The 71,068-nt window shown below is 46.1% G+C and overlaps 4 protein-coding genes across 4 annotated transcripts; all 4 read left to right on the top strand.

Annotated features, from left to right (window-relative positions):
* The first annotated feature begins 4,674 nt into the window (after window positions 1–4,674).
* On the top strand, window positions 4,675–10,014 carry LOC111258229. Its single transcript, XM_022829175.1, has 7 exons — window positions 4,675–4,998; window positions 5,062–5,220; window positions 5,341–5,466; window positions 5,560–5,858; window positions 8,276–9,161; window positions 9,494–9,552; window positions 9,638–10,014. Exons 1-7 carry the CDS (start codon window positions 4,675–4,677, stop codon window positions 9,801–9,803), a joined length of 2,019 nt encoding a protein of 672 aa, XP_022684910.1. The 3' UTR covers window positions 9,804–10,014.
* Window positions 10,015–24,145: 14,131 nt separating this feature from the next.
* On the top strand, window positions 24,146–30,339 carry LOC101780903 (ABC transporter C family member 3). Its single transcript, XM_012848463.1, has 10 exons — window positions 24,146–25,894; window positions 27,161–27,247; window positions 27,332–27,961; window positions 28,074–28,238; window positions 28,543–28,837; window positions 28,919–29,133; window positions 29,336–29,641; window positions 29,768–29,831; window positions 29,914–30,153; window positions 30,236–30,339. The coding sequence occupies exons 1-10, from the start codon at window positions 24,146–24,148 to the stop codon at window positions 30,337–30,339; spliced, it is 3,855 nt and encodes a 1,284-aa protein (XP_012703917.1).
* Window positions 30,340–36,627: 6,288 nt separating this feature from the next.
* On the top strand, window positions 36,628–39,071 carry LOC101773749 (cation/calcium exchanger 5). Its single transcript, XM_004978601.3, has 2 exons — window positions 36,628–37,542; window positions 38,266–39,071. Exons 1-2 carry the CDS (start codon window positions 36,823–36,825, stop codon window positions 39,028–39,030), a joined length of 1,485 nt encoding a protein of 494 aa, XP_004978658.1. The 5' UTR covers window positions 36,628–36,822; the 3' UTR covers window positions 39,031–39,071.
* A 13,206-nt stretch (window positions 39,072–52,277) lies between these two features.
* Window positions 52,278–56,468, top strand: LOC101773046 (stem-specific protein TSJT1). The gene is made up of 5 exons (XM_004978600.3): window positions 52,278–52,609; window positions 54,999–55,239; window positions 55,355–55,475; window positions 55,684–55,793; window positions 56,160–56,468. The coding sequence occupies exons 1-5, from the start codon at window positions 52,407–52,409 to the stop codon at window positions 56,190–56,192; spliced, it is 708 nt and encodes a 235-aa protein (XP_004978657.1). The 5' UTR covers window positions 52,278–52,406; the 3' UTR covers window positions 56,193–56,468.
* The last annotated feature ends 14,600 nt before the right edge of the window (window positions 56,469–71,068 follow it).

Here is a 71,068-nt window from a genome sequence, read left to right as displayed (position 1 = left end):
CATACTACGCCATTTACTGTGATTTACTTTACTAATCACGGTTGCGATCAGTGCGCGGCAGTTGAGCCGCGTAAATAGGGGCGCCGAGCAGTTGAGAGGTTATGAATTCGGCCGTGCCGGCCTTGCAAGGCCAAGGTAGGAGAGTGATCAAGTCAAGGAATCAAGTATGCTACTAGTCTTCAATCATGGGGTAATCCCAATCGGCTGGTAATCCTCGCCCTCCGTGTCTGCGGACTTGCGGTTGTGGCATTGATAGTAGCAGCAGTTGCGTTGCTGGATTTGTTTGCGGTTCGTGGCTTGGGATGGCATCAAGGTTGGAATGATGGCGCGATTAATCTGCGGGTGGAGGCAAAGAATGATGGTTTGGACGATGGAGAGGGTACGGAACGAAAGGAAGGTTGCTGGTTCCTACTTCGTACGCAAGGCAAGCAACCAGTTTTTTTTTCCCTCTCGGTGACTGACAAGATGGCCCTAACCAGGATCGTAAACCTGAGCTTGGTTGGTAATTAGGCGTTCTCTCTGTCTCTGATGGACCAAGATGGTCCTGCTGCGTATCCACTGTACAGTGGACAAGACCTCGCTTTCTGGTGGGGTGGTGTCCATGTATGTACCTGCTGGTGTCCTGGTGGTGGGGTGGTGTCGGCGTTGTTTTGTTTAGTCAGTTTGGCAGCTGAAGCTCTACTAAATAGTTTGTAATACTAAATAGTTTGTAAAAAATAGTTCCATCTCGAGAGTATTGAAGGAGTCGGAGCTGTTTTATGCGGAGAAGTCGGAAGAAGTCGGAAGAAAATGTCTCAACTAAATCTCGAGATAGGAAGAGGAGGAGGTGGGAGCAGTTTTTCGGTCGTCGCTTCATTTCAGATATTTTTTTGAAATCACGTAGTTTAGATAATGTAGATAGTGTAGTTGATAGATGTAGTAGTGCATAGATCTAGTAGTTAGTTTAGTAGATCTAAGACTTAGAAAAATCTAGCAGATCTTAGAAATATGAAAATGTAGTTTAGTTAGTACAGTAGATTTAGCTTAGATATTTAGTTCACATTAAATTTAGTATTTTGTTTTATGTAGATTAAATATGTAGTAATATTATTTGCATTGCTAGGGTTATATTTTGTTTAGGTATTGACAATGTAGTTTTTATAGGGCTACTTGGAATTATTAGATTTAGTTAGAACTTTTGTACTTATTGCGTATATTATCCCGGATACATGCCTATGATAAGTTTAGTTCGTAAGATTGGTTACTGTTAAATAGTTGTTAGTGTGCTTGATAAAATCAAATGATTCCACCGTTCCACCGTTTATTAAAAAGAAGGTGTCATTGTAGTTAACTGATTTAAGTTATTGAGAGTAATTTGGACTGCTCGTTTAGCAGGCATGTCGGATAGTTTATATTTCCAAGTGTTCTTTGGTCTGGAGGAGGTTAGATATGGCCCAGAATGGGTAGATTTGAGTGGATTTCCATGTTTTTGTAAATACTTACCAAGAGCAAGAAAGAGGACTTGGGGGGCATATGCAGATGGTTTTGTAACGATTTCGGTGTTGATAGAGATCAAGTGGATGTGTTTGTGAGGGTTGTAGTGAAGAGACGGCCCGACATAAACTTTTGGGAGCTGCTTCCTCTTGAAGGAATCCCGAGCTACCGGGCTTATGTAAAGGGTTGTGTGAGGCAGGATTTACCAATCATGTGGTATGTTCAATTATTCACAAAGGCTGGATCTAGCAGTCAGGTGGAAGAAGAAGTGGGAGGTGCTAAAGTTGAAGCGGAGGAAAATGTGGAGAGTACTGAGGGGGCAAACGAAGAATTTGATAATGATGGCGAAGAAGGGGGGATGCAGAGGATGATGTTGCAGCCCGTGAGCCAAATGAGGAGGCTGATGACGGGGGAAGAAATTGATGAGTTAGTTGAGTAGGTGGAGAGGGAAGGAGAGGAGACCAATGGTGCCGTGGATGATGACTCATCCGATGAGGAAAATACTTACCCTATTCCGCGAAACTGGTCAAATTATGACCATTCCGCCCTACAGGTCAATGTAGGGGAAAATGTCCCTTGGGAGTACAGGGAGAATGAGGTATGTGTTGGTGCTTTGTACCCAAGTGGGAATGAGGTGAAGGCAGTCGTGAAGAGATTGTCCACTTTATCTTTGTAGCGTCAGTTCAAGATGGAGAAGAGTAACCCGACGGTGTATGATGTCCGTTGTGTGAAAAATGATTACCTGTTCAGGGTGCACGCATACAAGGGGAAATGGAAGGATTACTGGGAGGTAACTAGAGTGGTTGAGCACCAATGCTTCCTAGCTAAATTGGAAGGAACACAACGCAACCTCACTACTGATTTTGTTGCTCAATAAATATATCCTCAGATAGTGTGTAATCCTAGCTTCGAGCCCAAGTCCATTATTTGTGCCATAGAGGAGAAGTACAAGTACAAGATTAGCTATAGCAAAGCTTACCGAGCGAAGCAGAAGGCGCTGAAGATAAAGTGGGGGTACGTTCGAAGCATCTTATGACAACCTCCTGTCCTGTTGCACACCATATGCCAAAGGAACCCAGGAAGCTTTTACGACGTGAAAACCTATCCATGTGCTCATATTCTAGGCAAACAGGTCCTGCAGCGGTCATTCCTGGCGTTGAGTCCTTGCATTAAGGCTTTCCACCAATATCAGTCATTTGCATTGATGGCACATTTCTAATTGGAAGGTATAAAGAGACAATATTGACAGCTATTGGGTCCGACGGCAACAATCAGGTGTTACCACTTGTGATCGCATTTGTGAAGGAGTCTGGATATAGTTGGTATTGGTTCCTGTAAAGGGTGAAGCAAATGATTGTGTAGGACGTGGAGAGGATTTGTCTCATTCATGATCGGCACAAAGGTATTCTACAAGCAATTGAAGACCTACAGAATGGAAGTTAGGAGAGTTTCAGGGTGGCGATATGGCCGGACTTGAAAAGTAGGTGGTGCATGAGGCATATGGGTGCAAATTTTCATAGGCAATTCAACAACAAGACCCTTATGACATTGTTCAAGCGGCTATGCAGTTAAAATCAAGAAAGGAAATTCAACCTACTGTGGAAGAAACTTGATGACCTTACAAAGATACAATGCGAAGAACTAGCGAAGAGGGCAATCAGCGAGGCCGACCACCCTGTGTCTCTAGAGGACGTCGGGCTCGATGGTCCAAATGTTAGGCAAAGATGGGGAAGATCCATCAAGAGCTTCTCACAATGGATTAAAAATGAGCTGAAGGAAAAGTGGACATTACCCTTTGATGAGGGAGATGCTCGGTGGGCTATAATGACTACAAACCTAGCTGAGGTTTACAACTGGGTCCTACGCGGTATTCGGGGACTGCCCCTTGTTGGTATCATGGAATTCTTACTATACCACATCATGAAGTACTCCAAAGAAAGGTACCAGTTGGCTAATAACTCAATGCACGGCAATCACAAAATATATGGGTACAAGATGACAGAGTAAATGGAGGAGACGATAAAAAAAAGCTCATTTGCATCGTGTGAATGAAGTGGGAGCCGTGGAACATCGGTTCGAGGTAGTTTGCAGGGACAAAGCTCGAATGGGAGGGAGGCGCGAAAAGCACACAAAGGAGTTCATCATCAACAATGAAGGGTGTGTTTGCTCTTGCCACGAGCCAAGGTTGCTGCACAGGCCTTGCATCCATGTCATTGCTGCATACATCGAGGCGGGGGGACTTTAGCCTTGTTGGTTCGTGTCGCACTATTTCTTGAACATATGGCATACTTGGAGGAACGAGATTTATGGATATCGTTTACTAGGAGACTTCATCAACAATCCTGTTAATGTCACGCGCTACATTCCTGACCCTGATCCAGTAATGTTCCAAGGGGTCGAGCGATGCAAGAACAAACGTATCCAGAATGACATGAATCAATCTGAAGCTGGTCCTGGTGTCCGCCTCTGCTCCAAGTGCCATGAAGCCGGTCACACCTACAAGAACTGCCCTGCAATGACATATGGAAGTGCGAGCACCCAAGCTGGTCCATCAATCGTTGACAGAAATGCTGTAGTGCATGGTCAGGGTCGTCATGCACGTAGCAATAATGACGGGCTTCTCTGATTCATGTGCTATGGTAGTGAAGTTGTTGTGTTTAAGTTTGTGAAGTCGTTGTGTTTTAAGTTTGTCAAGTAGTTGTGATACATGTTTTGTACTTGTAATTCAGGCGAACCTTCCGAAATGTAATGTAATATGTAACCTAAGTTGTGGTATTACAACCATGTAAGGTAATATCGTGGACGCTTTTATTTGCAATATCTCATTTGCAGTTTGTTTTATTTCATTTTAGTCTTGAAGTCATTATTTTTTCGAGCGCGTACTTATATTTTTTGTGTTGTAGGTATGGCGCTACCAGTTCCAGAGGGGTACCAGACCCCTGAGTTGCTCAATCATACCTTGAACGACCTTCACAGGTCGTTCATGTCAGTCGTACAGGGTTCGAGTCTAGGCATGTTTCGGGCACGTAACTCGCTTTCGACGATGCCGATCAACACATGTTGGATTCCGAGGTATGTCGTACTTAGTAAAATTTATATGTTAAGTTCTAACATTAAGTTGTTTGAACTAATTAATTTTATGCATGGTACAGATTACGCGTTGCGGGCCTTCTCCCTATAGCCAGGTTAGTTGAGGGGAACATGGTCGAAGGCGCTGCGCGGCGCGGGGAAAAGTCTACACGGTTCGACATGTCACTGCTAGCAGCTTTGCTAGACCGGTGGCTGTCAGAGACGCACACCTTCCACCTCCCAGTGGGTGAGATGGCCCCCACACTTGAGGATGTCTCCCTGCTACTTGGCCTTTCTTGTGCTATGGGTGTCGTTGCCGCGATGGACGTCCCACCTAGCTGGCGTGACGAGCTGTTGGGCCGGTTTGCGGACATTCAGCACAAAGATGGTGCCCCGTTGTATCACACCTTTAGCTCCACACACGAGCCCATGAAGGCGTGGCTCTTGCAGTTCAATGTGAATACTTACTTACCTTCATGTCCAAATTAGTGTTTGAACTAATTGTATTTTGTTATGCAGGCTGACTACACGAGGGACGACGCCACAGTATCGCGACACTTGGAGGTGTACCTACTGTGGTTCTTCGGGTGGATCATGTTGTGCACGTCGCAGGGGAACTCAGTGCCTAAGAACCTACTTCCTTACGCGAGGGCCATTGCGAAGGCCCCGCTCGACGACGTTCCATAGTACAGCTGGGGTTCAGCTGTATTGGCGGCCACCTACAGCGGTGTTTGCACGGGCTACTGCAAGGTAGCCTCAGCTGAGCCAATATTCCTTAGTTGCCCGTTGCTGCTTCAGTTGTGGTTATACGAGCAGTTCCCGATCGAGCGGCCACGGATTGACATGTCCCCCTATCAGGAGCTGCCTTTGGACCACGATGACGTCGACAGGCCCATGATGGGGTCGTTGTGGTGCTTGAGGAAGGTACGGTGCTTCAACTACAATTATTTGATTCATATTATGTACATTACCTATAGTTGTTAACAATCTCCTTTATTGAGATTTTATTTATTGTAGGGATCGTGGGTTGGAGTGCAGACGAAGAAGTCATACCCGGATTTCGCGAGTCAGTTCGACACTCTTGTCGACATCGACGTGAGGTGGAGACCCTACACCATCGAGGAGGTGCAGGCTTGTGCCCCACACGGCCTCTCTTTGTTGTGCCATCGGGACATGGAGTGCTGGAGGACGACGAGGCCACTTGTCTACGACATCCACGTCGAGAACTACGCTGTTCACCGTGTCATGAGGAAGTTCAGCCTGTACCAGCAGTCCCCACTTCTTGTTACGTCTGTTGTCCCGGCGGCTATTCACAGGTACACCCCACCCTTTGATTCGCCTTCCAATATGGATTTTTTTGTTTATCTAACTCGCTGCATGATGGTTATGTTAGGGCTAGCTGTCAGGGTAGTAGTGGTGGTGGGCCTGGGGTCCAGTGGGCTCTGAGGATGGTTTAGTGGGTCGACACGTGGACGACCGCTTTAGACGAGGTGGTGCAAGAGGACCATGCGCACGATGATAATGCTTTCGCAACGTACCTTCAGTGGTTCTTGCCAAGAACCAGGACGCGGTGGTTCTTGTCGAGAATCAGGACGCGGGTCACGTACGTTCCGAGTCAGCCATCGACGCAGACCGCGCTTGTCACGCAGATGTACCCGCGCTCGAGGGACGTCAACTTCGACGTCGCGGTAAGCTTCTGCATCATTTTTTACTAAAATTGCATCATGTGGTGTCGCTAACTTAAACCATATTCTCTTGCCAAAAGTACGACGTTATTACATAGGTCGCTACTAAGCTGAGGTACGGCGTCGAGCACTGTGACCTCATGAGTATGAGGGACCACGAGACGCTATACAAGAGGGCCTTGGGCGTCTGCAGTAGGTTCCTCAGGGCCGTCAGTTGCCGTGGCGTTCGCGGGGACATCGTGCTTCCACCACGGGCTGCATACCCTCGTTCGTCCTCTCCAGCTCCTACGCACCAGACCAGTATGTCCTCTCAACCACCCATTCGTCCGCCGTACCCGGATCCATATACTGCACCACAGGCACATGCACTAGCGGCTGGGACGTCCAGGGGCACACCGGCACCACCACTGTTTTGGCATGCCGCTGTCGGCCCGTCCACTCTTCCGCAGTACATGACCCCGACAGGTACGTGAACGTTATTTTGTCGTACATCATTGATGAAATGCTGTCTGATTTACCTTACTAACTAATAATTTATTAACACAGCCCCGCAGATGTACGGTGGTTACAGTGGAGCAGGGGCCTCTTTAGCTGCACCAGGCATAGAGCTACGCCACTACAGTGCGTGATGAATACATGCTTTCTATTCTATTTTAAATACGCAACGAAACTAACAAACTATTTCCTTTGTTGCATAACAGGGTTCACAGACCGCGAAGGGGCTTCGGAGGACTCCATCAAGGAGGAGGGACAGAGGTCTAGCGTCCATGCATGGGTGGATGATTTTTTCGGACCCGAGCCTGACGTGATCGGTGCCTCGCGGTTGCGTGACACCCTAGAGGCTCCTACACATGGGGCGACCTACGAGCTCACGACACCACCTGCGGCCGCAGCGGGACGTCCGCCTCGCGACGTTGCCCCACGGGACCCCTTGACGTACAACCAGCAGCAGACTAGAGCAGCGCAGTAGGCAGCGAGGCGTGGTCGTGGTCGGGGTGACCAACCTCGTTTTAAGCGAGCACGCATTTAGTGCGTAGGATTTTTTTATCTTTTGTACGTTGGTGTAGGCTATTATGTATACGATTGTATAACGTATGATGTGTGGTCATTCGCATACTACTATATCTAGGCTGGGAGTTTAATGATTTTCAATGATTTCGTGAATTCACTCTGCCTCTCTAAAACATATCATAAAAAATTAAAGGAACAATACTAAAAAAAAGTAAGTTCCGTATTGCAATGGAACTAGATAATTGAAATATTCGATAAAAATGAAGGAAAAATATTTGATAAAAGTCAACAAGAATGAAGGATAAATAATCAATAAAAATGAAGGGAAAATATATGATAAAAGTCAAAAAAGATGAAGAGAAAACAATTAAAAACATGCTTATAGCCGTTTCAAACGGCTACAGCGTCGGCAACGGGGGGCTTACCGCTGGCTGAAACAGTAGAAGAGTCCTTACCGCCGGCGGTAAGGTCCTTTCCACCGTTTCAGCTAGTGAGGCATGCCCGCACGTGGCGGGCGGAACCCCACCGCCGTTTCATACGGCGAAAAGGGCCTTACCGTCGTTTGGTGCGGCGGCATAAGTCTATTTTTGCAATTTTTTGTTCGACTAATTATTTCTGCAAAATCATAAAAAAATAAAAAAATTCTTTTAAGAGGAGCCCTGCCAATCTTGCCCTTAATTGAGTTGGCTGCAGGCTGCAGCGTGGCATGTGCTGCGAACACAGGCAGGCCTTCGGTCGTCTCACACCAGTGCACACAGCCTAAAGAGGCCCAGCTGAAAATAAGCAATCTGCTCGCATAAAACCTGGCCTCGGGCTGCCCCTTTGGTTACACGCCTGGACTCTTCGTGATCAGTTTGGTCATGCATTCACATTAGTCATGTATTCACGTTAGGCTATATATATGTAACCTCTTGTGACGTATAATCATCAATGAAAGTGCGCATGATTATCTCCGCTCGTACAGACGCAACAGCCGCTACCCACGCAAGGAAGCAGAACACTGACACAACCGCTACCTTAACCGTTAACGGTCACAGGCCACCGCATGCTCCCATGGATCCCGATTCTGCCGCCGCCTCGTCGGCCCCTACGTGGCGCCGCGCGGTGAGGCGTCGCGCGCTGGAGGGGGCACAGGAGCCGGAGCTTGGCCGGAGGGCGGAGGAGCTGGAGGAGGCGGTGGGGCGGCTGAGGGCGGAGAAGGAGGCCGCGGAGCGCGCCGCGGCGGCGCTGCGGGCGGAGCTGGACGCGGAGCGCGGGGCCGCGGAGACCGCGGTGAGCGAGGCGATGCTGATGATCGCGCGGCTGCAGAGTGAGAAGGCGGTGGCGCTGATCGAGGCCCGCGAGTTCCGCCGCCTCGCCGAGGGCCGCGCCGGCCGCGACCGCGAGCTGCAGGACGATCTCGCGGCGGTCTCCGCGCTCGCCGCGTCGTACGCCGCCCTCCTCCGCGCCCACGGCGTCGACCCCGAGGATGAAGAGGACGGCGGTAATTACGATGATGAGGAGGAGCATTCCGTCGAACACCTCGAGGCGGAGGCGGAGGCGGACGGAGAGAGCCGAGACAGCGACGTGGAGACCAAGTGCGCGGTGGTCGAGATCGAGAAGGCGTCGCCCTCGCCCCCACCGCCTACGGCCGAGAAGGAGTTCGAGTACACGATGGACGTGAGATGCACCGCCACGACGAACGCCGTTGTGACGGCGGCGGGGGAGGAGCGTGCCGTCGATATCGCGGGGGGTCTCGGTCTCTACGCGAGGGTGGAGGCGCTGGAGGCCGACAGAGCGGCGGTGCGGCGGGAGGTGGCTGCGCTGCGATCAGAGCGCGCGCATGTGGTGCTGGCGCGGCGGCTGTGGCTGAAGGCGGCCTCGGCGAGGTCAGTCGCCATGGCAGCGGAGAGGCCGCGCTTCTCGGTGCTCGCCATTTGCAAGGTACAATTTTTATTTGTTCCGAGATAATGTTGGTGCTTGTCATATGCTTGCACACTGACATACTGGGTACAGTAGTAAACAGGTAAAATAATGCCAAATTTAGCAAAAATATGTGCTGATGATGCACACTGGTTGCATTGATAGAATTTGGAGACATGGATTTTCAAAGTGGTTGAAAATGTAAGTGGTCGAAGGAAAAAAGGAAATCTTATCAATTTGCAGCCTTCTCCAGCAGCAGAAATGTTGTGCTTTTTTTGAAGTGACCCCATCTTTCTCTAAAGTTTCTCTAATGACACTGTGACACTGGTGTTAAACTCATCTAATTTCTGCAGTGGTTCTTCTCCACAATCTTATGGGGAACGAAACGTTCTGCATCTGCATCTGCAGCCAGGTAAAAGAGACTTCCTCTGTCTTTGGGTTGTCTGAGGAGGAATATGAAACTGACAATAACCAACCCGCTTCTTCCAAATCCCCAGCTCGTCGTCGACTGCGTTCCTCTTCGGCCAGCTTCTACTCCTGGAGAGATTCAAGGGCGATCACCGGATTCGGAGCAGTCGGTCTCCATCACCCCACAACCAAATGCCTGCAAACGGAGACACCGGGCTCGCCTGTTGCGAGCGGCCATGGTGTTCCCCGTTGTGATGACTGCTTCAGCTTTTAGTATCTGGTTTCGAATCCTAAGTTTAGGCCTATTTGGAACGCAAGAATTTCATAGTATGTTGTTCAGTCAGTAATCCGAGAAAATTCCCGTGTTTTAAACAGGGCCTTAAGCCTAACGCGTATGTGTAGTTCAATTCGTGTATAGCTCTTGTAAAATAGAGGGTTAACTCAAACATCCTGCACGTAACGTAATGTTGCGTGACACACAGTATGCGCCAGTTGTTGGATAAAACTGACTTACTGTACCTGAATGCATGCATAATTGCAGTCAATTGCTCCACCACTGAGGTATGTGTTAGATATACGGGCTTGGCCCATATAAACGATAATTCTGAATAAATCAAACGATAATTCTGAATAAATCTCAAAGGTCCATTAGCGTAAGAGGGGTACCCCATTTATTAGTCCCATATTGCTAATAGACGAGGGTGTTGGAGGTTTTCCTTCTTATATATATGGACCACCTCCCTCCTAGAATAGATGCAATATAGACTATTATACGGGAAGGCCTCAAGTTAGGATATCCCTAAGGTGGTTTGTACGAGTTAGGTTTTTGTCTCTTCTCGCTATTGCGCCACCACCGTAATCTACTCCATCCCAAGCGTCGGCGTGCACCGGCAAACGGGAGAGCAGGTATCCGGAATCTCTTGCTCTTGTGATTCTGCACCAGGAGAGGGTGAATAAGGTTTTTGGGAAGCGCTCTACGCGACTGCTCAAGGTCTTAATCACGGCTCGTCTTCCGTCCCAGTCCGGCATTGCAGCGGCTCGTCATCTTCAGCATCGTCTGCTGTCCTCCATCCGCAACACAGTCGTCGTTTCGTCGGCACCGCTTCCCATCACGACTGCACCCGCTCAGTACGTACGCTGTGATTTGATCTATTATTTCAGCATGTTTTATGAGAACATGATGTCGTTCTTGCTGTTGCCTAGTATGTTAGAGTCTTGCATGCTAGATTTAATTCTTTTTATGAGAAATATAGTTCGGAATTTAATCATATAATTGCTTAATTTTCCAACAGTATGGACCCACTTGTGGAAATAAATAATTAATTCACTTGACAGAGTAAGCAATCTAGCATGCACTACTTAACAGTAGGACAAGGCATATCTGCCGCATGAATGTCTGGATCATGCAATTTGCTCAGGCTCATCATGCCACATGGACACATGGCACGCGACTCAGTTGTTTGGTGCTAGAAGTCCCAGATCCTATGGATGAAATATGGCTTTTCTTATCATATAACCTCTAGGAATTGCGAGGGGGAAGGGATTCCATTTATAGATCAAGCAGCGTACATCCCCAAATTACAAAGAAACCAGGCATCATCGGGAAAACGATGATCCTTCCATTCCCCTGACCGGAGACAACGCGAAGGCAGAGCATTGAAGCATCAGCCGCATCTTGAGCAACGGGATCACTGAACGTACAACAGCATCCTTGACGTGGAGCTCCGTCGGGAAAACTTCGATCTGGCGCCAACAACCACAGACTCGCCGGAGTTGGAGGCCCAGTAGCCTTGTCCGGCGCAGCCCACCATGGGCCGGACCCGGGTGGAGGCAGACGCAGCCCACCAGTGCACCGTTCTATTCGACGCGTCGTCAGTCTCTCGCTCCCGTACCCTAGCTAGCCGTCGTCTCTCTCTCTCGCCGTCGACCCGTCATGCGCCTCCCATCCCCGCAAGGCCGCAAGCTCCGTCCCTCCACCGACCACCGTTGCCGGCGTTCCACATTCGTCCTCCGCGCATCAAGACTCATGTGCGCGTTGCGCCGCTCGGCTGCCGCGCCTCTGACACCAAACGCGGCCGGTGTCCTGCGGCCGTGTTCGCTGTCTGCCCGAGCACCGAGCACATTGTGCCCGCCCTATGGATCCCGATCCCGACCCGTATAGGCTGGAGCTCCCCATGGACCATGCAAGCGTGCTATGTGCAGCACTGCAGCAGCATTGCAGAGCTCTCCTCCGTTGGCATTGTAGCAGTATTGGCAAGAATTAGGTAATAATTTTCACTCTACGTAATTGGATTTAAATCCGAAATCGTAGAATTAGGCATGACCCAAATCTTCGTTAATTAGGCATGTTTGTTATATGTTTTTATCTATTTTGTTATTCAGGGAGTTGAAGTATCTTATCAATTGGGCATGTGCATTTTACTTTAGTTATAGCTTGATGTGTGACCCGGCATGAGTCGTTTAACTCTTTAGTTTTGGGCCCTGGCCTGTAACACCCCCAAATCTCCAACTTTGCATTTTGATAAAATTTGCTAGAAACAATTTGCTTGTTTAAGGCATATAAGGTCATTTTACTTTTTTAGTCATTTAAAAGCATTTTTCTAATTAAATAATGAACTATAGGATTTTATTTGTGCATTCATGCCGCTGCATAGTGTTCATCTTGTTTGCTCGATTTCAAGCTTGTGTTTTGCTTTTGGGTGGCTGTTTCCCTTTGTCAATTAGCTACTTGTGTTTGTGTTTCAAAGTTCAGGCAGTCTGTAGCCTTTCAGCTTGGCTTTCAGAGTTCAGTCTGTTGGCCGGTGTCCTTCTGTTGTAAATTCTGGAGCAGCAGCTAGCTGTAGGCGCAACTCACTTTTTCAGGCCATCGCCAACCGCCGAAACGGGCTCGCCTTGCCCTTCTCGTGTTTCTGGTGATCTCCGTGCGCGAAACGGTGCCTGGGAGCCACGTTTTGGCCAAGTCCGGCCTAGCGCCGCCGCTCGCCGGCGTGCCGCCGCCGCGAGCTGCTGGTCCACCTCCGTCTCCAGCCGCGCGCAACGCCAGCCGCCCGCTACCGAACCAACAGCTCGGATCAGATCTGACCAGGTCATACCGGTCAAACGAGCTGCCGTGATGGAGAGGAGAAGCAGTAGGGCGCCGCGCCGCGGCCCATAGCTGTTGGTGCTGCGTCGGTGATGGTTTTTTAGAGAGAAGGGTGAATAAGAGTCAAGGGACAGAACGAGTGTGGGTGAGGAGGATATTTATAGGTGAAGAGGACGCGTGATGGACTGAGGTGGGCGAGTACTGGGAGTGGGTGGGTTCATCGGAGGGTCAAACTGCTTGCCTGAAGAGACGGAAGGAGAAGACGGGCGGGGGGAAAGAGTGTGGGCTGGTGGAAACAGTGTGGACTGGTGGGTTGTTGAGTACTGAAGATTGTACGAATTGGCAGGTGGGTCCGAGTAACCAGGCTGTCGGTGTGTGTGGAATTTTTCTATTTTGGCCTTTTTTCAAACTTTTTTCGCAATTGGACCCATGGCGAAACAGCTATAGGACACCGAGATACCTGAGTCCGCGTGTCGCAAGACCTCGCCGAGATGCTGCCACATAGGACGCGCGTGTTTCTGGCTAGCATGATGTGGCTGACATGTCCGCGTGGAACGGTCCTGTGCTGAGGCCTCGGCATTGTATCCTTTAACACCGAGGTCTGGTTTGCCCCGCCACTCCTTTTCAATTTCCTCGGCCAACCATCTCTTTTCCCCTACTCCATGTCGGCCAAGACCGGTCCTTCTATCCTAGTTCTCTCTTCTCTTCCCTCTCCCTCCCCCAAACCTTAGGTCCCTAAATTTAGAAGTGATAAGCCCAAATTTCGCATGGAATCGGTGCACCGATGTAATCTCTCTCCCTTCTTCCATTTCATCCAATTGGATTTGGTTGCATTATTGTATTTTTGTGGGAACCCTAGGGTTTAGGTGTAGATTGGATGTAGGAATTAGACTTGGTTTTAGGATGAATTTGAGATGGCACATATGACATACTTACAATTAATTTGGAATGCTCTTGAGAATTAGGACATGGTATAGGCCCTACAGGAATTAGGACGAATTAAATTTAGTGTAAGTAGATTACCTTTTGTATGAGCAATTTGGAATAGGCCCTACAAGAATTTTGAACAAATTGAGTAATATAGGTAGTATTTAGGGTTTAGATGATGCTCTGGTTGTTGGACCAAGCAAAGGCAATGATTCATTTTGTTTTTTTTGGTGATATATATACATTAATAGTGAGATAATGTTGTTCTAGTTTGTTGATTAAGCTTTGAATTATTTAGGCATTTCGACATGGAGGTACAATAGAGACAACAAAGACAGTTACGATGCAGAAGAAAAGAAGGAAAGTTTCAGCCTGTTTGTGGTGTAGTCCTTCTTTTATGATTTACTTATCGAAATGTACAAATTTGCTAACAGAAAAAACAACAAATTGCCCCAAGTTTTTGCTACTTTTATTTGCGCAATTTATTTTCCACATTGTGCAAAAAATGGAACTTGCACTTCGAAATGTACGGATGGGTAGAAATATGCGGTAATTCGATCTCCAAATTTTAACATCATATTGCTCGTATTTTTTTCTTGTAACTACCTGCTCCCAAGTTTTCGAACCAAATAGCTAGCAAACATTAGACTACCATCCCTGGTAAGAACACGAAAAATGTAGTGGAAATAGTATATTCGACTTTGCTAGAATATTTCCCTCACAAACTTGCTCTCAGAATTATTAATTTACTTCTTCAAGTGATGCTTATCTTCCTTACCAACTCTCGCGGTCCACCCACGCACGCACGCATTCCCTCACTTGCGCTTCACGTGACCGGGAAAGGCAGAGGCTGCAACATTTCATCATTTAGCTAGAAAAATGGTGTGCATTTCATCGTTTAGCCCAGGGAGTTGTTGGGGAGCCTGAAACAGGAATCTGGAGGTTGTAGAATTTTGTCATTTAGCTAAAAAATGGTGTGAGCTGACGGATGCACGTGCGGAGGAGCGTAACTGAATCCGATCGGGGATGAGACGCGAAGTACGAGTGTAGTTATGGCCCTCGGGCAACATGGGCTTGTCTCTGCACGAAATTGAATTGCATGCGCCTCTCTCTCTCTGGGGCAACAGAGGTCTGGGAGGAATGAAATCACATGCCGAAGGCATCACCGGTCACATGGTGGCACGGGGAAGACACAAGGAGACAATGATCTTCACAGGACCACAAGCTAAAGATGGCTTTCTCATTTTGTTTCCAACTCATGATACAGTGACCACAAACATGTCTGCCCTCACCAATATGAGTCTAAAACATAGAGTGAATTACACAAAATTACGAGTATTGTGGCATTTATAACACAAAACTACAAGTACTGTGGCTAGTAACGCAAAACTACAAGTTCTATGCATATTTGTAACACAAAACCCGCGTGGCCCACATGTCAGCGAGACAAATCAGTTCCGACCTTCGAACGGTTCTGTAAACCCTGGTGTGGACATGCATTTTGGAATGCAGCTGGCAGCCTGTATGCGACTAAAAATGTTTGTACAGATTCTACAATTAGGTACCTCATTCTCTGTCGCCCGCAAGATCTCGCCGCCGCGCTGTGCACGTCGCCCCGCCGCGTTTCGACCATCGTGAACCGCCAAAACGAGCTCACTTTGCCCCTCTCGTGTTTCTGGTGATCTCCGTGCGCGAAATGGTGCCCGGGAGCCACGTTTTGGCCAAGTCCGGCGAAGCGCCGGCGAGCTGCTGGTCCGCCTCCGTCTCCAGCTGTGTGCAACGCCAGCCACCCGCTGCCGAACCAACGGCCCGGATCAGATCTGACCGGGTCATACCGGTCAAACGAGTCGCGGCGACGGAGAAGAGAAGGAGTAGGACGCCGTGGACCATAGCTGTTCGTGCTGCGTCGGTGGTGGTTTCTTAGAGAGAAGGGTGAATAAGAGTCAGGGGATAGAACGAGTGTGGGTGCGAAGGATATTTATAGGTGAAGGGGATGCGTGATGGACTGAGGTGGGCGAGTACTGGCTGTGGGTGGGTTCATCGGAGGGTCAAACTGCTTACCTGATGAGATGGAAGGAGAAGACGGGCAGAGGAAACAGTGTGGGCTGGTGGGTTGTTGAGTACTGAGGAGGTACGAACGCAGGTGGGTCTGAGTAACGAAGCCGTCGGTGTGTGTGTGAATTTTTTCTATTTTGGCCTTTTTTTTCAAACTTTTTTCGCAATTGGACCCATGGCGAAACAGTTATAGGACATCGAGATTCCTAAGTCTGCGTGAGTCCGCGTGTCGCAAGACGACACTGAGATGCTGCCACATAGGACGTGCGTGTTTCTACTCTCCCGGTCCACCCGCCCACGCACGCGTTCCCTCGCTTGAGCTTCACGTGATGCAGAAAGGCAGAGGCTGCTGCATTTCATCGTTTAGCTAGAAAAATGGTGTGCATTTCATCGTTTAGCCCTAGGGAGCCCGAAACAGAAATCCGGAGGTTGTAGAATTTTGTCATTTAGCTAAAAAATGGTGTGAGCTGACGGATGCACATGCGGAGGAGCGTAACTGAATCCGATCGGGGACGAGACGTGAAGTACGTGTGTAGTTATGGCCCTAGGGCAACATGGGCTTGTCTCTGCACGAAATTGAATTGCATGCGCCTCTCTGTCTTTAGGCAACAGAGGTCTGGGAGGAATGAAATCACATGGCGAAGGCATCACCGGTCACATGGTGGCACGGGGAAGACACAAGGAGACAATGATCTTCACAGCACCACAAGCTAAAGATGTCTTTCTCATTTTGTTTCCAACCCATGATACAGTGACCACAAACATGTCTGCCCTCACCAATATGAGTCTAAAACATAGAGTGAATTACACAAAATTACGAGTATTGTTGTATTCATAACACAAAACTACATGTACTGTGGCTAGTAACGCAAAACTACAAGTTCTGTGCATATTTGTAACGCATAACCCGCGTGGCCCACGTGTCAGACAAATCAGTTCCGACCTTCGAACGGTTTTGTAAACCCCGGTGTGGACATGCATTTTGGAATGCAGCTGGAGAGGACGGATCGGAGGAGGTTACGATGCAGAAGAAAAGAAGGAAAGTTTCGGCCTGTTTGTGGTGTACTCCTTCTTTTATGATTTACTTATCGAAATGTACAAATTTGCTAACAGAAAAAACAACAAAATTGTCCCAAGTCTTTGCTACTTTTATTTGCGCAATTTATTTTCCACATTGTGCAAAAAATGGAACTTGCATTACGAAATGTACGGATGGGTAGAAATATGCGGTAATTCGATATTCAAATTTTAACATCATATTGCTCGCTTCTTTTTTTCTTGTAACTACCTGCTCCCATGTTTTCGAACCAAATAGCTAGCAAACATTAGACTACCATCCCTGGTAAGAACACGAAAAATGTAGTGGAAATAGTATATTCGACTTTGCTAGAATATTTCCCTCACAAACTTGCTCTAAGAATTATTAATTTACTTCTTCAAGTGATGCTTATCTTCCTTACCAACTCACGCGATCCACCCACGCACGCACGCATTCCCTCACTTGCGCTTCACGTGACATTGAAAGGCAGAGGCTGCAACATTTCATCATTTAGCTAGAAAAATAGTGTGCATTTCATCGTTTAGCCCCAGGGAGCTGTTGGGGAGCCTGAAATAGGAATCCGGAGGTTGTAGAATTTTGTCATTTAGCTAAAAAATAGTGTGAGCTGACGGATGCACGTGCGGAGGAGCGTAACTGAATCTGATCGGGGACGAGACGCGAAGTACCTGTGTAGATATGGCCCTCGGGCAACATGGGCTTGTCTCTGCACGAAATTGAATTGCATGCGCCTCTCTCTCTGGGGCAACAGAGGTCTGGGAGGAATGAAATCGCATGCCGAAGGCATCACCGGTCACATGGTGGCACGGGGAAGACACAAGGAGACAGTGATCTTCACAGGACCACAAGCTAAAGATGGCTTTCTCATTTTGTTTCCAACCCATGATACAGTGACCACAAACATGTCTGCCCTCACCAATATGAGTCTAAAACATAGAGTGAATTACACAAAATTACGAGTATTGTGGCATTTATAACACAAAACTACAAGTACTGTGGCTAGTAACGCAAAACTACAAGTTCTATGCATATTTGTAACACAAAACCCGTGTGGCCCACATGTCAGCGAGACAAATCAGTTCCGACCTTCGAACGGTTTTGTAAACCCTGGTGTGGACATGCCTTTTGGAATGCAGCTGGCAGCCTGTATGCGACTAAAAATGTTTGTACAGATTCTACAATTAGGTACCTCGTTCTCTGTCGCCCGCAAGATCTCGCCGGAGCGCCGCCGCGCTGTGCACGCCGCCCCGCCGCGTTTCGGCCATCGTGAACCGCCGAAACGGGCTCACTTTGCCCCTCTCGTGTTTCTGGTGATCTCCGTGCGCGAAATGGTGCCCGAGAGCCACGTTTTGGCCAAGTCCGGCGAAGCGCCGGCGAGCTGCTGGTCCGCCTCCGTCTCTAGCTGTGCGCAACGCCAGCCACCCGCTGCCGAACCAACGGCCCGGATCAGATCTGACTGGGTCATACCGGTCAAACGAGTCGCGGCGACGGAGAAGAGAAGGAGTAGGACGCCGCGGACCATAGCTGTTGGTGCTGTGTCGGTGGTGGTTTCTTAGAGAGAAGGGTGAATAAGAGTCAGGGGATAGAACGAGTGTGGGTGAGGAGGATATTTATAGGTGAAGGGGATGCGTGATGGACTGAGGTGGGCGAGTACTGGCTGTGGGTGGGTTCATCGGAGGGTCAAACTGCTTACCTGATGAGACGGAAGGAGAAGATGGGCAGAGGAAACAGTGTGGGCTGGTGGGTTGTTTAGTAATGAGGAGGTACGAACGCAGGTGGGTCCGAGTAACGAGGCCGTCGGTGTGTGTGTGAAATTTTTCTATTTTGGCCTTTTCTTTCAAACTTTTTTCGCAATTGGACCCATGGCGAAACAGTTTTAGGACATCGAGATACCTGAGTCCGCGTGAGTCCGCGTGTCGCAAGACGACATCGAGATGCTGCCACATAGGATGTGCGTGTTTCTACTCTCCCGGTCCACCCGCCCACGCACGCGTTCCCTCGCTTGAGCTTCACGTGACGCAGAAAGGCAGAGGCTGCTGCATTTCATCGTTTAGCTAGAAAAATGGTGTGCATTTCATCGTTTAGCCCCAGGGAGCCGTTGGGGAGCCCGAAACAGGAATCCGGAGGTTGTAGAATTTTGTCATTTAGCTAAAAAATGGTGTGAGCTGACGGCCGCACGTGCGGAGGAGCGTAACTGAATCCGATCGGGGACGAGACGTGAAGTACGTGTGTAGTTATGGCCCTAGGGCAACATGGGCTTGTCTCTGCACGAAATTGAATTGCATGCGCCTCTCTCTCTCTAGGCAACAGAGGTCTGGGAGGAATGAAATCACATGGCGAAGGCATCATCGGTCACATGGTGGCACGGGGAAGACACAAGGAGACAGTGATCTTCACAGGACCACAAGCTAAAGATGGCTTTCTCATTTTGTTTCCAACCCATGATACAGTGACCACAAACATATCTGTCCTCACCAATATGAGTCTAAAACATAGAGTGAATTACACAAAATTACGAGTATTGTTGTATTTATAACACAAAACTACAAGTTCTGTGGCTAGTAACGCAAAACTACAAGTTCTGTGCATATTTGTAACACATAACCCGCGTGGCTCACGTGTCAGCAAGACAAATCAGTTCTGACCTTCGAACGGTTTTGTAAACCCCGGTGTGGACATGCATTTTGGAATGCAGCTGGAGAGGACAGATCGGAGGAGGTTACGATGCAGAAGAAAAGAAGGAAAGTTTCGGCCTGTTTGCGGTACTGTACTCCTTCTTTTATGATTTACTTATCGAAATGTACAACAACAAAATTGTCCCAAGTCTTTGCTACTTTTAGTTGCACAATTTATTTTCCACATTGTGCAAAAAATGGAACTTGCACTTCGAAATGTACGGATGGGTAGAAATATGCGGTAATTCGATCTCCAAATTTTAACATCATATTGCTCGTATTTTTTTCTTGTAACTACCTGCTCCCAAGTTTTCGAACCAAATAGCTAGCAAACATTAGACTACCATCCCTGGTAAGAACACGAAAAATGTAGTGGAAATACTATATTCGACTTTGCTAGAATATTTCCCTCATAAACTTGCTCTCAGAATTATTAATTTACTTCTTCAAGTGATGGTTATCTTCCCTAAGTCCACCCGCCCACGCACGCATTCGCTTGCTTGACGCTTCACATGACAGGGAAAGGCAGAGGCTGCAACATTTCATCGTTTAGCTAGAAAAATAATGTGCATTTCATCGTTTAGCCCCAGGGAGCTGTTGGGGAGCCCGAAATAGGTCGGAGGTTGTAGAATTTTGTCATTTAGCTAACAAATGGTGTGAGCTGACGGATGCACGTGCGGAGGAGCGTAACTGAATCCGATCGGGGACGATACGCGAAGTACGTGTGTAGTTATGGCCCTGAGGCAACATGGGCTTGTCTCTGCACGAAATTGAATTGCATGCACAGGAATCCGGAGGTTGTAGAACTTTGTCATTTAGCTTAAAAATAGTGTGAGCTGATGGATGCGCGTGCGGAGGAGCGTAACTGAATCTGATCGGGGACGAGACGCAAAGTACGTGTGTAGTTATAGCCCTGGGGCAACATGGGCTTGTCTCTGCATGAAATTGAGCTGCATGCGCCTCTCTCTCTCTAGGCAACAGAGGTCTGGGAGGAATGAAATCACATGGCGAAGGCATCACCGGTCACATGGTGGCACGGGGAAGACACAAGGAGACAGTGACCTTCACAGGACCACAAGCTAAAGATGTCTTTCTCATTTTGTTTTCAACCCAGTTACCACAAACATGTCTGCCCTCACCAATGAGTCTAAAATATAGAGTGAATTACACAAAATTACAAGTATTGTAGCTTTAAAACACAAAACTACAAGTACTGTAGCTTGTAACGCAAAACTACAAGTTCTGTGCATGTTTGTAACACAAAACCTGCGTGGCCCACATGTCAGTGAGACAATTAGTTCCGACCTTCGAACGGTTTTGTAAACCATGGTGTGGACGCAGGTCACAGTCCAGCAACCATCCACGCAGGTGGGCTTGCGGCTTGCCTGATTGCTTCCGTCCCAGCATCCGCGAAGAAGCGACGAACCCAGCCGCCGGTCTCACGCACTACGAAACACGGATACTCCACCTGCGGCCGTGTTCGCTGTCTGCCCGAGCACCGAGCACATTGTGCCCGCCCTATGGATCCCGATCCCGACCCGTATAGGCTGGAGCTCCCCATGGACCATGCAAGCGTGCTACGTGCAGCACTGCAGCAGCATTGCAGAGCTCTCCTCCGTTGGCATTGTAGCAGTATTGGCAAGAATTAGGTAATAATTTTCACTCTACGTAATTGGATTTAAATCCGAAATCGTAGAATTAGGCATGACCCAAATCTTCGTTAATTAGGCATGTTTGTTATATGTTTTTATCTATTTTGTTATTCAGGGAGTTGAAGTATCTTATCAATTGGGCATGTGCATTTTACTTTAGTTATAGCTTGATGTGTGACCCGGCATGAGTCGTTTAACTCTTTAGTTTTGGGCCCTGGCCTGTAACACCCCCAAATCTCCAACTTTGCATTTTGATAAAATTTGCTAGAAACAATTTGCTTGTTTAAGGCATATAAGGTCATTTTACTTTTTTAGTCATTTAAAAGCATTTTTCTAATTAAATAATGACTATAGGATTTTATTTGTGCATTCATGCCGCTGCATAGTGTTCATCTTGTTTGCTCGATTTCAAGCTTGTGTTTTGCTTTTGGGTGGCTGTTTCCCTTTGTCAATTATACCCCTTGTTTACTTCACCCCCAACTCTCAACTTTGACACTATGCAAAAAGAAGATTCCCCATCACATCAAACTTGCGGTACATGCATGGAGTACTAAATGTAGACGAAATTAAAAACTAATTGTACAGTTTTATTGTACTTTGCGAGACGAATCTTTTAAGCCTAATTAGTCAATATTTGGATAATAATTCACAAATACAAACGAAACACTACAGTGTGCTACAGTGCTGTAACAGTAATTTGGCACCTCCCAAATTTGCCAAGTAAACAAGGCCGCTAGTTGTGTTTGCGTTTCAAAGTTCAGGCAGTCTGTAGCCTTTCAGCTTGGCTTTCAGAGTTCAGTCTGTTGGCCGGTGTCCTTCTGTTTTAAATTCTGGAGCAGCAGCTAGCTGTAGGCGCAACTCACTTTTTCAGGCCGTCGCAGCTTCCTGCTGGCGCTGGTAGCCTTTAGCCTGTTGTTCAGCGTTTCCTCTCTGGCAGCAGAACGCCGCAGGCCGGCCATTTTGGCCCGTCCAGTCGCCGGCAATAGCAGATGGGCCAGCTCCGTTTCTTTTGTCCGTTTCCCTCGCCCCAGCCCAGACAACAGGCAGCAGCCCAGCTTCCGCCGCACGCATCGGCCCAGCTCCTTCATCCGCTCGCAGCAGCTCCGCTCGCTGAGCAGCGGGGTCCGCCCGTCATCCCCGAGCTCCGCACGATTCCTCCGGCGCCGTTTCCTCCGCTCGGACTCGAGTTCGTATTTGTTCCGCGTCGCGTCCGTCCTGGCCTCTGGGCCCGCACGCCGAGGACCTAGTTAGGGCGCCGCAATACCGCCGCCACCGTTCGCATCTAACCCGAACTCCCGTCTCTCCTGCACGCGCCGCACCCGAGTCTCCTTGCGCCGCCACCCGGAGCTTTGCGCCGCGGTAGTTGATCTCCTCCGCCGTGGCCACTCGTCGCTTCCGACTCCGCATCCTGGTGAGGACCCGGCCAATCTGCTCCCGCGCGGTACCTCGTTCTCTCTCGCCCGCAAGATCTCGCCGGAGCGCCGTCGCGCGCCACCGCGCTGTGCGCGCCGCCCCGCCGCGTTTCGGCCGTCGCCAACCGCCGAAACGGGCTCGCCTTGCCCTTCTCGTGTTTCTGGTGATCTCCGTGCGCGAAACGGTGCCCGGGAGCCACGTTTTGGACAAGTCCGGCGAAGCGCCGCCGCTCGCCGGCGAGCCGCCGCCGCGAGCTGCTGGTCCGCCTCCGTCTCCAGCCGCGCGCAACGCCAGCCGCCCGCTGCCGAACCAACGGCCCGGATCAGATCTGACCAGGTCAAACCGGTCAAACGCGCCGCGCCGCGCCACGTTTTTGTTTAAGCCCCTACATTTTCCGTAAATTGCGCTGCCGTCCGCAGCAGTTCAAAAAGAATTTCAATTTAGATCCTGTTTCTTGCTGTTTAGCCCCTGGAAGCTCAGTTTGTTCTCAGTTATGCCCCTGCATCTTGTTTTAAGCATAGCTTTTGCATTATAGCTCCGTTTTTAGCGTTCTTTATATCCATGTGTTCATTTTAATGCGTAGAATAATTTCGTAAGCTTGTTTCCTCTGATTGGCGTACTGTTTTCTCATGTATTGCATTTGTTTGCTTATATGTGCTCGTGCGGTGCGGTCAGCAGTTCGAGGGGTTCGAGGAACCAGCTTTCGAGGACTACGTGCAGCACGAGTAGGAGCAAGAAGGCAAGTCATGTCCTTGATCACTCCTTTTAAGTCCTATTCATCTTTACTTTCATGTTCAGTACAACATTGCCATGCACAATATAGTTTTTGTGGGTCCTAATTAAGGACTTCCTAGATTTTATTTACCTTTGCCTTGTCCAACCGGGTTAAATTCATGTTGGGTAGTTCATGCTTAGTGCTTAAACATGGATGTGGTGGTTTAATCTGAAACATTATTAATTTGGTTTTATTCATGCTGTACCTTCCATTAAGTCAAGATCACAAATGTTAAATTGAACATGGAGCGACCACCCAGGAAAACAGTGCAACCACCAGAACTATCATGGCTCTGGTCTTGGCTAAGTAATTAGAAAATCTAATTTAAAACAGTCTTACCAAAAGGGCAAGAGAGGCGGCGGTAGATTGGGTGAGATGCCTTGCTACTGATCCGGAAACCTTAGTGGGCTACTTTATACTAGCGAATCTTTGTAAAGGCCTCGTAGCGTCCCTATGCAGTTACACCTCGGAAGTGTGGTTTGGTGCCTTGCAAACACCTCAGAAGAATGTAAAGTACAAAGTGTTTGAATTTACGCTGTGCCCTTTTAATCTTGTATCGTTGGATTTGTCACGCATATTTACATCTAGATAGGCTCACATGTGTTAACTAAGTGTAACTCCAGGTTGTTGCTCCACGGCCATGGTTTTAATGATGACATTACCCTTTGAACCTTTCAAATGTCATTTTAGTTTAGTTAGATTTGCTCTCCCCACTTTACTTTTAATGAAGTCTCTTATTTTGTTTTCTTAGAGATCTCCTTATGTATGCCTGTGCATATCAAAGTTGAAAACATTGTCTTTGTTGTAGCAGCAACTTATACAATTTGTGGAAACCTTATCCTATTGAAACTAACACTCTTCTTCAGTTGAGCTATCACTTTTGTGTTAAGCTTGTAGCATTAACAATTAAGTTCTACCTTTTTGAATTTGTTGTTTTGTATTCAGAAGCTATTACATTATCATGAAGGAACCACTATTGGACCATGAATCTTCTTCCTTATCTGAAGCAAAAAGAAGTAGATCACTTTTCGCAGATGTTGGATTGTTTAGTAATATCACTTTTTCTTGGATGGGTCCTTTACTTGATCTTGGGAAGAGGAAAACACTAGACCTTAATGATGTGCCATTCTTGGATGACTGTGACAGTGTCCATGGAATCATCCCTAAGTTTCGTTCAAAGATTGCCTCGATTTCTGCTACAGGGCAGTACAATGATGTTACAACAGTTAAGCTAGCCAAAGCTCTTGTGCTCACAACATGGAAACTAATCATTGTCACTGCAGTTTATGCCCTACTCCGTACTGTTACTTCATATGTTGGTCCCTATCTGATTGAGTACTTTGTTGGCTATCTAAATGAAAGCCCACGACCTACTAAAAAGGGATACCTTATGGTTTTGGCATTTGTTGTTGCACAGTTCATGGAAAGTCTCTCGTCAAGGCATTTGCTCTTCAGATCTCAGCAATTAGGTGTGCGTGTGCGTTCAGCTCTTATTGCTATTATTTACCAAAAGGGTCTTACCCTCTCCAGTCAGTCCAGGCAAAGTAGCTCAAGTGGAGAGCTGATCAATGTTGTGAGCCTTGATGCTGAGCGCGTAGGAGATTTCAATTGGTCTATGCACGAGCTTTGGCTGGTCCCTGTACAAATTAGTCTTGCAATGGTTATCTTATACTCTACTCTTGGCTTGGCAGCATTTGCTGCCCTTGGTGCCACACTTTTGACAATGTTGGCTAATATACCTTTGGGGAAGATTGAGCAAAATTACCAAGAGAAAACTATGACTGCTAAGGATGCTAGAATGAGCGCTATGTCTGAGATATTACAGAACATGCACATTCTCAAGCTTCAAGGTTGGGAATTGGTTTTCTTCTCCAAGGTAAAAGAGTTGAGGATGGTTGAGATGAACTGGATAAAGAAATATGTCTACACCTCGTCAATGCTTATATCTGTCTTTTTTGGTGCTCCTGCATTTGTTGCTATGATCACATTTGGAACCTGCATGCTTTTAGGCATTCCATTAGAAACAGGGAAAGTATTATCTGCTCTGGCAACAATTAGGCAGTTGCAAGGTCCTATACACAGTCTTCCGGACACAATCTCGTCAGTCATTCAAACAAAAGTATCACTTGACAGGATATGCTCATTTCTATGCCTTGAGGAATTAGCGAGTGATGCCGTAACTAAGCTTCCAAGTGGTAGCACCGATATATCCATTGAGGTAAGGAATGGTCACTTCTCTTGGGATACATCTTCTCAGGTGCCTACTCTCCAAGACTTAAACTTTCGTGTACAACAAGGAATGAGAGTTGCTATTTGTGGAACTATTGGATCTGGTAAATCAAGCTTACTGTCATGCATACTTGGTGAGATACCAAAGTTATTTGGAGAGGTTCAAACTTGTGGTCGAATTGCTTATGTTAGCCAATCACCATGGATACAAAGTGGGACAATTGAAGAAAATATACTTTTCGGCACACAAATGAATAGGGAAAGATACAAAAAGGTCCTTGAAGCATGCTCTTTTACAAATGATTTGGATATATTGCCTTTGGGTGACCAAACAGTTATAGGAGAGAGAGGAATCAACCTAAGTGGTGGACAAAAACAGAGGATACAAATTGCCCGTGCTTTGTATCAAGATGCTGATATCTTTCTATTTGATGATCCATTTAGTGCGGTTGATGCTCGTACTGGACTGCACTTATTCAAGGTACGTTTTGACATTTCATACATTCTATTGCTAAAATTCATAGCCACTTAATAGTCCTGATTGTATAAAATAATTTTTGTAGGTCATAATGTTGCAATATTCATGTTTACTTCTTTCCCTAATTTTTTTTTCTGGTTCAATATTTGTTTTAATTTTTTAGCACTTAAGCTATTTAATTATTCTTGCAAAGTTATCCAAATTTGAAAATAAGTAAGAGCTGTTTTCTTTTTGTTTTGGTTAATACAGCTGCCAAATACGTAAGAACTAGACTTTGGCTCGACTCAGTAGCAATGAATATAGATAAGATAATGCTTAAAGAAAGTATGCATTCTGGACAAAGCTATTACCTCCATATCCGCCAGTCCGCTGTTTTACCATCCCTCTCTCCTGTCGGATCTGGCCACAGGGACTTCTTCTGCCCTGCCACTGTGGACTTGATTCCACCATCTTCCCGCTGTCGCGCCGTCAGGTTTCGCTGTTGCTGAACCCCACTGGCCACCGCTCATTGCCTTCTCGTGTGCTGAAAAGAGGTGAACCGTCACGTGGGGTGCAGACGCAGATTGCTTCGTCATCGTTACGTGCCGTGTAGCCGAATTTGGAAAACAGAATGACGCAACATTTAAGTACTTCCACTGAAATGCTGCATCATTCCGTCAAAAAAGAAATGTTGCATCATTCATGGGTGCATGAATACATTCAGGATCATTTCATTGCGTCCATTTAACAAAATACATGGGCAGCACATCATGAACCATTTCATCCCATTCATTTTAATTCTTCAAACCAAACACACCTTAAATTGAGCACTAAATCTTATCTCTAACGAACCTCTCATTTAAACTAATGTATCTCTTAGGCTCACTTGGAAACCAAGTAAAAGATATCTGGCTTTTCTCTAAGATGGGTTTGGTATGGCCGTCGCCGTGCGTGCCAACATCTGGTTACAAATATTGCATAGAAAAACCAAAACTAGTATTGGCAAACGAAAACCAACTTGCTTAAATGAACATCTATTTTAGGCCAGGGGCAGTAGCTTATTTTGAATTCATCTTGTCTAAGGTACCAAAAATGGGGTTTTAGAGGACTGAGAAACACTAGAGTCTCCTTTCACACTTTTGATTATGTTAAACAATTCCTATATTTTGATTGGCTGTTAGCTATGCAGTTTTGACTTTAATTAATTTGTCCTTGAGCGTGATTTTAGGGTTCAAAAGATTATGTGCTGATATTAAGTGATTTTTACCAGCTATAACTTGTATTTTGCAGGAGTGCTTGCTAGGATTTTTAGCTTCAAAAACTGTTGTATATGTTACCCATCATGTCGAATTTTTACCTTCAGCTGATGTTATCCTGGTAAGCTGGCAAATATCTAGTCTTTTCTTTTATGTTACACAAAACAATTTTTCCACTTTTCTAGTTCCTCTCCTCATTTTTCAGGTTCTGAGAGATGGAAAAATAGCACAGTCAGGGGATTACACTGAAATTCTTAAATCTGGAGAAGAGCTCATGGAATTAGTTGTATCCCACAAAGATGCCTTATCAACTCTAGACATGCTGGAGTGCCCTAGTGGCAATTTTGATAGTACATATCATCCTGGTGGTAATGGAAGCACCCTATTCATAGCAGGGGATAAAAAAGATGATAACAATGAAGAAGAAGGAATTGTTCAAAATGGTCAACTGGTAGAAGAAGAGAGGGAGAAAGGCCGGGTTGGATTTATTGTCTACTGGAAATATATTACGATGGCATATAATGGAGCACTAGTGCCACTTATTTTGCTAGCTCAGATCATTTTCCAAGTTCTTCAAATTGGAAGCAATTTCTGGATGGCTTGGGCAGCTCCAGTATCTAAAGATGTGGATCCTCCAGTGAGTAGCTTGCTGATGGTAAATGTATATGTTGCATTAGCACTTGTTAGCTCATTGTGCATCTTCATACGGTCACATTTTCTTGTCATGGCTGGATGTAAGACTGCTACTATTCTATTTGAAAAGATGCACGAGTGCATATTCCGAGCTCCAATGTCTTTCTTTGACTCCACTCCTAGTGGGCGTATCTTGAATAGAGTAAGCAATTACATTCAGCATGTTATTTTTAACCACATATAGAATTAGCATGTCCTTGGACTGCTATATGCTTTTTTGTTGTGTTAATGCTGAAAGTTGAAACAAATTGTAGGCTTCCACTGATCAAAGCACGGTGGATACCAGAATTTTTGACCTGATGGGCTATCTTCTATTTCCTGCCATTGAGATTATAGGAACAATTATTCTAATGTCACAGATTGCTTGGCCAGTCATCGTAATTTTTATCCCCATTATTGTTGCATCGCTGTGGTATCAGGTAATTTTTATATAGTTTATATATTAATTTTCTATTTTTTATAATTAGCGGTGCCAGTTTCTCATTGATTGCAATTATGTGTTTTTTCTGGGGGACCTAACTTACATGAGTCAAGGGTCTAAAAGTGCATATAAAATTACAGACTCAGGTCGCAATGCCCATTTGTATTGGATAGATTAGTAATAGTTCAGTCAAGATATTCTTCTACCTTATGATATTCATTAAGTTGAATCTTAGAATTATTAATATGTGTTTTGTGTTTATTATTTGGCCCCTAATCATCATACACTTTCCCCACTTTTAGCAATATTACATAGATGCTGCTAGAGAGTTGCAAAGGTTGATTGGAGTTTGCAGAGCTCCCGTGATGCAACATTTTACTGAATCAATAGCTGGCTCAAATATCATTAGATGCTTTCAAAAGGAAAGACAATTTATCAGTTCTATTGGACATTTGATGGATAATTTATCTCGACCAAGTTTATATAATGCTGCTGCGATGGAATGGCTGTGCTTTCGCTTGGATATTCTTTCATCCTTCATTTTTTCCTTCACATTGATACTTCTGGTCTCCTCGTCAACAGCTCTAATCGACCCAAGTCAGTAAATCGAGCTTTTTCTAGCAAGATTAAATTTGTTCCTAGTCTCAACTAACATCCTTGATGATATTTTTTGCACAGAGACTGCTGGTCTTGCAGTCACTTATGGACTAAGTCTCAATATGCTACAAGGGTGGGCTATTGCTGTCCTCTGCAGTTTGGAAAATCGAATGATATCTGTGGAAAGAATGTTGCAGTATATGAACATTCCTTCTGAACCACCACTTACAATATCAGAAAGTAGACCAAATTGCCAGTGGCCAACAAAGGGTGAAATTGAGCTTCGTAACCTCCACGTTCGTCTCTTCAACTTTATGCTACATATATTCAGTTTGTATATATGTTGCTGTACTTATATCAGTATTTATGGAACTTCCAAAATTTTGTGGGATAGTTTCTGGGATAGTAATGCTGACTGTTTTTTTAAAAAAAGACTTTCATTACAAGGCATTGTTTAGTATTTTTGATGTTTTCTCTAAGTGCCTATATGTGATCCAGGTACGGTATGCACCACAATTGCCTTTTGTTTTGAAAGGTCTGACATGCACCTTACCAGGAGGAAAGAAGACAGGTATTGTTGGAAGAACAGGTGGTGGCAAGTCAACCTTGATTCAAGCATTGTTCCGCATTGTGGAGCCATGTATTGGGCAAGTGTTGATAGATGGCATTGACATCTGCACCATTGGACTGCATGACCTCCGGACAAGATTGAGCATCATTCCACAAGATCCTGTTATGTTTGAGGGGACCCTGCGAAGCAATATTGACCCTCTGGGGGAGTATAGTGATGAGCAAATCTGGGAGGTACATTTTAATTGTTAACTTTATTTCTTGTTCTCAACGCTTCCTTTGTGTATTACATGTTTTTTTTATTACAACGTTCGTTTGTGCTATTTGGTGGCTAAATTATTGTATGTATGTGTTCTCTAGGCATTGGATTCCTGTCATCTTGGGGATGAAGTTAGAAAGAACGAGCTTAAGCTTGACTGGACAGGTTTGATATCTGGCAGAAGGTCCCGAGACACTGCTCCATGATTGTCAAAACCATAACTCGTTCTTTGACCTTTGAAATGCAGTGCGCGGAAATGGCAAAAACTGGAGCGCAGGTCAGCGTCAACTTGTCTGTTTGGGAAGGGTGATTTTAAAAAGGAGAAAGATCTTAGTTTTGGATGAAGCAACTTCTTCTGTGGATCCAATAACAGACAATTTGATTCAAAAAACCTTAAAACATCAATTTCCCGAATGCGCAGTGATTACAATAGCGCATCGTATTACATCAGTTCTTGATAGTGACAAAGTCTTGCTTCTCGACAACGGTTAGTTTGCCCCCTGACTCGAGCCAGAAATGTCTACATTTGTTTCTCCTCCCACTTTAACTCTGTTCATGTTGTAAAACAGGTGCTATTGCAGAGTATGACGAACCAGCAAAACTGCTAGAGGACAGCGCATCCTTATTTTCCAAACTCGTATCTGAGTATACCATGGGATCAGATTATAAGTAGCAGTTGCAAGAACTGCAAAATTAATAGTTTAGAGATGATGTTTCGTCATAATTTATTGTGTATTGGGGTTTGGGAATGTGTAATGGAATATTATTTCCTTCCCATGCTTCCTGCGGACAGAGTGGCATAAGAGCAACTCCAAGAGTACTCTAAAAACTATGTATTGGGAGTTCTTCCAAAAAAATTTCCTCAAAAACATATCAATCCACATCAGATCGCTAATAAATAGCCCCCAATATTTTAAAACAGGCCACGTTATCATATTGGGCCCATCGGAAGGGACGCTCGAGCGTGCAGGAATCAGGATTGGGGGATGAATGCTCTAATTCTACTCCGGATGATGTACTTGGCGTTCCGTCGCATCATCTAATTAGTTTATTACTTGATCATTAGACAGTGAAGCGGATGTTACATGCCAAATTGCTGTGCAATAAATTAAATGTACTTGGGATAAATTATGCTTTTTACGGTACACTGTAGTAATGTACCGCTTTAGTGTATTTTCATATTATATACCAAGTATGCCACAACAAGATGCCATCACTAGGGAGATGTAATCATGTAATTAACATTATATGTATATAGTGCTGCAACGCTTTCCAAAACATCAACTATACAAATTTTGAACTAATAAATAGATGGGGTGATTTGCAACCACCAACTATTTGACCATTACCCGTATACCTTCCAAGTTTTTGTGTAATTTACTTTCCGAAAATATTGGACATACCACTCAAATTTCAAGGAAAGATCAAACAAAGGTTGATTTGAACTATCAGTTAACAACAGAATGACGAAGGACAAACTTCTTTCTTTTCTAGATTATGATCTCTCTTTAAGATGTAGAAACTCATGGTCCTCTCTTTTTTAGAGAAAAGGATCTACCCCTGGTTTATCATTGCAAAAAAACAAAGTTCGCATCGTCTACGTTCATAACTGGAGTGATGGAGATGCCTGAAACAGGAAAACAAAGAGCCACCACTTCATACAACCTGGGCGAAAGTAATGTCCAAACACCCTCTTCATACTTCTCCATTTCTCTCCCTGAAAATGACAATTTTTCTTAGTTTCCAAATTTTCCATAGTAAAGCAGACCTCCACATATTAATCACCACATTATTTTTATTTCTCAACGACCAGCTTCCTATTGATTCAAAATCCGTACCAATTAATACATTTACCCATTATGTTTGAAATAAAAGTCCACATATATCTAACTGCCACACATCAAATAAGAGATGATGAATAGTTTCACTACTTTCACTACAGAACAAAACAGCTTAAATCATCAACATTTTGCCCTTTCATTAGATTATCTTGGGTAAGAAGTCTATAATTAGACAAAAGCCACAGAAAGACATACACTCTTGGATGCGGTCCTCCCTTTTTCACAGACATTGTGTGGTCCTTTACAGTTTTTTCCACGAAGCTTGAAAACATATACTTTTATTTTTTCAGGTCCAGGATGAGCCTGCCTGTTGCTTCAGAATATCACCTTCAGTAGGGCTGTTGCTACAGTTCTCTGTAGCTTCCGTGTAAAGACGAAGGCGATTCCATGCTTGTGGTTCCATTGCAGCCTTCGCATGTATCTTGTGCAATATTTGCATATGGATATAATTAACTTGTTGCAAGAACCTAAGCACTGATGGTTGTGCAACACTCACCATACATTCTTGTCGGGGTGGGAGGAAAAGGAGGCGGGGAACTGTGGGTCAGCGCGTGGGGCCCTGCGTGGAGGTGAGGGGCAGGGTGAAGCATGGCTTCACGCCGGAGTCACGGGAGGAGATGAAGGCCGACGAGCACTGGTGCTAAAGGTGGTGGACGCAAGGCTTGGCGGTGAGTACGATGTGTGGGAGGTGACCACGACCGTCAAGGTGGGTTGTGGGAGGTGGCGACCCGTGTCCCCGTGGGCCCTGGGTCCATATGAGGAGGAGCTGGATCGGTCTCCACCGTCCGGATCCGTAGCGTTTGTCCTCGCTGGGGATTATTACAAATTTTATTGTAGAGACAAAGTAGAGGATAGAAAGAATGATTTCTTATATTGATTCAATAAGCTTTATATATATATATATATACACACACATACATGATAAAGGGCTGCTATTGGAGAGACATGTCTCTTCACCAAAAGGACATGTCTCTTCGGTGAAGACACCTATTTGCTAATTGATCACTAGTAATCTAATTCTAACACTCCCCCTTGATCAATTGTCTTTTGTAATCATCATGCGATCATCGTATTGAAAACTCCTCCAAAAATACTGTAGGAAACTCCTTCAAAACCTAGTGGAAAAATAAGGACAAAATGATATGGTATATAAAGATTACTGTTCAATTTAAACTCATATGAGAAAACCTTTGAAAGGAAAAACTCATAAGCAAGTTTAAAGAACAATAGTATGATCTGTGGATCATAATTGGAATAATCTCCCCCCAAACCCCATGGAAAAGTATAAGGACGAATGTTGTCTTTGATATCCTCTTAAAAAACCCTTGTGGGGAAAATAAAAGATATGACATATAGTATGTCTTGAATACCTCCTTTAAAAATCGTGGTGGGGGAAAATAGGAGATACGACATATATTCTTATATTGATATTGTCTTATTAAAAATCTTTTATGAGAAAATTTTGTGAGAAAAACTCATGGAGGGAAAAGAGTACAATATGATGTTTGAACATATTATTGTTCACGAGAGAACTCCCCCTGAATTTTGCAAATCTCGGAGTTCGCATACCAATTATATGAAAATATTTCTAGAATGTAGGAGTTGGTAAGGACTTAGTGAGTAGATCAGCGAGGATATCGTAAGATTTATTTTGCAATATGTTTATTTCCCACTTTGTTGTAATTCATGGGGATAAAATATTTTTTGGGTAATATACTTATTGGTATTGCTGTTATGTTACCTGTTTGCATCTTAACAATACAAGCAATATTATCTTTGTAGATAATGATTGGTGATTCAATGGAACCAATATCACATGACTTTTATGTGGTTGATCATTTTGCAAAGTCATACACATGTATGTGATGTTTCAGAATGATAGGTGGAAGTAGCCACTGGAATCAATTTTGATGATTCCTATGAGAAGGCTATATAACCATAAAATCAGTTTGTAACCTGGCATTATGGGGATCAGTTATATAGCCAGTGTCTGGATATCCCACTATGGTCATATCTTGATTTTTCTGATAGAATAAACCTAGATCTTTTGGTGCCATAAAGATATTTGTACATATTCTCTTCGACTCCTGCCTAATGGCGTTGTTGGAGCTGCGCTATTTGAGCTAGCAAGTTATCTGCAAATGCAATGTCAGGCCTTTTACGATTTGCAAGATACATAAGCGTTTTGATGGCATTAAGATATAGGACTTTAGGTTCAATATATTTTTATTGTCAACCCAAAGTATGAATGGATCTTGATTCATATTTAGGGATTGAGTAACTAGGAGTGTTTTGATGGATATGATTATCCAATATCATTTGGATATTGGTGGGCTGATGGATAAATATTCCCAATGGAATATGGTCAAGTTATAGACTTAAGCGAAATTTAGTTTTACCCAAACTATTCATCTCAAATTTCGTGTATCGATGATTGCATGCTTTGTCATGTGTCCTTTGGAGATAATATAAAATCCAATTGGGATTTCACTAGGAACACACATATGCAATTGTCGTGGTTGGAGTAATCCTTCTGTGGAAGCAACTTATTTAGTCAGTTTTACCACAATCAAATTGACTGTTTGAAGTCATGGAGTGACTTAAGTTATACAGAATATATATTGTGATTTGTATTTAGATTCAGAATACGAAGTCCATTAGGGACTAATATGTCCGAATCTATCCAATTTATTTGATCTGCCAATGATATCAAATATTGGAATGTAATTTCCACACATACCATAGGATATGTAGCATCGTAATTAATGTCGGGTCTTTGTGTGAACCCTTGTGCTACAAGTCTTGCTATTTCACCACCTTATGGAATGAAAATCTATTTTGCTTCCGTAGGGAAGACATTGTGTTGTTGAGCGAAAGTAATTCTCTTCTTGGGTTGCATCCTTCCATTGAATCCAGTCCGAGCATTTTTCACCCTCTACCATGGTCTTAGGATCTCGATCTTTTGGAGGTTGTTTGCAATCGTAGTGAAGAAGTATGTGTCAACACTTTGTAGTATTTTGTATTGATTGATTTTATGGAATTAATATAGTTTCTGAAAATATTATCCTATTTAACTATGTGTATTTTCGAAAATAATGGAGTTAGAGTGTTCCAATGACCCAGTGCCTGAATTTGTGTACACATTTGTACTTGGCATTTGGATGCTGAGCATCCATAGGCATTTGGATAGTGAATATCCATAAGGTATCTATCAATTTGATGTTGATTTGCATTTACTGTCTTGGAGGATGGATTTCTCTATTTCCGCGGTAGCTTGTAAGAAGCATTATCCTTTGTGATCGTACTTCTCCCCCTCTTATTTGATTTGGGAGCTGAGTGGTTTTATTTGGTACCTCTACTTGTTCTGGTACATTTCTAGTACAAATATAGGATTTGATGACACCTTTATGACGAGTAAATGCATCTGGCAGATTATTTACAATATATTGTAATTACAAGATGTTCTGAATAAGAGTTCAGATCTGTGGTACGTGGATATGAGGACAGAGTATGAATGTATGTGACATTCTGCTCTTATTCCTGGCATTCTTTGTGGTATTAATCTCCCCCTAATATCGGGAATTTTTCTCAAGATGCTATGAGCATACGGGCAATGAATAAGTCTCTTGTGAGGGACTCAAGGTATTATATGAAAGATAATTATACCTCATATGGATCTCCAATGCTCTTTGATGCATATCCATCCTTTGTAACCTGGGTATAACCTTATTAATGTCCAACTTAAAATGAGTTTGAAATGCTTAGCAATGCATAGGTCATCAGTAGAAGTCAAGTGATGAATCATCCATCGTTCGCGAGCTATAGGACTTAATTACTTATTTACGAAAATGATGGGTTGAGCTGAGATGATGAGATGTGAATGAGATGAGATGTGAACGGTGTTAGGAGCAGGTCGGTAGAGGAACCCGGATGCCATAGACCGCTTGCATCGATTAAGCATCGATCGTTGGTGTCGTTGGCTTAAGCACTTTCCGTACTTCCACATATTCAATAAATGTACGAATGAGCCAACTATCATACGCCGTGCTAACACTTGACTTGCAGCCCTATGATGCGTAATAGAAAAAGAATGAGGAGAGCAAGGTGGCGGGGAGCCGGAGGTGTTTAGGACATGCTCGTGGTAACCCCGGTGCCATAGCGGCATGCGCAAGTGGGTAGTTCCGGGTATGAGAAAGGTTGTCTCGGGACCAAGTGGATGGACCCGAGTCGTGTGGGTAAAGATGTACTCCCCTGCAGGGTGTAAGATCAATTTGAATTGCCGCACTCTCGATCATGAGCATGCTTAATGTCTATTGGACATCAGTCGTAGAATTCCGATAGTTTGGGCAATTGTGGGTATATGTGAGAAGTTGAGATGTTACTGTTATGTTCTCCGTTGAGATGATCATGTTTAGATGTTGGTTTTGAATATGCACGGGATGTCATGAGTAGATAGTGTTAGGTTGTTGATCAATGCTAGTTGTTCTAAATCCATTGTTGATTAAATTCCTTTTGCGTTAAACAACTTAACCATATGGCCTATTCTTGCTACTTCATCCAAATGCATTATCGAGTACTTTCATACTCACGGTGCTACTTTTGCAGGTGAGAAAGAGTTGGTGTATGGCTGTTTTGTGCCTGCCGATGACGGCGAAGGGCAAGAGTTGTGATGCACCACTTGAGGCTAAGGGGGTGTTTGGTAGACACGAGCTAAACTTTAGCTCTGTCACATCGGATATTCGGATACTAATTAGGATGACTAAATATGAGTTAATTACAAAACTAATAGCAGAACCCCTAGGCTAAATCGCGAGACGAATCTATTAGTGTCAAATATTTAATATTTAATACTAATTAGGTTAATTAATAGATTCGTCTCGCGATTTAGCTTAAGGGTTGTGCAATTAGTTTTGTAATTAACAAATATTTAATACTTCTAATTAGTGTCAAACATCCGATGTGACGAGGACTAAATTTGCCAAACACCCCCTAATCCGGTGGTACCTTAGAGCAGATGGCACCATCAGCCCACTCCAGTTGTGTTCCGCAGTTTCCGCGTCAAAACTCCCCACCTGTTTGTTGCATTTGGAACCTGCGTGGGACCCACTGTCAGCACTGACACTCGGGTCGGCAGGCGGCCACTCCGCCGAGTCCGCCCCCGCTCTCTCTGGTGGGCTGCGGCCTACTCGTCGGCGTCCGTGCCGCTCCCACTCACCATAGCCGCGTGCCATCACTCCCCCCAGATTCTCCATCACTGCCCCGCCGCCCACACTCCAGTCCCCACGCGCTCGGCATTCCGCACCGGGGCGCATGGCATGGCCTCCCCGGCGGCAACCTGCGCCGCCTCCTCCTCCGCTCTCGCCCCCCATCCGCCGGCCCTCCTCAACTACGCCGCCATCCACTCCTGCCTCCTCCGCGGGGACGCCCGCGTCTCCCTCCCTCTCCTCGCGCTCCTCCTTCTCCTCCACTTCCGCTTCCTCGCCGCCTCCGCCTCCGCCCACTTCACCCCCGCCGTGTCCCGCCTCGCCGCGCGCCTCCGCCTCTCCCCGTCCATGGCCGCCGTCACGCTCCTAGCGCTCGGAAACGGCGCGCCCGACGCGTTTGCCTCCGCCGCCGCGCTGGGCGGGCCCGGCGGGATGCCCAGGGCCGGGCTCGCCGCGATCCTCTCCGCCGGGGCCTTCGTCTCCGCGTTCGTCGTTGGCGCCGTCGCGCTCATCGCCGCGCCGTTCGCCGTCCCGCCGGCGTCGTTCGCGCGGGACGTCTTCTTCTACCTCCTCGCGGCGTCCGGGCTCTTCTACATCTACCTCAGCGCCGAGATCTTCCTGTGGCAGGCCGTGGGGCTTGTCCTCTTCTACGTCTTCTTCGTGGGGTTAGTGTTCTACATGGATTTGAGTGGTGACGAGGGGAAGGCAGTGGCCAACTCCGCCGCAGAGCTGCAGATGGCGAATGGCATCGGCCGTGTAGCCATGGACTTGCCAGTAACAGTGGAGGATCACAAGCAACAGGACCCCGCTTTGTGCACGATGCTCAAGAAGGTATGCACCCATCAACTTGCAGTTAGTTCATGCGCTTACTTAGTCATTGTTAATGTCCAGTATGTTGGTAGAATAGCAGTTGCCCGAGACAACAATTCCAGTGTTTACAGTCTGTTTGGTGGTGTCTGCATATTGAACATACTTGCCTGAAAATGCTGAAAATTGTTCTTTGTTTATCTGCAACTTTCATCAATTAGTTGACTTTGCCCCCCTTTTTTTCTGGAGTACATTTGACTTTTGATTTGAACATTACTGACTGGATTCCAATGTGAGAACCAGACAACCAGATTACTCCAAGCAGCTAATGTTTAGGAGAAATTTCAGAAAAAGTAGACATTTGATGATTAGATGTACCTTCTATAGTGAAAGTGAAAAGTTAGTAGAGGGAAAACAAGAAGGATAGAATTGAACTATGGCTGTCTTCCTTTTCTGCCAGATCGGGTTGTCTCAAATGCAAAGTATTTTCTATTACATTGAGGCTGCCTTAGCTTAGGTCCTAGTAAACATAAGATTTTGTTGTTCCTCCTCTGTATTAGTTCACAAGGATTAGCAAGATTAGATTGCATATTGCTGAACTTGGCTATGAGGCTATGAGCTAACACGATGGACTGCATGTGCATATATAATACTGCATCGCTTTACATGTCCGTAACTTGTGAGAAAGTTTCCTCTCGTTCTCTTCATATTTTTTTCGATATTGATTAGTATCTCTGCATCTGGCAGGTCACAGAAGTTTGGGAGTGGCCCATTGCATTTATTCTGAAGCTCACCATACCATCAACCCTTCCTTCTGAGTGGAACAAAGTTTACATTTGTGCAAACATCTGTCTATGCCCTCTCTTACTCCTGTATTCTTTCAGTTCATTCATTCCTCTAGATACCGGAATAGTGTTTATCCTCCCTCAAATCCGTTTCCCTATATGGTGTGTTGTGCTTTTTGCTAGCTTTTGCTTGGCTATATCCCACTTCCTTCTAGAGAAAGAATCACCAGAATCAGAAAACATTTCAAGCACACTCATCTCTTTTATCATGAGTGTCTTCTGGATCTCAACCATGGCTGGAGAGCTTCTGAACTGCCTTGCAGCTATTGGAGTCATCATGGATTTCCCTCCAGCTATCCTTGGAATGACGGTGCTGGCATGGGGAAATTCTGTGGGTGACCTTGTCTCCGACGTGGCGTTGGCCAGGGCTGGTCAGCCTACAATCGCCATCGCAGGCTGCTTTGCTGGCCCAATGTTCAATATGCTGGTGGGGTTGGGAACTGCACTTGTAGTACAAACAGCAAGAGTGTACCCCAAGGCTTATGTACTTGAATTCCATGTCGGGATCGTTGTTGCATTTGTATTTCTTCTTCTGAGCTTGATGTGTACACTGCTGGTGGTCACATGGGCTAGGTTTAGAGTACCCAGATTTTGGGGCTACTGCCTTATGGGGATATACATCTTGTTTACCGTAGTGAGTATCGCTATTGCGAGCACTTCTGGATGATAATACACATTGTTTATAAACTGAAGATTCAGTTGATCCTAGTTTCTTAGTTGGGTACTTCCATTTTATTGTTTGGGTTGAAATGAGAAACTTCAGTACAAATACAGATACAGATAACAAATCTGAACTTTGCCGACCGTGTCAGCGTGCCCTCCGCGCGGACTCCTGCTGGGACGAGATCGAGGAGACGCCCCGCGTTCGTCGCCTATCGCACACGGAAACACCTAGTAGACGATAAGCTCGCTGCCTAGTGCCTACTGCATCCACCGGCCAGGCCACAGCAGAGGGCGGCGTTCTTGGCAGTCGATGGCCCACCCGCCGGAAAAAGGGTTGTCGCTTCCCAGCTCCGCCGTCGGAGGAGACTCTTACCGCCGCCGGCTGCTGCGTTCTTGCATTGGGCGAAGCCGCGGCTCACCGGAGGGGGCCAGCGCAACGAACCGTGGCGCGGGGGGACGGTGTTCGAGCGCCCAGAAGGCACTATCGACTGTACTGTACAGGGTCTCCATGGCTTGCAACGTGTTGATCACCGCCGCAGGGCCGATCAGACGGTTACAAGACCCAGGGGTGTAACTGAAACAAACACCCGCCCCCAAGCTCGGCCAGGCCGGCACTATCGAAGCAACCACGCCGTCGCGACTTCCACGGCGAGCTCACACAGCTTTGGCGCAGAAGATGGAGGCCCACGGGACCGTACAGCTTCGTCCTCACCCACCCCGGCTGCTCGATCGGGCGTACACACGCCCATGGGCGTGGAGCTGGTCGGCTTGCCGTCCGTGTACGTCGTGCTCTTGCGTGCGCAGTGCGGCTCATCACATCTCAGCGCTTAGGCGGCGGCGTTTCTCGGCCTCGCGAACGTCCACGGCTGGAGAACCGTACGTGTGCGATGTTGGCGACGGCGGCGGCAAGACAGGCTGAGAGCCCGCCAGCCCGGCATGCGCCGCCGGCGAGCCACTTGTCGCGCGTGGACGCCGTAAAGCCGAGCACCGCGCTGTGGCCAGCGCCGACATTGATCGGAGGGTGCGCGGCGCCGTGCAGAAGCAGGCGGCCGTCGAGGTTCCGCGCGCCGACCAACCCCTCTGTGCTCAGCAGTCTGCAAGTCGCCCGGCGTCGTGCCAGTGCCACTAACCTCTTTCTGCTTGGGCGATCAGCAGAGCTCCGCCCAACGCATCGTCGAGCCAGGGGGAGCAGCAAAGCGGCCGAGCACGCGAGCCAGCAGGAGGGTCTCGGGTGATCCTGTCCGTACGAGTCCGATCCAACGGACGGGAGAGGCCCAGGGCATGGACGGTATTTCATTTACCGTCCACCCCGGACGGGGAATGAAACACAAACACCGTCCACCCCTGAGCTCGGGCTGGACGCGGCGCCATCCATGATTCAATGCCAACCACGCCGTGCTGACCGCCACCGCGGGCGTTAACCTCTTCCGCGCTGGACACAGAGGTCTCCGAGGGCCCGTCGGGCTGCCGTCGGGTCCACCGCAGCTGGCCGGTCGTCTCACGCGCGCCGGCGGGGCGGCACGCGCGTCGTCCATCGTGCTCCTGGCGCCCCGACCCACCGGCGGGCGCCGCCCATCAAACATCGGCGGCGTTCAACCATACGCATGAACGTCCACACCAGGCGGTCCGGCAGTGCGCCTGGTGGTGTATGGGACTCGACGCAGATCGTCGGATTCGGAAGAGACCGCCGTGGACAGTTGACGGCGAGCCGCAGGAGGCTCGTACTAGCTAGCGCGCGCGCCTCCATGCCGTCGAGAACCTTTTGCGGTGATCTGAGATCGCAGAAGTGGGTCGCCGGCGTAGTTCCTTGTGACAAACAGCGAGGCCGCGCCGGCTGTGCTGTGCTGGGTGCTGTCGGCTGCCGACGACAGCCCCCGTGAAGACTTCTCCCTCGGCAGAATCAATCCGAGCCAACATAATCCGCGTCTCCAGCAATTTTTTTGGAGAATATTTCGATTGTCGATTTCGGAGGACTGGGAACAGGGTGGTCGGTACTCATTTATTCACATCTGCGAAAATTTGTTTGATTTCGAAAGTTTGCAGCACGACTCGGTGCCTGCAACCATGCAAGATTCAAATACCGAGCTGCGCTGGCACATGCCGAGCTCCATGTGCTTCATTGGCTCTGCAATCGGCGTCGTAACCTTGCTATTGAGGTCACCAGTTCACTTGGTTATTCAGTTTCATCTTGCAATGCAATGTGCAGAAATTGCTGCTGCCTTCTTGGGTGGTGCCGCGGCTCGCCAGAGCTCCGCGCGGCGAATCGTGGTGCCGGGGGACGGCGGCGCGGTCGAGCGCCCAGAGGAAGGTCCGATCGTGGCCGCTGGATCCTGAGCCAGCGTGTGGGCCTCGCTACCTTGAAGGCGATCGAACGGTCAGGAGAGGCTCAGGGGGTGGACGGTATTTCATTTACCGTCCACCCTGGGTGTCAGGCTCCGCGGCCGACCGCGCCGCGCTGACCTCCGCCGCGGGCTCTCACGGCTCCGGCGGAGGAGATGGAGGCCCTAGCTAGGGCTGCCGAGCTGCTGCCTGATCCGCTGCAGCTGGTCGGTCGTTGCACACGCGCGCCGGCGTGCGCGCGCGGCACCCGTCCTCGTGTAGTCGTGCTCCTGAGTGGCAGGTGGGCTCGACCCGGCCGACCGGCGGCCGGCCACCACGCGCCAGCAGCGTTCACCGCTACGAGTGGACGCCCACGCCACGTCATCCGGCCGTGCGTTGCGTTGACGTACGGTCTCGGCCGCCGCGAGTCCTCGTCCGCAGCGGTCTCGGAGCTACTTATATACGCGTGCGTCGCAGTTCGTCGAGGGAGCCGCCGTGGACAGCTAGTTGCCGCGGAGCCAAATGAGCCGCACGCCGGCACGCGACGAGAGCGAGACCCACCTCTGGTGACTGGTGTGGCGCTGCCCAATCGCTCAGAGTAAACTGGGTCAGTTTCTGTGCTTGTGGATTTCGGGCCAGACCACAAATAATGGCCTGTGCATTTCCCCTGTAGGCTCGGCTAGCAGCCATGCGTGCAAGCGGCCGTGCCACCGGCCGCCGCCTTTCTCCCGCCCCCTGCAGCTGATGATGTCGCGCTGTCGCCTCTGCATCCTCTCTCCCAGGTCCCAACGCCGTCGCAGCTCGCAAGTGAGCAGTGGGCACCCACGATCCTGAATGCCACTTGTCTCTGTACTGTCTCTCAAAAGCGTCGGTGTGGCCGTGCTACTATTCTTCAGAATAAAATTTCTTTTCGCGAGATGGTATATGTATATTCTTCAGAATTTACTATCTGTCAGGCAAGGCTGTTGAGGCAAGCAAAGAGCAAAGTCTCTTGTCGTTTTGCGCCCATAAGCGTCCGAATGATGCTAAACTTCTTTTTGCCACAAGCATCTGCATGAAAGCCAACATGTCGTGGTAATTAACAATAGGAGAAAAAAGGATTACAAACTAATAGCACAAGGAATCAACCTGGAAGCTAGCATAGAGAAACCTTCTAGGTTTCATAACAATCATCGCCTCGGAAGAATCATGGACTTCGGCTGGAGAAAGGTCTAGTTTTGGAACCTTGGCGGCAAACTATGGGCACATAGCATTCCTGCACAGTAACATGAAGATGCTAACATAACAATGAGCGTATGTACTTCGTCAAAGAAGGCATACAATGCTATACAAGTCATTTATTCATTCAACCTCCAAGTTGTATTATATCTGATTATCTGATGAATAAACATGTTGAAATGAGGGAACCTGCTGGCTCCATGCCTAGATTCTTTCTTTTGTTTTCCTTATCTGTTTTTTTTCCCTAAGGGTCTGTTTGATAGAGGGTGTTAAAGTTTAACACCCCATTTTTAACACCCTTTTAGCACATTGCCTCCCAAACTGGGGTGTTAAAAGGGATGTGTTAAAGTTTAACACCCCCAATTTCATAAACACATCAAAGGGGTGTTAAAATTTGTTAAACTTGTTAAAAGTGGTCCTCCTCTCCACTTTTTCCCACCATTACCCCCTTCTCTCTCCTCCCTCTCTCTTCTCCCAGCCACACCACCCGCCGCCTGCCTGTTCCGCCCGGCACCGCCGCCTCCTCCGGCCCTGCCTCCAACACCCGGCCCCGCCTCCTCCGCCGAGCCCCGCCACCTCTGTCGGCCCCGAATCCTCTGCCCAACCATGCCACCTCCGCCGCCCCCGCCTCATCCGCGTTGTCATGGGAGGCGGCGCGTGGATCTGGAGAGGGCGCGAGGGAGAAGCGGGAAGGGAGGCGGCGGTGGTGATGGCGGGTTGGGCCCATCACCGGCGAAGGAGAAGTGGGCGGCGCCGCTGAAGTGGCCTCGGTCCGATGCGCCTGGACGTCGGGATGGCGTCGATGCGTTCCTACGGTGGTGAAGGAAGTGAAGGGAGGGTGACCGTGGCTGTGGTCATCGCAAGAGATGGCGGTGGTTCGATTTTTACCCAAACTCGGAGAGGAGGAAGAGGGGTAGTGTGCCAGCTATAAATAAGGGGGCAATGGAGTCATTTTCCATCAAAGGTGTTAAAGTTTAACACACCATCAAACACCCCAACTTTAGCTCCATTTGGGAGTGTTAAAATTTTAACACTTGTTAAACTTTAACACAGGGTATCAAACAGGCTCTGAGTCTTGTGTTTTCCGGAGCGCAGATTATGCCGATAGAGTAATCACCTTAGGTGCCCCACTTGCCAAGTTGCACCGCCCCTTGTTTGCGTCATTTTTAGGCCAGACAAGCAGAAGCAGATAAATCCGAGCAATAAAAAAAAGGAAAAGCGCATTGGTCGTCACCAGATTTTTTTTTAATAGTCACCAGATATGCTGTGATCATGTACCTAGACCATTAGTTACATTTTTTTTTGAAATTGACATTGGTTACCTTTCACAAGTGCACCTAGTTATTTGGTTAAACTTCGTGGACGTACACGATCAGGGAAGATAAAGAAAATTTAGAACGACACTGAATCCCATGGGCCAGATTCTCTCTGCAGTCCACGCGTCATGCCAAAAGTTGTAAATTACCTAAGGTTTGAACTATATACAAATTGTCCTTTACACTCAAGAGCAGATTGCTCGTATCCCACTACCAAAATAGTTTCTCTCTCCCTCTCCCATAGTCACTTTTACGTTTTTGTAATTGTCGTTGTAGCATACTGCCAAAAACCAATCACCATTACACCCCTAGCACATGGGACCCACAAGTCAGAGTTTTTTCTTTTTTTCTTTCCTCACTCACTAGTCACCCCTCCCTTTTCCTCCCGCGACCCCCGCACCTCTTCTCCCTTCTCTCTCGGCGGCGCGGGCGCTCACGCCCTTCTCCCCCGCGCATGGCCCGAGGCGGCGTCCGCACCCTTCTTCTCCGCGCCGGCCACGCGTAGCCCCCTTTCTCCCCCGCGCATGGCCCGACGGCGGCGTCCGCGCCTTCTCCTTGTGCGGCACTCGCTCCTCCTCCCTTTTTTGGTACCCGCCGGCCCGTCCCCTCGCCGGAGGTAGACTCTCTCTCTCTCCTTCTTCCTCCCCCTCCCCCTCTCTCTCTCTGGCGGGCTCGGGTGTGCAGGGATGGCTGGGATTCCTCGGTGGCGTCGTGACCAAGCAATGGCGCGCGGACGGAGTGGACATATCCGGCACGCCAAAGCCAACGGTCGATAGGGGAGAGGTGTGGAGAGGGCTGCTTCTTCCCTACATCAAGGGGAGAGGAGGTGAGTTTTTGACAATTGCCAAAAAGATTTTGGTATTGTGGAAGAGATTGGTAATCTGCTGGAGCTTCCTCTCATCTCTAAAATCTCCTAAACGGTAGGTTCAATCTGCTGGGATGCTCTGACATAATCATCCAACACATTACACAGACACCATGAAAATGTAAAAAGGGATGTCAAGTCCAAGCACTTACCTGAGGGAGGTGCTGCAATTAAAGGTGACACTTCTTCATCAGTTTGATTCCGTTTCAGTGCACCTAGACCACCTAATTAAGCTTCACGAACACGATCAGGAGAAGCTAAAGAAAAATTCAGAACAGCAAGCGAATCACATGGGCTAGACCGCTAGATTCTCTCTGCAGGACACGAGTCATGCAAGAAAATTCGCAAATCTGTGGGTCGTTGTCTCATCCAATATCCAATGCTGTGGGCGCACATTGGTTTCTGAATAAGAAAAAATCTTTTCATTTGTTCAGTATGTACGGGTCAGACTAACCAAATACAAACTCCAGAGACTTCTTAGAAATAGAATATTAAATGAGACAGTGAGAAATTAAAATTTTGCACAAAAAAAAATGCAACGACTTCCCAGACGTTTGCAGGACTAGCCTATTGTATTGCATTTTGTATAACCTTTCTTGCATATATATATGATGCCAAAATTGCGTGTGAATTGACATTTCTTTTAGTTGAATCATCAGAAACATCACTTTCTAGGTCACATAGAAAACTACGTCAGGTAATAATAGAATTTGGCAATTAGCATATTGTGCTCTCACGGGCCTATGATGTTCTGTTTGGGCTATTTTGAAACAGGTATGAAATAGCCGAAGGGTGCTCGCTCGCTTGAAAAGTGAAAAAAAAACAATCTTTCTTTTTTTGCTTGCCACGTCACTGTATCAATTTCTTTCCACAAATGTTAGCCACGCGTTTGATGATTCCTCGCTCCTTGATCACCGCAGGAATATTCTTCAAGATTGTTTTCTTTGACCAATTAGCAAAGTTTTAGGCTGAAGTGAGATGCCACTCCATCTAGCATGCCGGGTTTTTGTTTTGTTTTGTTTATATTTGTGACAAATCGGCATATATTTACGTAACATATATGAGTTCGTTTACTCTAATCTAACGTCACTCGTTGCCAATCGAATTGAATACTTTAGGTCAAAAATAATGGAGTACTTTATTGTGCTTACGAACCATCGACAAAGCCTGACAGCGCTAGTTAACCTGAATAATGTGCTGGATATAAACCCGCTGGATTTGTATGCTCAACTTTAATTCACGAGTACTTTTAACTGAAGTAAAAACTTCGCCAATACCAGTATAGTTATGTACCTCCAACGGAAATTTATCCGCGTGCAGACATTTTAAAGATTTGATAGATATCTCACGCTTATGGATACTTTTCTATATAACTCTTGAAAATATATATTGTATGAAGCAAGACACCTTTTTTTTTTCTAAATTAAACCCCCTTTAGAGCTTGTCTTGATCGGTGGCTTGGTCGTATGTACGGTATATATGTTTTGTTTGTATTGTTACCTATTGTTGCCATGACTAACCTTAGGCCTGGTTTGGTTCCATTTGCTTATTTTTAAGCAAGTATCACATCAATGTTTAGATACTAATTAGGAGTATTAAACGTAGACTATTTTCAAAATCCATTACCTAAGTGGAGGCTAAAGGGCGAGACGAATCTATTAAGCCTAATTAGTCCATGATTTGACAATGTGTTGCTACAGTAAACATTTGCTAATGATGGATTAATTAGGCTTAATAGGTTTGTCTCGCTGTTTAGCCTCCACTTATGTAATGGGTTTTGTTAAAATAGCCTACGTTTAATACTCCTAATTAGTATCTAAACATTGATGTGACACTTGCTTAAAAATAAGCAAAGGGAACCAAACGCTAGTCACGTTAATCATTGTTTGGTTGCTGCCACCTGAGGTTTAGACATGTAAAGTAAATTTAATCTACAGTCAAGTATACTCTTTCTTTCTTCTCTTAATAAAATGTTCCTGAAAATCGTAGCTCAGCTATCCGCTACACTCATCAGATTTATTTCTAGGTTAATTACTGTCCGAATGGACTCATGTAATCTACTAGGACTCATACCCTATAATTCTAGTGGACTCCTACCTTGTAACTGATTATTAGTAATCCCGCTCCTGAAGTATATAAAGGAGGGAAGGGGTTCCTAGATTGATAGACCAAGATCTCATGGAACCACGACAAAAGACCAAATCCTCAATACCAAACAACACACAAGCGCAGGGCGCAATATACAACACCCCAAACAGGACGTAGGGTATTACGCTACTATGGCGGCCCAAACCTGTATAAATATGTGTCTTGTGTACTCGCTTTTACCATCAAGTTCCATGTCTGGCGATCCCCCACCGACCAATCTACTACCTCGGGATACCCCTTGGTAAGTTGCCAGTATAAAACACCAACAACTGGTGCGCTAGGTAGGGGAGATCGTTGAGATCATCGGGCGAGCTCGAATGACCTCATCTTCAAAATCAATCTACTCGACGAGAAGCAAGTCGCCGAGTTCCAATTCGAAACGGAGTGCGAAGTGGAGCAATTCACCTACCGATGATCGTCTTCAAGCATCAAGATCGAGATGGAATAAAATTGGATGGCGTCAAGACAGAATCCTACAGGGAATCGATTTCCTTAGTGGAGTCCGAAGTGGATACCAGCTTTGTTGATTGGAGATGGAAAAGCACGCCAAGCATCAAAATAAAGAAACAATTGTCGTTGTTTCCTCTGGCGCTAGAAATCAACGGTGCATTCAACTATGCGCATGCCAAAAAAGCTACCAAAAGGACTTCAGCTTGCATGGCAACACCAACAAATCTCCGACGATGCGATCGACTACTTCTGCTACCTCGACGTCCAGCCGCATCAAGTCGCCGACGACTACTTCGACTACACGTCTCGACTAGAAAACTAGTCGAGGACGGTCTACTTCAACTACTCATCTCGGCTAGAAAACAAGTCGGCGGCTAGAAAACTAATCGAGGATGGTCTACTTCGACTACTCATCTCGACTAGAAAACTAGTCGAGGACGGGTTTTACATGATCAACAATTAGTCAGAATCGACTCCGACTAGTTGGCTTCATCAACAATCGATGCGGCTTCGTCGACAATTATCCACGAATCAAGCTAAGTTAATTTTTTTAATTATTTCATATAATTTTTTCGGCTTGTTTTCCTCATGCAGGGCAACGCGCTGACTACTTATATGTGTACGCCTCTCGATAGAAATTACCCTTCAGAGCTACACTTTGCCAATTATGGAGCATGTTAACCGACAACATGGGATTGGTACACCGAATTACGGAGGCTATAGCCACAGATTTTGTGCACTGAGTTTTGGAAGCTCTGCTAACAGGTTTGGTACATCGAATTTTGAAGGCTACGGCCACGGGTTTGGTGCACTGAGTGCTGGAGGCTTGCAGCGGCTACACCCGAAGAAGGCACAAATTCTATGCACGGCAACACACGCTTTTCTTACCAAAAGACAGAAATGTCTCAACGACTACTTTAAACACAATCTGGCTCTCTTTTTTTGCAATGCTGACTACTTATTTTAAATATCTTCTCTTAATTATCACTAATCTCCTCGAGCATAACACGCCTTAATTCATGAAAGTCTTGGATATTCTGTCATGCTTAAACGCTAGAACTCGAGACAAAGATCTCCGTAGCAACAGTGCCAGTACGTGTACACGAGACAAAGATCTCACATGTAGTGCCAATGGGCAAATAGAGACTGAGAGCCTAAACGTAACAGGCTAACTACTCGGGAGAAATATGGCCGAAACAAGAGCACGACACAACATTTACATTCATCACTGAATAAATTTCAGTAGTTTCAATATTCTACAATATGCTACATAATGTATGCATTTTTTTCAGGTCAAGCTTCGGCGGCGGCTCTCCAGAATGCTTAGGGTACCTCCAATGGCTCAGCTAGCTTCTAAACTCGGGGGCTAAATGTCAATTACTACTCCGAATACCTCCAGTGCCTCCGCTAGCTCCCATGCTCGGGGCTGGGCGTCAATAACTACTCAATATGGTTCCTGCAACTCACCTGGCTTAAAAGCTCAGGGGCTGGATGCCGCAAAACTACTTGGATGATGACTTGCGTGAGGACTAAAGACCCTTGGATTGATTATTTAATCATTCCAAGGCTCGGGGGCTGATAAGCTACACTCAAAAGTTGATTTTTTTTCAAGATGAAAGAAGAAAACTCAAGATTTTATTGACCCTCATTGTGATTCTTCGATTCAACCTAAGGTTTGGAGGCTACTCCATATGGAGTACGACTTTCGCTGCCCTCCATATCACTATGAAAATTACAAAATCAAGATGATCAAGGGCTTGAGCACACCATAGCCTCATGGCAGCTTTGAAGAACTTTGAAGATTCAGCTAGACAAAGTACTCAAAAAGCACTAAACTACTCGACGAGGATCTGAAAAGTACTCGAAGATTGGTGCACTCAACTATGAAGCGCTCAGGGGCTTGTCGGAGATAGATCCCCAGTACCTGTAAGGAAGGAAGAAGACGGACTCCTACTAGGATTTTCCTGTAATCCTACTAGGACTCATACCCTATAATTCTACTAGGACTCCTACCTTGTAATCGACTAGTAATCCCGCCCCCTGGAATATATAAAGGAGGGCAGAGGTCCCTAGATCGGTAGGCCAAGACCTCATAGAACCACAACAAATGATCAAATCCTCAATACCAAATAACACACAAGCGCAGGGCGCAATATACAACACCCCAAACAGGACGTAGGGTATTACGCTACTCTGACAGTCCGAACCTGTATAAATCTGTGTCTTGTGTCCTCGCTTTTACTATCAAGTTCCATGTCCGGCGATCCCCCACCGACTAATTTACTAACTCGGGATACCCCTCAGTAGGTTACCGGGTATAAAACAACGACAATTATCAAGAAATTATTAGCCACTGGATCATTGAAATAGACTTTTTAGATGGAAACACATGACCAAACGTCAATGGAGTCTTTACATGCACATAGTTATATATTACGTACACTAGTAGAGAATAGACCTTTCATCTAGCAATTCTAGTCCTGGTCATTTTTGGACCCGAGACTAAAGGGGCTTTAGTCCTGGGTCAAACGGCCACCACCGACGACCAGCGACAACGGGATCTTTAGTCCCGGTTGTAATAGCTAGTGGGATGAGGGAATCTAGTGGGGCGTTTAGTCCCAGTTGAAAACACCAACCGGGACTAAAGGCCATCCATTTAGTCCCGGTTGGGACTACCAACCGGGACTAAACGCCTCGCCTATAAAAGTCAGCTTCTTCCTTCCTGAGCCCAAGCTACTCAGAAAGAGAGTTTCGGGCTCCTTCTCCATGGCGAGCAAGCAAACTTAGGGAGGTGCTACCCGATTTTTTTCCTCATTTTTGTCTGTGAGCACATGTACCATTTTGTGAGGGGCAAGGTGGTATCGGACAATATAATTGTATGTAAAACAAACCTATTAATAATTAATTGTTTTCTAGATCATTATATTTAATTGTTTGTGTAACATTCACATATTTCCAAATTATAGATGTTGCGGATTAGAGAAGAACTCTTGGAGAAGAAGAGGCTTTTGGCAATCCAAGAAGCTATCATGGGATTTCCGATGGGTGAGGTGATAAATCCCAAAGGAGAATTTTATTACGATGGACATTCAACAGCCGGACCGAGCAACACCACAACGGGAGGATCCTAAGAATGAAGACGACAAATTCTTGTATATATAGTAATTATATAAATACTAGTTTGATGTGTATAATATATTTAGAATTGTATATATAATAGTTATTATTAATATTATGCATACACTATCATGAAATATATATATGACATGCATACAATATGAGCGTATACGTGTAAGTAGTGAACGCTAAGGATGTATACGTATATGTACATATATGTGTGTGTGAAGCAACAATTAGCATTAATATGAAAAATAATTCATGGTAAAAAGAAAAAAAGGTCTTTAGTCCCGGTTGGTAATAACAACCGGGACTAAAGGAGCCGCATGCATGCGTCTGTATGCACATGCATGGTGGCCCCTTTAATCCCGATCGGTATTACTAACTGGGACTAAAGAGGGAAATTTTTAGTTCCGAATAATTAGTCCTGTTTGATTTTTCGAGACATACGAGACTTACCGACTGGGACTTACGCTCGATTTTCCACCAGTGGTACCAAAAGGAGTGTCACTGCCATTGCACTGGCGAAAAGGAGTGTCTAGTGGACTGGGGGAACCTGGAGCGCTACGTCAGTCATTCTCAGCGAAGTAGTGCTTGATTCTATCCTCCTGTTTTCTACCCTCCTGTTTTCTTCTCGGTACGTATTTACCAAAAATGACATGGTACTGAATCTTGATTCCATTTTTGCTAGTCTTTACATACACATCGATAAATGACGTACCGCAGCCAATGGAATTACTGGGATATACTGTACGTTACTACCATATCCTAGCCAGTGCACGTCGTTTTTGTGTCACGGCCGGCCATTACGTGGGGGTGACAAGGACTGTAGTGTGTCTAGTGGACTGGAGGAACCTGGAGCGCTACGTCACAAAACCTGTGTCCGGGTTTGTGTGTGGTGTGGGTATTTTCCATAGAAGCTAGCAATGGATTAGCAACAGATTAATCCTTTGGAGCTTGATAGCAGCTAGCTGATACATACATGTGTGGCAGGCAGGCGTTTTCACATGACAGTACCGAAATGTTCATGCACGAACGTTATTCATCCACCACAAAAAACAAAAACAAAAAAAAAGTAAAAAAGAAGAACGGTGAAGTGTGGTTTAGACATTTGTGCAAACAGATTTACAAATTTCAGTGCTGAGAGAATTACAACATGCATGGTCCAGGCAGTAGGCTGGCCAGAGGAATTGAAGGAAAAGAAGTGGCCTGCCGCATGCAGTATCATGTGTGCCACCGGCAATATCTGCGGGAGGGGAAGTGGCCGAGATGCCGGCGGCCGTTCGTGGTGGCGTTTCGTCCCCGCGTGCGAACAACAGGAGACGAAACCGGCCGCGCGAGCACTGCGCACCGCGGCACACATCATCATCAGCGTCCCCAGCTTACCATGGAAGGTCTCCAGGCCATGGCGTGTCACCTTCGTCGCTCGATTCGCGTTCCAGACTCTTCCTTGGCATGCGTCTTCTTCCTTGATCGATCTCGCATGTCACGCTGCCCAATTGTCCATATACTCCATGCCGGCCATCAACAAAAGACCTCCTTTTTTCCGGAAAAAAGTTTACAGAAAACTCTGAACGTCCCGTGTCAAATACGTGCACCACTAACCCACGCCCTCCTCATGTCTGATGATGGGTTAGATGGATTAATACTACCAGTACCCTGTAAAGACGGGCACTGCCACGTCGGCGCTCACGAGATGTTCGAAACCACCGTGCAAACATGGGGGATGCCCAGGTGGGGTCCACGTCACGGTCATTATCCGAACCGAGGCAGCGGCCCTCCTCGGCTACCTGCCTATATAAACCACCTCGCCTTCCCCCTCCATCGCTCCATCCAAGGAGTGTGGGAGGAGGAAGCTTATGCTACCTTGATTGATTATTATCAGGAAGGGGTTAGTTTTAGTAGGATCCCTAGGTTCTTTTTGGTAGGTTGATTAGGTGTGCGAAGATGTTGGCGGTGTTCAGCGGCGAGGTGGTGGAGGTGCCGGCGGAGCTGGTGGCGGCCGGCAGCCGGACGCCGTCGCCCAAGACGAAGGCGTCGGAGCTCGTCAGCCGCTTCCTGGGGAGCTCGGAGCCGGCCGTGTCCATGCAGCTGGCCGACCTGGGGCACCTCGCCTACTCCCACACCAACCAGGCCCTCCTCCGCCCAAGGTACATACATGCTCTGGTAGTAGCCTAGTGTCATGGACATGGACATGGATGGATGGAGGATTCTCTTCTCTTCTCTTCTCTTCTCTTTTTCCTTCTAGGAAGCTCCATCAGCTGATCAACTGAAAAAGTAGGATCCTTTTTCGCCTGGATTTCGCAAGATCCTAGGATGGATTCACTTATTCCATGCAAGAGGATTTGATAGATCATCCTGTAGTTCTTCCTCCTATAACAAACAGAGTCAGTTGCTCTGTTCTGTTTTTCAGTTACTCAAGTCTGAACGGCAGTGATGTTGGTGACATGATATCACACGCGAGAGAGCTTGGCAAACTAATTAGGCAGCTAAATTCGGTTATTAGCGGATTCATCAAAAGATTCGGATCTGTATTATCTAGTAGTACCCATCCTGTGTCTCAATAATTGGAAAAAGGTTTTTCTTCTTACTGCTTTTCTGAAAGAAAGTGGGCAATAATGAATACTGTTTCCTGATCCATTCGTGTAACTGTAGCTGTAGGACCAACCTACCAACCACCTTGGTTTATCTTCTTCTGAATTCACAATCGTCAGCCACAAAAATTAGCCAGGAAATGGCAGGGCACTGAGATTTGCGGCTGCCCATTAAGCCAGTGGGGTTTTCAGGCTGTTATCCATGTTTTTTTATCTATAGGTTTGTTCAGAAACTGAGTGCCTAATAAGTTGGTCTACAGTGTAGGTGTACGCCCAATGAGCTGTCAATAGTATTGTATTTTTTGTTCCTCCTACGCCCCGCCCCCCTTTTCATTTATGTTTATTTCAACAAAAAAAAAAGTAGACTAGGGACATACGCAGAGGCATTTTTCCTGCCAGGAAATAAAAAAAAACCATGTAGACTAGAAAATAAACAGGGACACTAGTAGCATTAAGCGTGTGTGTCCATTTCTAAGGGTACCAACGTCAAACGGTTGGTGCAAGAAAGAAGAAACGATAAGAAGTTGCATCTGGATGTATATGTTTGACGTGGACGTGAAAATATCATTTGTATTTATTTATAAAAAAGGAGACCTTGTTTTCCAAAAAAGAAAATAATGAAGGAGGCCTTCACTTCCCACACATAGGGGGGTGCGCACAATTTGGACGTCAACGTCGGGCCACCTTCCACAGACAAAGGTGTCATCAGCTGACCTGCCAACAAACGATGGAGCCTCATATTCTCCGATAGGCGGCTACTGAAAGATCAATGACCCAATTATCGTTTAAGGAAAGCAACAAGCCTTTGTAATCTAGTGGTTAAACTTTTTTAAAAAAAATAGGACTCATGAGCTGTGACAGTATGGAGCAAGTATGATTTGTTCCCTCTATTTTAGTTATGTAGAGGCGTAGAGCTAAATGTGTAGATTTCACATGCTTCGTTCAGAACTTCAGATCGTTGTAGAGACTAGTGACCACTTGGTAGTGGTAGTCGGTAATCCGGCTTTGCTGCCCACAGATCCGAAGAAAGTAGAAGGCCCAGATGGTCTGTCAGGGCTATGATTTGCGGGCCATGATTGCCATGTGTCGAATTTAGTGACCGTCAGTGCAGCAAAGGGTTACCCAGATGGTAGATTTGTAGGCGGAGGAGATTGCAAGACTAAGAGTTCGAATGGTAACACAAGGACATAAGATTTAGACAGGTTTGGACCTCCGGAGAGTAATACCCTACAACCTGTGTTCGGTAGATTGTATTATTAGTATGGGATGCTAATAGTTGATGTCCCATCGGAGGTATCCCTGGCCGCTTATATAGACTGACGACCTAGGATTACAACCGGTTGTTACATGGAAAGCAATTTGAGTCGGACTACAACATATATTCCGCAATATCCAAGCCGATTTTAGTCGCCCGGTCTCCTGGCTTGTGCTCCACGTATCTTCATGCCTTACCCCGCACGTCATGGTCGGGTGGGGTCCACTTATCAGACCGATCAGGATCCTGATCGGTGGGGACCTGTGAGTACCCTTATCCCTCACTATGTCCTCTTATCCTTTCAGTACTAGGCACATTCACTGAAGAAGTAGCATCCAAGGAATTCCCACTCCTTTACTCCATTCAGTTTGGCCTTTTCTATCAGTAATGCATACTTCACATCCTAGCTATTTCTCTTTAAGTATTATCCATGTTTTTCCTTTTGTTAAGAACAAGCTTAAGTGTTCCAATTCTCGATGTTAGGTGCACCTAATTAATCTGAACTCTGAAAGTCTGAAGGATCATGTCCTTCAGTCATTCAAGAATTTAGTTAAACTTTTCTGACTCTCTTTGGTCCTAATTTTCATTGTTTTGGCCATAGCAGCAGTGTAGTAGTACCATGAAGATGCATAGATGCATTCACCTTCCAGTGGTTGCTAACAAGTGACGAAATAAACGTGTCTTGGTCAGGTCGTTCGCGGCAAAGGACGAGATCTTCTGCCTGTTCGAGGGGGTGCTGGACAACCTGGGGCGGCTGAGCCAGCAGTACGGGCTGTCCAAGGGCGCCAACGAGGTGGTCCTCGTCATCGAGGCCTACAAGACGCTCCGGGACCGGGCGCCATACCCGGCCAGCTTCATGCTCTCCCAGCTCACCGGCAGCTACGCCTTCGTGCTCTTCGACAAGTCCACCAACTCCGTGCTCGTCGCATCCGTATGTTGCCTACTCATAGTCCTAGTTGCTGTTTCTAATTTCTATCCGTCAATGGTGACTTGGTTTAGGACAATGGGTGGATAGCTTATTTTTCCGATGTGTTCCCCGCTCTCAGGATCCCGAGGGCAAGGTGCCGCTCTTCTGGGGGATCACTGCAGATGGCTGCGTCGCCTTCTCTGACGACATTGACATGCTCAAAGGATCATGTGGCAAGTCACTTGCACCTTTCCCACAAGGTAATGCGAGCCCATCAAGCGATGTCAGATCATGTCCGGACTGCTAGTATGCTGCCAACCACCCAGTCAATTAATTATTTTGTTTCTTTTTTGAATAAAAAAAAGAATCTATGAAAATGTTCCAACCACTGCTGACTATATTCTGAAGATTAAAAGCCCTTCTTGATTGATCATTTTCACTAATCTCATGTTGGCATGCTGCCTGCAGGTTGCTTCTACTCTAATGCTCTTGGAGGCTTGAAGTGCTATGAGAACCCCAAGAACAAGGTGACTGCTGTTCCTGCAAACGAAGAAGAAATCTGTGGTGCAACTTTCAAGGTAAAAAAAATGGTTTGTTATGTCTTGAAGAAGAATTCAGTCTACAGTACTTGTTCATCAGGGCTGTGTCGATCATGGGATACTATAGCATCAATCGGGCACTCACAACAAGGAACGTTGGGGTCAGACTCTGCAGAATATTGTACTGTGGAGTAAGGGGCATTTAAGGATTCCTTTTAGGAGAAAAGGCATTGCAGATTCAGAGGTTAAAATTCCAGTGAGCAGAAAAGCACAACTGAAGAGCAGGGGAACTACCTGATGTTGTTACTTTGATTGGATTGTTTTCCTTTCAGATTTTTACCTGAAAATCTGGCAACAATTTTCTCCGGATGATGATCTATTAACCCACATGAACCCTCTCTGCAGGTGGAAGGCTCTACAGTCCTCACAGCACTGTAATTTTAGGTGGAGATGCTCGTGTCGAGGGATGCGGGGCATTGCGAGACTCTGTACATGGTGGTGTAATATAATGGCTCCTATAAAAGGAGAAGTGCTGCCAACGTGGCAAGAACTTCATCAGTGTTGTTGGTTGTGTGTGTATCTGCTGTATCCCTAGTTGTTCAACTTGCATGGAACTTGAGAGTTGAGACCGGGTGCTGCTATAATCGATTAGTGTTGCATGGATGAAGTTGTGTATCTGCAGCAAATATTGAAGCTTTTACTTCTCCGTTTTCATTGTTATCGTTAGCTACGCATTAATCCATCTTCTGCAGGAAAAAGACTACCACTACTGATCCAACATGTGACCCAACAGCCAAGTATAATCTGTATCTGTAGGACTTGGCTACCAAAATAGAGGTTGGCAAACCTTTGCCAAAACATTCGAGAAGTTAGTCCATGCTTTTTTTTTAAAACATTGGCAGGAGCACTGCTTGGCATTTCAGAGAGATAGAGGTTTCAGATTACATGATATTATCTATTACATAAATAAGGTGGCCTCTCTCGCAAACTAAAACATAGTGGTAAAAAAACATTAAGATACATGGAACTCATCTCCTAACAAAAGAGTTCCACATGCTTGTCGGCGTGTTTGGATATCATCTTGAAGTAACCCAAAAACTTGATCATTTTAGAGAGATAGAGGTTTCAGATTACATGATATTATCTATTACATAAATAAGGTGGCCTCTCTTGCAAACTAAAACATAGTGGTAAAAAAACATTAAGATACATGGAACTCATCTCCTAACAAAAGTTCCACATGCTTGTCGGCGTGTTTGGATATCGTCTTGAAGTAACCCGAAAACTTGATCTGAACCGAAGAGCTTTGTTGTTGAACACCCTTTGGTTCCTTTCCTTCCAGATATGCCGTGCTGTGTACGTCAAGACGCTGCTATGGATCTTCGTTTCTAGTCCATACTTCTTCGGTACAATAAGGGGGTATTTGGATACTGGGTGCTAAACTTTAGCAGTGTCACATCAGATATTCGGATGCTAATTAGGAGGACTAAACGTGAGCTAATTATAAAACTAATTGCAGAACCCCTATGCTAATTCACGAGGTAAATCTATTAAGCCTAATTAATCCATCATTAGCAAATGGTTACTGTAGCACCACATTGTCAAATCATGGACTAATTAGGTTTAATAGATTCGTCTCGCGAATTAGACTCCATCTGTGAAATTAGTTTTGTAATTAACATATATTTAATACTCTTAATTAGCATCCAAACATCCGATGTGACAGGTGCTAAACTTTAGCACCAGTTATCAAACACCCCTAAGAGCATGCATGCACAGAAGTACGCGCAGCGAAAAGCACAACAGAGCAGCAGCAAGCCAGCAAGCATGCTGCCCATGGTCCTTTTTTGCAGCAAATAGAGCAAGGACGGTGTTTTGTTTTCTATTCTTATATTTTATTTTATTTTATTTTTCTATTCCATTCCTCGTAAAAGCATACTCAACATTATTATCAAACCAATTCAACAGTTAAAAGAAACTAATTCAACATTGACATAAATGTTGAAGTAGTATATAACAAATGTTGAAAAGACATATTAGAAATGTTGAACTATTGTACTAAAATGTTGAAATATTAAAATAAAATTATTAAAATAGCATATCAGATTTTATTTTGTTGCATTAATTCTAAAGATAACTATGGTTCAAACGGATTTAAATTGGACGCATGGTTTAAGAGAAAAGATCATTTGAAGTTTCAAATTCCCTTAGCATCCCATCGAACTCTCTCCTATGGTGTGACAACAGCTGTCCATCACTTCCACCTCGTAAAATCCTAGTCATCCGATTTATGTTGCACGGAAGTCCCATAATAAAAAAAAGGAAAAACAGTTATTGTGGTCCTTCAACTCTACCCTACGGGTCAACTTCATCCCTCAACTTTTATATTGGTCAATTTAGTCTCTCATCTTTTATTTTTTTTGTCAAACTCGTCCTTGTGCTAATATGGCACTCCATAGTGACATAAGATTAACACGAAAAGTCATTTTTACCCTTAGCTCCCCTCCTCAATTTCCATCGGCACTGGAAATTATTTTATTCATGATTTAATAAAGTTGGTGCGAAAGATGCGGATTATTCAAAAAAAATAATGTCGGCCACTTCTGAATGAATAAAATGTATTAAAATTGTTGGCCATTTATAGAACATAAATTGTCGGAAAAGATAGCATTTATGGTAGTGATAGATCAACATTTAACTCGGGCTACAATCTATGGATGTGCATACACACATGGTTAGCATGCAGTTCCCATATTCTTTCCATTGGTGCATAATAAACAAGCAGCAGAACCACAAAATGTAGGCCTAATTATCACCTGACCCATCATGATAATCAAGTTGTATGCTAGTAGCTGTTTAATCAACTGCAAAAATCTTTCCGTTGAATGTACGAGCGAGATTCTATTCTTATTCTTCTGTTAGTTATTAACTTTGCACACGCAAATACAATCCGTATTAAAATGAAAAGAACATGGTTAAGTTTCAGCAGAAATTGAGGAGGTGAAGGAGTTAAAGGACAGAAAGGACTTTTCACATTACGCTCATATCATAATGGATCACCACAGCAACATAAGAGTTTGACAAAAAGAAATTAGATTGGTCAATTTGAAAGTTGAGGAACGAACTTGAATCTCGGAATAGGGTTGATGGATCAAAATGCTACCTTGCCATAATAAAAATTCCGGAAGATTCCCGGCTGCTGAAAAGCAAGCAAGTGGGCTCAAACAAGGCCCGGTTGTATATTTTGGTTCTGCATCCAGCCCAACTACACACAGTGGCACACTTGACGGACGGACTCCTGCAACAAGCCCAGCCTACTATATCCGTGGCCACCTGGCCCAACCAACGTAAACAGACCGGGCCGCATCGTACAAGTCCACCACTCTGGCCGCTGGGCCCAGTTAGATGTGGGTTGTGTGTAAAACCATCCGCGGCAATGGCGGCAACGTCTGAAACTCTGAATCCACTCCATCCTTTGTGAACGATCAACTTGTGGAGCTCTTGTTCACGCAGCTGCAGCTTGGTCCGGGACACCCAAGCGCAGCGCACAGGAGAGAGCCGTGCTTGATTGCTTGTGCTCGTGTGCAGGAACAGCGGCGAATGCAGGCTGCCTGGTAACCTAGGGTATGGGCGGAGTCGCACGGCGGCATGGGGCCGCGGCACCCGAGGCAGCGCTGCATGCATCAGATGCCATGTGACCCTTGTCCTCCCTGGCTCCCTCCTGCCCTCCTCAAATTCCTCCAGCAGCCACCCAACCCAAGCCCAGGTTTCCTTGCTTTCCCACGAGCACCAACAGCAAGGCCGTCCCGTCCGCGTACCTCGCGGTAAAGGTAAAACACGTTTCTACTCCGCCGTAATAAATAAACTAGCAAGATACCCGTGCTATTAGCGCGGCTAGATTTATTTTGTCCTCAAACCTAAATTCATATTATTATTATATGCAGCAGATAAATGACTCTATTGTCTAATAACTTATTAAGAATTGCATTGTATTGCATAACTTTTGAATTTTCCTTTACAAATTATTCAAATGTACCTCTAACCAAATAGTTATCGTAGTTTTCAGCTAGTTGCCCAAGTCCTTTTCCCATTTGTTCCCATCAGATCGACGGCTTTGCCAGTACTCGTTGTCTATTTCATTCCGCTGAGCTACATAACTCAATCGCAGCGCAATTGTACCCATGTCCTTCTATACCTATGTATTTCCTATCGATTTCTTTTTTATTCAATACTTGTATGTTTCAGGGATTTGATTTCCAATAGTTGATTTTTCAACCATCCAATTTTGAGATGTATGGCTTTGGTTAGATCCATCATAATAAAGAAAATCATGTGTTATTGGAAGTCTAATACCTTATTTTTATTATATCACTAATAAATCACACAAAAAATAGTGATTGTAGCTCTTATGCAATGTCACTATAATTACAATTGTATAACTAAAGTATTTAAAACAATTCAGGTGTTAGAAGGCTATTAAATGGAGTGATCAACTCATACCCATTGGGGCAAATATAAAACATAAATGTCTTGGAAGCCTTGAAACGGTCGAGTAAAATTTAGCTTTTGTTCCTTTTCTTTTGTAAGGACTTCGCTTCACACGTAACAAATCGGCCCATAAAGCATTTTAACACTAAGAACAGTAGTATCTTGCTAAATGAGTTATTATGTTCCTCTACTTTTGCATAATATTAGATGCAACCTTTTACTCCCTTCGTCCCAAATTATTTCTAGGTTCATACCTTTTTAACAAACAATTTAGTTATGCATAGCAAAATCTATTAATCTGAAAAAACCAAAATGACTATTAATGCGTGTGTGCGCGAGCTTCATGGCTATTCATCAATTTTTTTCATATTAGTACTGGCTGTACCGGTACTAATACAAACCCTTTAGTATATATTATTTTACCCGGTACTAAAGAACATCCCTTTAATACTGACTTAGTGGTACCGGTTGAACAACCGGTACTAAAAGATCAGTTATAAAGAGGGGTTTGAGACCAATACTAAAGGTCGAATCCCCAACAGTGGTAGGACATGGTTGATATTGGTTGCTTTGATTTAGTCCAATGTCGGTGCATAGTTTCATCGCGCCGTTACCAAAACTGACATGTCAGCTTTTCAATGAAATGAAGCTACCACTCTCAGTGCACCAGTTTCATTGCATAGTTTCATAGACAGCATTCAACATTTAATTCTAGTACGGTGTTATGATTAAATGTGTCATGTGATGAAACCATAACATCCTCGGTCCAAGTTTCATCAGGTTTCATGGAACTTAGTAATTGTGCCAGCTGGGTTTCATGGGGATGAAACTTCCATCACCTCTCTCCTCATAATTAGATTGCCAAGTAAGCAAAATTGTTGATGTGGCATAAAATTTAATGCACATAAAACTTCTATGACACCGCATTAAGACTGGTCTTATACATTCAATGGCGCAATAGTCAGTAGCCATTGTTCCTTATTTTTATTAATTTAGTAGTAGCCATTTCAACTGCAGTCACAAACCTTTTTCACCTCTTCGAATGATTACATGGAAGCTTTGTTGCGATCTCTCCATCATCCTCTCCTCCCGACTTAGAGCAGCCGCAGTATAGCCTCAGATGCTCCATTCTTCTCTCTCCTGTTGGAGCATTGGTTTGTACAATGCATGCGATGCCGGAATGAAAAAAAGCAAGCACCGAGGACTCTACTTGCCTCGATGCTCAATGACTAAAATATAATATCCATCTGCTCGCAGTCTGTTGTTCGCTTGCTTGCTGGCAGTGGGAAGGAAAGAAATTATTTTTGCTTCCTTAAAATTTCTAGCGGGTCCTACTTGATCCATGCGAACACTGTGGCAAGAGAAGGAAATGAGGCATCGGTGTGATGTGATATTTTTTAGCATCAATGTTGTACGGGACACTGTGGCTCCCCTTAGAGTTTGCCTAGTTCCTTCTTCATCGTTGTTCCTCTATCTTTTTGTCTGCGTAGCCCCAACCCTATTTCCAACTTTGAAGTTGCACGGCATTTTGTCCAACATCTTCATGCCTTCGTGGATAAAAATAAAATCAACAGTTTAGCACACCAAGGCTGCCACCATTAGACTGCCCTTGTTTACTTCCCAAGTTGGGAGGTGCCAAATTGGTATTTTGCCATAAATGCGACACTGTAGCGTTTCGTTTGTATTTGTGAATTATTGTCCAAATATTGACTAATTAGGCTCAAAAGATTCGTCTCGCAAAGTACAACAAAACTGTACAATTAGTTTTTGATTTCGTCTACATTTAGTACTCCATGCATGTACCGCAAGTTTGATGTGATGGGGAATCTTCTTTTTGCATAGTGTCAAAGTTGGGAGTTTGGAGGGAAGTAAACAAGGGCATTGCTATTGCCGCGTCATTGCTTTCCTCACGGTTTTTCGTTCGCAATATATGATGCCGCCGATCAGGGTTCCAAATTTCACCAAAATTTTGGGCGAATTTCGTGTTTTCGGTGGGAGCAAAAAAAAGTAATTTTGGTTAAAAAATTTCGTAAAATTTGAATTATATATCGTTTATATAGCATCTACAAATGCACAAGGTCGTGCGGTGGTTGAACCGTCCACACCATCTTAGGAGGTCTGGGGATCAATTCCCTGCTTCCCCTAAATTTGAACCTAAATTTTCTGTCACTGACTAACGGGGTCCACGCAACCAGGCCACTAAAATCGCGTTGTAGCGACCAGACCATTGCGCTATGAGACTTGGGGTGAATACAGGAATTCTACTACTTTTAATAACGATTCCAAATATTTATATTTGTAAAATTCAAGCAATTTTTTAACGAAAAAAATCCGAAATTTCACGAAATTCGCGAATTTCGCTGATTTTGAAGGGCGCCGAAAAAAATTAGAAAATGAAATCGAAAACCCTGCCGCCCGATTAGATTATTTGGTCGCCTTCCTATGGGACACTATGCTATTTTCTTTCTGTATTTGAAGAGGCTGTGGACTATTATAGATCCAACTCTTGTATAGGAAGGACTAATGTACCTATAAGATTGATATACCCATAATAAATTGGTCCAGTTCATTTCCTTTTATGACCAACATGATTTCCTAACTATGGTACATCTAAATTTATCATGTATTGTTGGCAAGAAAAAGTTTCCTTTCTAGTATACTAACCTGTATTTAATCTCAATAGGACTCACGGTGTATTTTTTTAATTTCATAATCTAACTATTTATTTGTATCCTATTTTTAATTTTTAGTGGACAACTTGGATTAATCTAGAACTTTGGATAATCATAAAATCTAACGGTGTATATTCTTCTCTTTTTTAAATTAATGTGGTAATTTTCATACCCATTTGGTGAACGTGATGACTTCTTTTAACACTGTTGTACTCATCTTCCATGACATGCTTTGCTTCTTCCACACCGATGCCGCGGACCCGCAGTGACTGCAGGTCCAAAGGCGATTGGATAAGATAACTCGTAGGTAGCCAGCCGCATGCACAGGTCGGGGTCGGTAAAGAAGAGGGAAGTGAGAGCAGCATATTTGAAGCGAAAGGTTCAAGCAGACATTTTTGCGTGGCGGCCGGAGTCACCAAACCAACATACGGACATGGTAGATCGTGCAATCAGCTTGTGCTGTAGCGGCAAAACGACGCGCTTCTTCCTAGCTAGCCTCAGGCAGGCTTAAGCAATTCAGGATGCTATCTCGTAGTAGTATGTTATTAGTACGTGCATGAACATGCTTAGAATGTCTCGTGACGATGAACATGCGTGCGGTGATTGCCCAATACAACCTCGATCCCGACATAGTAAATACGCAAGCTAAAACATCAAACACTCTCCTGGATGATTTGGAGGGAACGCAACAATAGGATTTTCAGCAAAGGATCGTCCAGGACGCTGCAACAGCTCACAGAGGAAATTTCATCGGAAGCAAGGGTGTGGTGCTAAGCTGGGGCAAAGTCCCTAGCAGACATAGGTTGGCCGGGGTGTACGGCGACCGCCCCATTCTAGCCTTCTTAAGTCTGCTGCCTAAGGATGTTTAGATCGAACATGTAATTGACATAGTGATCACCTCCCGTGTGCGTACGCCCGATTGGCCCGCATTGTAAAACTTTTATGCTTCCATTTACCTTCTTAATTGAATGATACGCAGCTCTTCTGCGTATTCTAAAAAAACATTAAACACTACCGAATGTGCATGGGTCCTTTATGAGAACCCAAATAGCATAGTTTAGCACATGATTTTTCGATCTTTCCCCCTTTCTTTCAGCAGTTGACAAGCTAAAGTACTGATCAGATAGCACAGTTTAACGTGGAGGAAGTCTAGATTTGATTTTATACAAGGAGTGTGGTACCACCACCACCAGATAATATATCACTATGCAGATTATGTCAGCATCTTGACCGTGCATGCTACCACTTTTGGAGTACGAGTACGTGAGTACTGGTTGCCCAGGGAGATTCCTCCGGTCCATCCATCACCCGGCATGGATGTGACGTATCCAGCCGCTATATAGGCCATTTGAATCATCGGGTATTATTCTCTTTCACACCATCTGGACATCTGCGTATGGTGCATGGTTGGTGGATACGTTTGTAAGCAAGCGTTTTTTTGTCAAGTTCTGTGCAGTCTGTGATCCGAGAAGCATTCAAGCAAAAAAGAATACCTGTGCGCTCCATTGCAATGTTCCGGTAGTGAGAGCTAGGAATGGCATGGCAGGCCTTTTTGGCATGAGAAGATTCCTTGTCAAGGCCCAAACACCCACACCTCCACAAGCAAGCATGGTGATGCGAGCAAGCACTTGATTGATGTGCTCTTTCCTATCCTTTTGGCAGCACTCTTTGGGATGATTCGGTGCCGGCGCAATGGCCAACCGTCGCCGGAATCGAGGGGCGTCCGGAGGTCAAACAAATGGTCAAAGGGGAGGCCGGAGAGCCACGGGCCACCGCATGCAGTCGGCAATCCTAGTCCTAGCTAGGATACGAAAAGCCATCCCATATTCTTCGGCCTCGCTGCTCTTGTCTGTCTCCCTCGCCTTTTTCCCTTTTCAAAGCCTCCAAACTGTTGGCAAGTTTGGACTTTGGACTCTGGATTTCAGGATTTGGAGCACGTCAAAATGTCATGCGGCTCCTACTGTACTACCGCCGCTACCTGCATCTGCAGTGCTGAGTGCAGGTAGATGTATAATACTACTCCAGATTGGATGCCTTGGTGGATGGATTCAGGATTGAGACATGTCAGGCTTTCACGTTGTGCGTCAAACCGGCCCGACAGAATCTACGGGTCGTCAAAGTCTGAAACTGCAGACCCTGACGCCATTTACTCCTCCTCCTCCTCCTTCAGTTTGTGCAAAGCACGTTTTTCCATTAAGAAGAGAGAGAATTATCATAAGTACAAACGAGTACACAAGCGAAAATGACCCAAACACGTTACAAAGAGCTGAAAGAGAAGAGCGAGAGAGGGGCTGAACAGGGAGAACATAAACCAAGCAAAAAAGACAGCCCGGCCGTCGTTTACCTTGTGCTCAGCACAGGGTTGGCGATCGACCAACAGGATACATGCGCACTCGTCGATGATAATGGGACGGAAGCACCTTCCTTGGATTTGGATTTCTTTCTCCACGTCCATTTGGATTCCTAAACCCTAGTACGACACGCCGCGCGTGCATGTCAACAGGAGGGTCGAGTCACGTTGCTTCGTTCCTGCTCATTCTCTCGTGTCCATGCCGGAGCCATGAGCAATGGTGTGTGTCAGTGTGTGCATGGCTGGGCTCTCCATCAAATATTCATATCGCAGCCGCCGGCAAAGGGAGAAGCCGAGGTGTGGGTTTGCTCTCGCCCGTTGTCATCATCTCGTCGATCACCGGTCGTTGCCGGCGGGTAAGCACTACTGGAGGTCAGTCAGGCGGCCGGTCACATGGTCCTCGGCCCGGCTGCCATGCCTGATGCTCTGTAGTCTGTACGTCCTAGCATCAGTTTCTCTATAAAAATAGTCTCCGGGTTCAGGCCGCTGCTTGTCCTAGACGAGAGCCGGCCATCATTCCGATGCGTCCGCCTCGAGACGGCGACCAACACTGAGCGACGCCATGTACGACCCTCCAGTGCACCATCACGGCGCCGCTCCTGCCTCATCTTGATCACGGGCAAAGTTTTGCATTGCAATTGCCCTCCTCCTGTACTAGCAGTATCCCCTGTTTCTTCCCGTTCCATTTCGCTGCGCATTCATTTTTCCTAGAGTAATATACATGGACGGGTCCTTCAACTTGTCTCGATGTGTTATCTAGGTCCACAAACTCTTAAATGTATTTTGGACTCCCTAAACTTGCTAAAAGGTGCACCGCAGGTCCATATCCTTCCACGTGAGTTTTTACTGCTTAACTGGCATGCTAACTAAGCTTCATGAGGCAGTTCTCTGCTTGCCCATTTCATGGAGCAGGTCATGGGCAAGGTCTCTCGCTCACGGTGCCCCTGCCATTCCCCGTCCTCGCTCGCGCTGCGTCCTGCAGGCACCACCGCCAGTTGCTCGTCCTCTCTGTCGTGGTCGTGGTGCTACCAAGCAGGCAGCAGCTGAAGCTAACCGTGACCGGGAAGAACGGGGTGGCGCAGAGCATCAGCAATGAGCGGCGCAGACGCCAAGGCCGAGCGTCTCTTCCACGCCGACGCCGACCTCGTTGGCGCCCTCTGGCAACTCCACAAGCCTGAGCTCCATGCTGGTGAATGGTGATCCTGTAGTTGATGCCGGGGCACATCCTACGGGTGGAGTCGAACGGCAAGAATTGCTAACTGCTGCCCGTGAAGTCCGGCGTCGCCCTTGAACCACTCAGGCCGGAAATCTTCTGCTATGCCTCAGTACCTCGTGCGGTCATCACGGAAAAAAATTCTGTGGGGACTGGGGACGGTCCCCAAACTTGCTCCTATACGGACCTGTTTCAGATGCCCGACGCGTGGAGACCCTGGGCATCCAACAGATCACGACGAGGTGCGATTCCTTGGCTCTAGGCACGCACTCACGTCGTCAGCTCGGCTCCAGGCGCGGTTCGCCTCCGTCCTCCTCGTCTGCGGAGGTTCGTCCGGTGGCCGAGATGAGGAACGGGACGAGCCACGGCGTGACCGTCGCCGGAGAAGAACAACGCGGGCGCGGGGGAGATTGGCGACCGCCGCCGCTAGCGGGGCGAAACATGATGGATGAGGCACACATGGACAAGAGCGACACTACTGCCATGGGCTGTGGCTGCGTCGATTGGAGGAGGGCGGCGGCCATGGGCAAGACCGGAAGAGCAGTAGAAAAGGCAAGTGTAGCACTGCTGACGTCCAACTGCACCATCTTCAGTGACCTGGCAAGCGTCACCCGTGCCTCGCCATGTATGGCAGCATGAGCACTGTCCACGGCCTCCGTCACTTGCGCCATGGACGCCAACCAAATCTGGGTTCAGGGTCTGGAGCGACGCAACATCCCCGAGCCCCTGCCTACTCGCACACCATCGAGCACGCATTGGTGCCGCTCAGTTACCATGATTCTGCTGTTCACTGTCCCATTCATCTTCGAGCCTTCATCTTCAGTGTCAATTACTGAAGCAATTATTACTTTTACCCTTTCTTAGTAACAACCTTGCAGCGCAATCTTCTTCCTGGGTGGATTACCTAATCGACTTAATCCGTTGGCATGGTTCAATTAAATTTCTTACATATTCTGTTCATATGTGACTTCCTCTTTGTTCAAGTCTATGCAAGCAAATTAGCAATAGGAGATCAAGCTCACGTGGATGAATATGGACCTGTGGTGCACTGCCTAACAAGTTTAGGGGTTAAAAATGCATTTTACGAGTTCGTGGACCTAGATGACGCAGCAAGACAAGTTTAAGGATGCGATCCCACCCATCAATTTCTTGCCATTCCATTTTTCTGCTACGCGTGCATACGGAGTACAGGGCGAAGGCAAAGATCAGGATGCCGGCTGCACTAGAGATTTTTTTTTTTGAAAAGCTGCACTAGAGAAATTGGAAGATGGCGACGGCGGCTACTCATATCTGGCGGCGAGTGGCCGGGTTCGCCGTCGGTGATCGATCGCCTGTCCCGTGCCGACGTCTCGGTCGACCCATCTATCGAGAGTAGAGAGGCACATGCACGCACCGTCACGCGGTTGGATGGACGATATTTGTTATTGCTTGTGTCGTGTATCCAGCTGACTGAGAGAGAGAGACGACTATTCCTAATCCGACCACTCCCTGTCACATAGTATACTATACCATGCACTTTTCTTAACCAAGAAAGAGTAGTGTATTCATGCACATCTAGACAAAAAGGGCTCTCCTCTCTGCACGTGATCCGCCTTTCGCTTGCACACTTTGCTTAGCCCAACCTTCTAACACCAACGCGAGAACGCTGGCCTGGTTGGCAGTTGGCTTGTCGATCGATGGATCGGTGCGGCTTCTCGGTGGTGCGCGCCCCACGATAGATCGGCAATGATCACCGGATCGAGCGCGGCGCCACTCATGCATGCTAGGCCAGTGGGGTTCACTTCGCTGTGAGCCCCTCCACGAAGGCCACTCGCCTCGTGTCCATCCATCATTAGATCGAGAGGCTCTACAGGTCACGCTCACGCCTATAACTTTGCAGCACCCACCTAGCTGACTACCAGGCAGAGGAAAGAGGCATCGCCGTCGATCACTGTCGATGGTGAAGGCCCAAATCGCGTCGTTTTCCCTGCAGTTGAAGTTTTACTTCCACGAGGATGCATGAAGATTGCAGATCTAGACAAAAAAGAAAAAAGAAAAGAAGAAAGAAAAAAGAGATGTTCCATTGTGCAGCGATCTGCACGGGATCCAGGTTTTGCTTGCACACTTTGCACAACAGAAGTATCATCAAATAAACATTATCTATTTCAAAAAGTAGCAGCGAACATTCTACCTTTTCTCCCCTCCGAAACGAGTAAGAATTATCTATTTTAAAAAGAAAAGAGAAAGAAAACATTCCATACAGACTCAGGTGCTCAAAGCAAGCGTCAGACACGAGTTACAGTTGAAGAATATGTGTACAGTTGAGCTGCCTGCCTTTTAGCATGCGATCGAGAGCTCTCTCTCTCTTGGATCGTGTCATGTGATGGAGTGACCCCGATCTATCACAGGCCATTTCCCCTGCTCAAGATAACTGACTGTTGACAACACTATTTTGGCATCCATCGTACGCGTCCTTCTCATTCACTCTGCCAAGCCAAGCACCAGCACGCATCATTAATGCCAAGGCGTGGCAGGGATGCAGGATCAGCAGCACGAGCCCATCCATCCATTCCCATCGATCCAAACGGGGCCGACCGCTATAATTGCGGCACACCATGCTAACATTCCTCCTCCTGACGCATGATAATGCATTAGCTGCTACCTGCAGACGGGGTGTTTGGTTCCTTTACTTATTTTTAATCCCCATCACATCAAATATTTAGATACTAATTAGGAGTATTAAACATAGACTAATTACAAAACCCACTGCACAGATGGAGACTAATTCGCGAGACGAACCTATTAAACCTAATTAGTCCATGATTTGACAATATGCTGCTACAGTAACCATTTGCTAATGATGAATTCATTAAGCTTAATAGATTCGTCTCGTGAATTAGCCTGCATCCGTGTAATTAGTTTTATAATTAACTCATGTTTAATCCTCCTAATTAGCCTCCAAAGATTCGAGGTGACACGGACTAAAATTTAACCTAAGAATTCAAACGACCCCCACCCTCCTAGAGATGCCTTTGAAGCAATCAACTAGCAGTAGCAGTACTGCATCCATCATCTGCAATGATGATGGTTCAGTGCACCACGAAACATGGCCCTGAACTTGATCGATCCCAACCTGATGGTACAGTGTTTTCTTTTGACCTATGCTATGCCTTGCTTTTGGGAGCTGCTCCAAACCCAGGATAGCCGTAGCATAATTGTGGTTGTAGCCTTCCATTCCATCACTTGCCCCCACTTTAGATCCTACTGCTTCTTGGACTATAGAGAGCTTTGCGAAAAGCTCGTGCCCTGGCCTACTTGGACTATAAAGTCACAACTACAAGGCAGCCAAGCAAAGCAAAAGCAATATAAAAAGCAGCAGCAGCAGCCGCAGCAGCCTGCTGCACATTCCCAACTCATGATGGCACGCCACAAACCACAAAGTTTTTCTGCCTAGCTAAAATCTCCAGTACTAACCACTTGTTTAAAGCCCGGGGTGCGTGTCCCGTCTGGACTCTGGAGGCGTGGTTAATGATACTAATCCAAGGCACCGCATGTCAATCCGAATTCCGAGACCACCGATGGATAATCTAATCCGTGGCCTGATCATGGTTGTTCCTGGCGGTCCCAGTGATTAGGCGCCCTGATACGGGAACAAAGCGTGAGGTCCCCGCGCGATTCCACAGCCGGATGGATCCGCCACTCGCGACACCCAGCACCGAATCTCAAGCACCCCCCCGAGTTTAGAAATACCAGCTGCCGTACGCCATGCGTGGTTTCAGTAAACATCTGCTGCTCTGCTCCTCCCAAGATATACTTAGTCCACTAAGATGCATTCCCATCCTAAACAAATGGTAACCTGTCCCAGTAAGATACTGTACTGTGTTTCTTTTTTCTTTTTTGAAAAGAATACTGTACTGTGTTTCAGGAGTCAACAGTCAAGGCTCCCACAGCCCCGTGGCGTGGCTTGGCTGGGAAAAGTTGAGAGCTGGCGAGTTCAGACCTTCTTCACCAAGTTATCTGCTGTAAAGGTTTTTACTGGGGGTAGTTGGGCTGGGATCGATCAATCAATTATCACTGGGAATATGGCATGGGATGGACCATGCTGTGATCTGTGAATCTGTGACTGTGACCTACAGGCTACAGTGGAAGAGGTGGTTATTGTATTCATAGGATTGAGGTGTGCGGGTGTGCCGCTGCAATCCAATCCTGGCGTAAGCCAACAACAAACCTGAATGTATGCAGCTGCTAGGAGACAGCCCTATCTATCTCTGTTCTTGCCTTTACCTTACCCCATCAATAATGCAAGTGCAGGGTGCAGGAAAAAGCAAAGCCATGGCCAAAATTTTAATCTGCGGTAGCTGCAGCTCCCTCTCTTCAATCACATGGACCACCACCAGAACCCTCATCATGATCGTCCCTCTCCATTGCTGGCTTGCTGCCACCACCATCATCTCCTCACCTTGGAGATACAGTATTACATCGAGAACACTTCTTTCTCTCACATCAAGGAAGGCAGGCACAAAGATAAGAAGGCACTAGTTGACAACATTCCACTACCATGTCAAAGATAAAGATACGCAGATCGGCCATTCATTCATGTGTCCAGAGCACA

Source organism: Setaria italica, chromosome VIII (genome assembly GCF_000263155.2).
Source record: "Setaria italica strain Yugu1 chromosome VIII, Setaria_italica_v2.0, whole genome shotgun sequence".
Classification (NCBI taxonomy): domain Eukaryota; kingdom Viridiplantae; phylum Streptophyta; class Magnoliopsida; order Poales; family Poaceae; genus Setaria; species Setaria italica.
Note: the sequence above shows the minus strand (reverse complement) of the source record. Positions and strands in the feature narration are given on the sequence as shown.

Coding starts and splice junctions, on each gene's coding strand:
- LOC111258229 (XM_022829175.1), top strand. CDS start 4,675: ATGGTCGAAGGCGCTGCGCGGCGCGGGGAAAAGTCTACACGGTTCGAC. Junction 5,859..8,275: donor GTCCCGGCGGCTATTCACAG/GTACACCCCACC, acceptor TAACGGTCACAG/GCCACCGCATGCTCCCATGG. Junction 9,553..9,637: donor GCATCTGCATCTGCAGCCAG/GTAAAAGAGACT, acceptor CCAAATCCCCAG/CTCGTCGTCGACTGCGTTCC.
- LOC101780903 (XM_012848463.1), top strand. CDS start 24,146: ATGAAGGAACCACTATTGGACCATGAATCTTCTTCCTTATCTGAAGCA. Junction 28,239..28,542: donor TTGCATCGCTGTGGTATCAG/GTAATTTTTATA, acceptor CCCCACTTTTAG/CAATATTACATAGATGCTGC. Junction 28,838..28,918: donor AACAGCTCTAATCGACCCAA/GTCAGTAAATCG, acceptor TTTTTTGCACAG/AGACTGCTGGTCTTGCAGTC.
- LOC101773749 (XM_004978601.3), top strand. CDS start 36,823: ATGGCCTCCCCGGCGGCAACCTGCGCCGCCTCCTCCTCCGCTCTCGCC. Junction 37,543..38,265: donor TGTGCACGATGCTCAAGAAG/GTATGCACCCAT, acceptor TGCATCTGGCAG/GTCACAGAAGTTTGGGAGTG.
- LOC101773046 (XM_004978600.3), top strand. CDS start 52,407: ATGTTGGCGGTGTTCAGCGGCGAGGTGGTGGAGGTGCCGGCGGAGCTG. Junction 55,476..55,683: donor ACTTGCACCTTTCCCACAAG/GTAATGCGAGCC, acceptor TGCTGCCTGCAG/GTTGCTTCTACTCTAATGCT. Junction 55,794..56,159: donor TCTGTGGTGCAACTTTCAAG/GTAAAAAAAATG, acceptor CCCTCTCTGCAG/GTGGAAGGCTCTACAGTCCT.